This window comes from Convolutriloba macropyga, chromosome 14 (assembly GCF_964194025.1).
Source record: "Convolutriloba macropyga chromosome 14, txConMacr16.3, whole genome shotgun sequence".
Taxonomy (NCBI): Eukaryota; Metazoa; Xenacoelomorpha; order Acoela; family Convolutidae; genus Convolutriloba; species Convolutriloba macropyga.
In genome coordinates, this window is record NC_134481.1 from 12670393 (window position 1) to 12742481 (window position 72089).

General features: G+C 36.3%; 2 protein-coding genes across 3 annotated transcripts; one reads left to right on the forward strand and one right to left on the reverse strand.

Annotated features, from left to right (window-relative positions):
- Nucleotides 1-6647: 6647 nt before the first annotated feature.
- LOC142352856 (uncharacterized) lies at nucleotides 6648-19632 on the forward strand. The gene is made up of 5 exons (XM_075405011.1): nucleotides 6648-7896; nucleotides 8209-8477; nucleotides 12210-12450; nucleotides 18403-18638; nucleotides 18932-19632. Exons 1-5 carry the CDS (start codon nucleotides 6648-6650, stop codon nucleotides 19511-19513), a joined length of 2577 nt encoding a protein of 858 aa, XP_075261126.1. The 3' UTR covers nucleotides 19514-19632.
- A 2452-nt stretch (nucleotides 19633-22084) lies between these two features.
- LOC142353616 (uncharacterized) lies at nucleotides 22085-52957 on the reverse strand. Of its 2 annotated transcripts, XM_075405901.1 has the most exons (5): nucleotides 52543-52784; nucleotides 31751-32269; nucleotides 23601-23879; nucleotides 23318-23540; nucleotides 22085-22762 (listed from the first exon to the last, which is right to left on the reverse strand). In XM_075405901.1, the coding sequence occupies exons 1-5, from the start codon at nucleotides 52748-52750 to the stop codon at nucleotides 22441-22443; spliced, it is 1551 nt and encodes a 516-aa protein (XP_075262016.1). In that variant the 5' UTR covers nucleotides 52751-52784; the 3' UTR covers nucleotides 22085-22440. The 2 variants fall into 2 exon arrangements, with proteins under 2 accessions (XP_075262016.1, XP_075262015.1); XM_075405900.1 differs by having other exon boundaries at nucleotides 23318-23879; nucleotides 52543-52957.
- Nucleotides 52958-72089: the final 19132 nt, after the last annotated feature.

A 72089-nucleotide genomic window follows, 5' to 3' on the forward strand; every position in this document is an offset into this window, starting at 1 on the left:
TTCAGAATCACTATCGACATCAACTGAATCGTCAACAATAACAATGTCCATGTCAACATCATCAACAGAAACGATGATAAAATCAAAGAAAATTGGACCTCCCGAGAGCACAACACGGATACCATCAGCACATACGTCAACAACAACCACCGTACCAAATCGATTAACCACAAATAGTTCGATGAAGAATTTAGGCGCACTAGATCACAGTACAGCCCCACAAAGTGATGACACTCAACAAATGACGACTAATGGCCGATTAAATGAACCAAGCTTGAGGAAAAATAAAATGGAAAATTTACTAATCCCAGACAACTTAACCGAAAAATTAACAAGCAAGGATAGTTTTCAAAATGAAAGTGAAATACCCTCAGTGCTAAAAATACAAGATTCAACGATTAGTAAAAGAAATTCTGAAACCAATAATACTGTTCATAATAAACTGAGCAACAAGGATAATGGTGAGAAGAAAAAACAAAAAAATGATACCTTAAATCAAAATAAATTGAGTAAAAATTTGACGGTGACAAAAACTTTAGAAAATAAATCTCCTCTCGTAACGAAAAATACAACCAGCACAAATATGCGTCAGAAAATTAATGCCACTTCCGTTAACCGTGGAACTAAAGGTAAAAAATCGAATAATTTTTTCCATAAATTTACCACAACACTAAAAAACAAATGGAACCAATTCAAAGCAAAGTTCAAGAACAAATTGAAACGGAAGAAAAATAAAAATAAAATGCATGAACACAAAATAATAACTGATGAAGAAACAGAGCATAATTACATTGCCAACATAAAAGTGAAATTTATTGTGATGGAAAACGGAGAGAAACCAGATGAACAAAACAAAACCGAACACCTGAACAAGAATTCTACGGAAACTCATCGACGCAATAAACAATCATGGAGCGTGAAAAAATCAAACAATGTTTACAAAATATACGAAAAGCGTGAAAATAACAATAAAGAAGACAGAGGAAAAGAATTAAGTAAAATCTTCCAGAAACTTGAAGTCATGGCTTTGGATAAAAGTCAAGGAAGTGAACAAGAAAATGATCAAGTTTCAAATCAATCTGAGAGCAAGCCATTTATGAACGCTCAAAAGTCAAACAAACAAGAACGGAAAACGACTAATTATGGTGCTACGAACCCGAAGATTTTTGGTACTGGGAATATAAATAATTTTCTCAAGGTCAATAATAAAAATGATCGGAGCGAAATCGATTCCCACAATGACAACCAAAATGATGACCTACAACCTGAAAATTTGGAAGCACCAAATTCTCAAGGCTTTTATCAACATCGCGACGATTATCAGAAACAGGCAGACACAAAGCCAACTGAAGAAATAATTGAAACTTCTACAATAATTCCAACAAATTTCACAAAATCGGAGGAGATATCAATGACTGAAGGAATTGGCATTACAATCAATATCGGCGCACCTAGTACAAACTTGAACACCTCGAAAGACTCTAATACAGGCGTGACCTTAAAGGTTAAATCTTTTAATAAAGATTCTAAGCAGAACAAAACATATGAGTCATCTCATAAGAATCTAAATGAACCTGACATCGAAAAAGACAAGTCAAACAGTATGTTCATAAACCATAAAAATCTATCAATTTTAAGGGCCGAAACTGGCAGCCGAAATGACACGAAAAGTAATAGTAAAAAGAACGGTCCAGACATAATTGATTTGTTGATACCAGCATTAGATGAAATTCTTTTTGGCAAACATCAGCTTCCACCTGGCTTTGATTTGATTGATCCTAGTTATTTGCCGTTAGACGATGACAACCAGATTCCTCAGAACTCAAAAGCCAATCAATTGACGAATTCTGACCAAAAATTGGCTTCAGCTACTGGTACTTTGCCAGTTCAGAAAAACAAAAACTCTGAGAAATTGCCAGAACTACTATCTGACGAAAACTACATGAATGAACTCGACTTAGATAATGGTGACGGAAATCTTACAAACACAAATCTTCAAAACCAGATTGAAATGGTTGAATTTGAGCCTACAATAACCCCACCAATCACAGATTCGAAAACTGACATGATATCAATTTATAATAGTGATAGCACCTCAAAAAGACCATCTAATTTAACTTTGGAAAGCTTGAGCAGCGGTTTAACCTCCACAATCAACATCTCAAATTTGTTGAATGCTGACCAAATTAATACCGGTTATAATAACAAAGGTACTAATTTTCTCAGCAATAAAACCTCAGTGATTAAACCCGATACAAAACCGATTTTTACAAATGAGGGCAATGAACAAACCAATACAAACCCGCAACAACAGACAATAACAACATGGCATGATAGCGAAACATCACCCAACCCCAAAACGGACGTCCCCTCATACGACTTAGCCTCTTTTCAAAATTATCTGGATAACTTTGACCCCGATGCGGAAGTCAATCTGGACCCGGATGAAGATACCCAAAATAATAATGACGCGAAAATTCACTCCATGTTTGAAAAGGTTTCGGGTGAAGGCAGCCGTGAACAGGAAAACCGCACTAAGAACTCACGGAAAGGAAAGAAAAAGAAAAGATTTAAAGAGTTGCTTAATTTTGGCGACAACTCGGGCAACGCTTTTTGGGTAGGTTAACATCATTGTAAAACAATTCAAAAGGGCGTCACTTAAACAGTCTGAAAAAGCTTATCAGAAGTAGGTCTTGAAAACGTTTTTAAATGTCTATTATTCATTGTTTTAACGAGAAATTCAATTTTAACTCCTGAGCACGAAAATTTCGAAAATCTATGCTAGTCTCTCTTCCGCCAAATTTAAGTATTAGGCTATGAAGTTTAGCAAAAATCTACATATAAATTAATTCGAACGGGATGTAGAAAATTTAATTCAAAAGAAAAAAATAGATAACTTTTTGAGATAAAACTTTGAAAGTGCAGTTTAGAGGTTATTATATCATTATCGGATTAAGAACGTTAACTACATATTAATGAACGGAAATTTTTTGCTAGAAAATTCCTCGCAGTGAAGGGTCCAAGACGGAGGAAGAAATGACTATTGGAGCAGATCTCAAAAGGCAACTAACTGAAGGGTCATTCTTCACAAGAAAACTATCCAATGACTCTCATCCGAATCTGGACCAATCAAATCTCAGCAGAAGTACGTCTCAATAGTTATCACCCAAGTTGAGGCCCTGCTCACATGACCGCTGATCAGAGACTCAAAGATCGACATGGTCTCTGATCAGATCGTCCCAAACAATTTTTGAGACATTCTTTTGAACGGATTTTTTTGCTAGGAGAAATAAGCAAACAAAAACATACCGAAGTGTCCAGACCGTAGTGACCTCTGCTGGTCAGACCATTTTTGAGCCCACGCCTGTGCATCGTGCGCTCAAATTAATTGCTCTAGAAAAGTCTTCAAGCGCACGAGAGATTATGTTACTGTCAAACTCTTATGTCGAAAAACAGAAGTCAAGTTAGAAAAGAAAGCAGAAAAAATTCAAGTCATGAACAAATTTTCTTCGGCTAAACAAACATAGCCGGTAGTATACTGGAAAAAACTAAAAAAGTCGCGTAATACAAATTATAAACTGACTTTACCTAAACAAACACCAAAAAAGAAACTGAAAAAAAATTAATTGACTAAAAAAACAAAAGGAATTGTTCTAAAAACGCTAAAACAATTTTCAATTGTTAGTTAAGGCATTTGCATAGGTCTGGGAGGGGTGGCGAGGCGTGGATGGGGAAGGTGTAGGTAGGCCGGGGAAGGTAAGGGAAAGAAGGGGAGATATGGCTGCGTGTGTGGGGGTGGTGGTAAGTAGGAAGGTATGTAGAGGGGTTAGTAGGTAGTTAGGTTGATGGGAGGGTCTGAAATTTGAATAGAGGAGGGAGTGTTTTGGTAAGAAAAATTATAATAACGATATTTGGACCTTGATTAATACCCGCAATTCCGAATTACAATGTTAGAGTCTAGGCTACTATTTAAATCTAGTTAAATTCATTGCTGAAAAAGAGAAACCAACGTTATAAAACAGAAGTCAACTTATAAAAATCACTCAAAATAGAAGTTGTGAACCAACTTGCTTCAGCTAATAACCCAGAGCTAGTAGACAACGGGAAACAATTCGAAGAGGGAAGGTAGTTAGGCATGTAGCTAGTACTGGGAGTAGGGACTGTTATGGGATTAGAACTTCTCAAAATTGCTTCTTTACCATGATGTTTACTCTCATTTCCTAATTACTCCAGGTTAGAAACTAGGCTACAGTTTAAATCCAAGGTTCGAAAACAGACGTCAACGTTCTAAAACAAAGAAGTCCTTTTTCAAGTTACCAACAAATTTGCTTCATCTAAAATAACCTACAGAATACTATTACTCTTCTTCGAGTCGTTAAAACTGTAGAATATCAAAACTCAAAAAACAGAGAAATCGCTAATAATAGTTTCTCTCAATAAAAGCATTCTTTGAGAACGGAAACCTCTTAAAAACAAAAATGGAACTTGGACTGCTTTCTTAAGATATCAAATTCTGCTTGAAAAATATTCTCATGGCATTAAAAAGCAGAATTCTGAAAAACTTTGAAAATTTGATCCCAAATCAGTTCAGTTATCTTTTGCAATAATTCAGAAAGGAGGCGCTACCAGTGGTAGTGCACATTGTCTGCATTTTCTTTTGATTTTTGCAGTCTTGTCAGAACAGAAATTTGCAAATCTTTCTTTGAGATTTTGAACATTTCTAGATATTTGTGCACGCTATGTCCACATTTGACGAATTAGCGGTTAGCAGTTCCAATAAAAAAGGTAACAGTTTTGTTTCTTGCAATTTTTCCTTAAAGCGGATTATTTTTTTCTGCTTGAAAATTTTTTTTCATTAACTGTACCGACTGCACAGAAATTCCGATAGCTCAATGATTATAAGAAATTCATATAAATTTAACGTTTTAAAAATTACAGCAAAGGAGGTAAAAAAGGTGGCATTTACAGTTGGTCTCCAAATCTCCAATTCATGCTAGCGAAACGTCATATTTTTTATACCAAAAATTGAACAAACTATGAATTTCAAGTGATGCGTGCGTGGGTCGAACTATGAATTTTTACCACTGATCATATTGGACCTTGCTATGCCAAACGTAGACACATGTGACCCGTTTTCTTGATGCATAGACCGAATCTTGCCTCTCCTGTGACTCGTCAGATTTCGGTCAATTCTAATTTTGAATTTATCAGATTTGGATTAATTTTGATTTTGAAATTTTACCTATTTCGGTCAATTTTGTTTTTGCTTTCTAGATTGAGTTTCCATGCTTGTGATATTTTAGGACAAAGCGATCAAGTTTCATCCATGTTTGGATTCGTAACCAGACAAATGTTCCGACTTTGGCACGGTTTCTGGTCGCGTAAGTGTCAGAACAGTCAAAAGTTTTTCATCTCACACGAGGAGAGATGTCGCTTCCATCTAGATGGGGAGGACTTCCAATTTAATCGGAAACAACTAGACAAACTCATGAACGCCACTGCTCAGCAAACAGGTAAAAAAAAGTGAAGACAAACAAATGATTTAAGTGGCATAGTTACAGCGCCATTTTTGGTTCGGATTAATTCAATTTACTTGTTTTCACCGTGAATTCAAAAATTCCGCCTTTACCTTTTGTACTTCTTACCGTTTTTTCACGGTTTTCACGCTTAAAAATCGGCGAAATAGCCGTGGTAAAACTTTGTTTTCCACCTGCTTTTAGTGGTGATAACCTCGAACCGGGTGAGTATTATTGGAGTTGATTTCAGCAATAGCGAAAGAGAAAGCTAGTTGGTCAACTTTGAGGCTCATCTTCAATGTCCTCTCTCTTCGACTGTTTCGATTCTGGAGGACTTATTGGGAAACACAGTGTACCTCAAGCAAGCAATTCTTCAATAACCACTTCGCCAGATGTACATACCACGTGAACAAATACAACGAGCATAAGGAATAAGAAAACACCAATTTGAGCTGTAATTTAATCCTCTCAAATTATAGAACACATCATAGAGCTGAGTAGACCAAAATTTGACATTAAAATGAAAAATACCTCAAAAGATTTTGAACAAAGATTTCGCTAATTTCTTCATCTTTCAAACTTGACGGTGGATGTTTACATCAATGGACTGAAATCCGGTTGTCAGTTTCCCCTCACAAAAAGGTGTAGTGGTATTGCACGAATAACCTGAAAATTTCTGGCAAAATTATTTTTTTTATAACAGTTCGACATTCTCAGTCAGACTCCTACCCTTTTTGTATAATCTTGAATGGTTCTTGGAAATATCAACTATTTTCGACTTAAATGAGCTCGTTGATAAATGGTATGGTTTCACGAGCAAGATCATTTCGTGAGAGTTATCTCGAGTGATATTGAAGGAATCGGGTGTCTCACACGAGATTTTAAGCGACAGATTTTTTTAAAAACGGGCACCCAAAATAATTGCTCAGGATTTATAACTTATAAAAAAATGAAAGTTAGGCGTAAATTGAAATACAGGCCGACTTTAGACCACAAACCATGCGTAAAACACAATTCTTTACAACGTTTTCTGGAAAGATTGTATCAAAAGTTTAAAGATATAAACGCAGCTCAAATTGGTCTTTCGCACAGCAACTGGAGCAACTAAAACATTTGGCAGACGTGAACAAAATGTATAAGAGCATCAGTTTCCAGATTCCACTCGTCAACTCAGTTTCTCAACAATTCTCAAACTCACAAACGAAAAACAATAATGGAATCAATGTTGGAACAAAGAACAGCGGTAAACAAACAAAAAACAACAACAAAAAACAACACAAAAACAGTAGAAAAAAGAAACACAAAGGCAGAAAAAACAAAAACAAAAACAGCAACAACAACAACAACAACAACAACAACAACAACAACAACAACAACAACAACAACAAATACAACAATCCCAAGAACAACAACGTTAACATTCACAACTACAATAAAAACTATTCAAATCAAAATTTCAACCAAATGCTAAATTCGAACTACAAAAACAACCTAACAGGGAGAATTTTAAAAAAGAAAGGGAAAACTAGTCAGCCTATCATAGTACGTGGTGCAACAAATCCAACTGCAAATTCAGTGGATGCAATTGCAGAAGCAATTCAGGGAATGGCCAATCAGAATAACAGGAAGAGTGGGGATAAAGATCATGCACAAAATAAGGAAGAAGGTTTAAAACGGCAACAAAACACAGAAAACAATGATCAAAACTATGTCAGCCAACAAAATCAAAATGGAGTACCAGAACAGCAAAATGTAATCCAGCAAACCCGCAACGGCAACCGAAACGACAAGAAGTCTAAAAAAGTTGGATCCTTTTTTAAATCTTTAAAAAAGAAAAATGGCAAGAACAAATGGAACAACCAAAACAATCATGAAACTCAAAACCTAGGCAATCAAAATAATAATCAGGAAAGTAGCAATGCTAACGAGGGTTTCCAACCGAACGATAACTCAAATGGAGGAACTTTTAAAACTTCAAATTTACCAGCAAGCGGGGGCGAAAATGAAGATGACACAAATTCACAGCAAACAGGCGAAGGATCGAATAGTAACTATGGAAACGGGCAAAATATTGATCAAACTAATCAAGGATCAAATCCCTCAGAAAGTGGCCATGAAAATAGCGATTACGAAAGCAGTAATACTAATAATCAGAACAACGGTGGAGATGACAATAATGATAATGGAAACGGCAACCAGCAAAATGGAAATGGGAGCTTTAATAGCAACGGAAACGAACATAACGCTGACGGAAAATTGGGTCGATTTAAAAATAAATTACAGTCCGGTACGAAAGATGGAAACAACAATAACAACTATCAAAACCTGAACAACTATCAGAACCTGAACAACAATCCCAATGAACAAACCGATAATTCAGGTAGGTAATTTATCGAAAATATCGATTAATTCATTCTTAGTTTTCCCTTTTTTCAAATTTGCATAAGATAAGGCCGAGCGTAATTTTGAAACCCATAGTAGCGAATAGGTATTGTGGATAGCATTGACTTTTTCTGCAAACTTAATACAAACCATTGATAATGAAAAAATCACGCATCAATTTGTTCACATCCATATTAATTAGACACAAATTCAGATGTTTTTTTTTCACTAGCGCTTAGTAATGATTTTCTTAAAACTGGCGAGTAATCAGAGTATAAACTAAGATCAGAATTAAGCAATTGTAACTCAGGTAATGATGACAATAATAATGGCAATGGACAAAATAATGAGGTTTCGGGAAAAGATTCGAGTAACCGAGGAACAGTCAATAGTGAAAGCGGTAGCAACGCCAATGATGACAACTCTAATGGCGGCGAAGAAGCCAGCCCTGGTGTCGTCAACAACAACAACAATGAAAACAACAACAACAATAACAACAATGAAAACAACAACAACAATCATCACCCACCACACAGGCAACCTGGACAGTCGGTGCCAAAAGGAACATCACAAGAACAGGTTAGTTGCTTTAAAGTGAAACAAAACTTGATACTCTTTGCCAAGATATTTAAGATCTTGTCACGAAAGAAACTTAACTGTCACAATTTGACTAGAGGAACTTTACTGACATTTTTATAATCTTATTAACGCTTGCTAAATCTTAATTCTTGAATCTTAAATCTTTAATTCGTTTCTCGAACTCCAAAACATGAGATATATCGTTATGACCCTGCAGATTCTTGCCTGTTAATGTTAAGACTTCATTTCTTAAGTTTCTTGCAAGAAAATTACACGTTCGCTCTTAGCAGGAAACTTTCCGAGATAGTATCAAGATTGACAAGTTTTATCATGTACTTATCAATGTGCGATAAGTTTCGTTTCACTGTGTTTGTCCTCATAACGCGCACCAGAGTACATGAATAACCGACAATTTGCTTCAGAACTGTCTAAGTATTAATGCTAAAATATTATATTATTTACGATGAATTTGTTAACAATTGTAATAAAAATAGCGGCAACTTAACATAATACTAGATTAATACACAATAGTTGCACATAAAACTACAATTGTAATTGTTTCGACCCCACTTTTAGTGGAATGGGGATGGCAGTGAGTGGTATCAGCGAGGTTTAAAGTTTTGTGATTGTTACTATATTCAACATTTTCGTATTTTAGTAGTTATGAGGCGATAACATGGCTATCATTGGCATCATCGTTTTTGTAGCGTTGAAAAGTTTTGGATTTAGAAAGATTTTTATTTTTTGAGCGATATTTTTTCACATGCATCAGGTGCGATACATTTTCATGTGCTTCTGTCATCGCTTTTCTTCTCATTAATTTCTAGCGAAGTATATTGAAGAAGATGCATGTGGATGATGATGCAGATATACTTTTGATTGCAATGGTCTGTGGGCAACTAATGATTTTTTGACTTTGACACCATGTATTTCATTCTGTTTTAAATTTGATTTAATTGAAAGTTGTAAAATAATATAAATTGTGGCCCTTTTGTGCTTCGTTACTGAGCATCAAAACTGATAGTCTGATTGAAGTTCCAAAAAGGTCTAAACACAAGATTTTCAGTTAATAGTTGATGGTGTTGAACACTTTGGATCTTACTCGAGCTGACCATAATCATTGCTTTTTTTCTGTATCATCTTAACTTATCGGTAGCTAATGCACTAAAAGTCTCATTGATTGCGATAGTGACAAAAAAGTTTCTATTAGTTTATAGCTATCCATTGAAGTGTTCACGTGCATCAGGTGCGATACATTTTCTTTTCACGTGCTTCTGTCACCGCTTTTCTCATTAATTGCTAGCAAAGTATATTGAAGAAGATGCATGTGGATGATGATGCAAATATACTTTTGATTGCAATGGTCTGTGGGCAACTAATGATTTTTTGACTTTGACACCATGTCTTTCATTTTGTTTTAAATTTGATTTAATTCAAAGTTGTAAATTAATGTAAATTGTGGCCCTTTTGTGCTTCGTTACTGAGCATCAAAACTAATAGTCTGATTGAAGTTCCGAAAAAGGTTTAAACATAATATTTTCAGTTAATAGTTGGTGGTATTGAACACTTTGGATCTCACTCGAGCTGACCATAATCATTGCTTTTTTTCTGTATTATCTTAATTTATCGGTAGCTAGTGCACTAAAATTCTCATTGATTGCGATAGTGACAAAAAAGGTTTTTTTATTAGTTTGAGTTTATGGCTAACCATTGAAGTGTTCATGGGTTAAAAAGGAAGCACATGCGATAATACGTCTTGCTTTTATTAGATAGCTAAACATAGATATGTATTTGACGCTATTTGATTTCGTATAGTTTTGAACGTTTTTGAGTTTTGTCCTTATTTGTTTTCCTGTATAGTGCCTTATCACTTATGATGGCTAGAGACCGGTTCGATAATTGCCTTTCTAAAGAGGTAAAGGGACATTTTTGGGCTTAGAAGTTTGATATTTAACAGTTAATAACCTTTGTTTCAAAAATATTAAAATGTCTAGTCTTTTGTTTCATCTTTTGTACATTGAATGCCTGTCCAACTATATCTCAATAACCATAAGTTCTAGCAGTTCCTTACTGAAATACATGTGCATATAGAGAGGTGTTTTAGTTTCCTTTTTAATTTTTTTATTTTGTATTCTATTTTTTGTTTGTTGTTGACATGTCTCTTAGTCTCAACAGTGCCAAGCCTTATCAGCCTTCTTATGCAAGTTAAATCAAATTAACTAGTGAAGAGATCTTGTAAATAATTCCACTAATCGAAAACTGCTGATAATTTTTTGAAATCCAAATTAAATATGCGGTTATCCACTTTTATTACAGTTGGTTTTGTTACTTTCTTTCTTAGTAAAACTATAGATTGATGTCTGCTTTCTTCTTAGCTTAATACGTAAATGAAGATCTCAACGCACCGCGTTTTTGTCAATTTTGGAACCATTAACTCAAAATTGATTTTTGGTCACACATCATTTTAATTCTCGTGTTATACGAAAATTTGTTTTAATTTTTTTTTTACAAAAAACGGCACCAATATTTCCTCATTTCATGTCTTTCGGATTTTTTTTGCACAATTGGTTGTTTAAGATATAATAAGCAATTTGTTAAACCAATCGAGTGACTTGCGGAGTTCCATAAGAGGCAAACATGATTTAGATGACTCCTGGCTTACCTTGTCATTATCCCGGCCGGCTGACCATTATTTATCGCGTTCTCAAATTAGATTTATAGTCAGAGAAATTGCGACAAGATATTACAGCAATAAATGGTAAAAAACGCGACAGTCTCTCCTTTTTATTCAGTAAAAAGCACAGTCCTGGAATGATGAAAGTGGTGACGTATGAAACTCTTGGCAAGCAGATTTTTGAAAAAAAATTGATTTTCTTTATCTTGCCCAGAGGTGAAATAAACAATCATACATTAAAACACTGATACACAACACACAAACAGTGATACACCACACGCTCGTACACACACACACACACACACACACACACACACACACACACACACGCACGCACACGCACACACACACACACAAACGCACGCACACGCACAAACCGCGCACAAACCAGCGAACTACATGTACTCAAACACAAAAAAAAAATTGCCTAAGACCAGAATCCTCATTATCCTGGGGTATCAGTTATCTAGCAGCAGATAGCAAAAATGGTTTTTCAAAGCCTTCAACAAAACTTAAAAACGAAAGCAAATGATAACAGATGACAAAAAACTTGTCCCGTGAAGTCTTCCCTCATTAATCAGCAAAAAAACATATCTACGCAGTTTCTATTTCAACACACTCCGTTATTTTCAATCAAACACCTTACACAATTTTACTTCGGCAATTTTTTCTATTCAAACATGTAAATTTTACACATATAACCAAAAACAAATATAACCAAAAACAAATATAACCAAAAACAAATATAACCAAAACAAATATAACCAAAAACAAATATAACCAAAAACAAATATAACCAAAAACAAATATAACCAAAAACAAATATAACCAAAAACCAATTTACATGTTAATCTATATAATTGAAATCACTTAGTATCAATTGTAAAAAAAATACGGAAAATTAATTTTTCATGTTGTTTGGCTGTTCGTTGTTACGATTTCGAATCCCGCCATTTTTTGCCGGGTTTTGTGTCCAAGGGGATTTTGTCTTCAACAAACCTTAATATAAATAATGCTGAAATGCAATGCTCCATATAAAATGTATGATCTATTTGCAGTCATTGTCAAACTTAGACCGCAGAGGAGATACCAAGACATCATCGTTAGCCAAACGTGCAAAACCCGTTCGCAAACATCACAAAAGACACCAGCTGGTCAAGAGTTTGATCCATTCCCGGAAATATAACAGGAAAGAGATGGAAAAGGGTGCCAGCGAGAATGAGAAAAGAGATTGGAATTATGTTCCTCCTTCAAAAGTTACCATGGCTACCACTGCAGTTCCATCTAATCAAACGAAAGGTAAAAAATTGACATCACACAGACTATACTATTTTTCAAACATAACGAAATCAACAATTATGAGTTGTGATGTACAGGTCGTAAAATGTAACCCCCATATTGCAAGAGATACAAATTACATTTCAAAAAACTAACTTTGAAAATTTTCCGCTGTATTCAAAAAAATTTACAAAAAAATAAACTAAGTATTTGCGGTCAAAGCTTCGTTTAATCAACCGTTAGGATAAGCTGGATTTTTGAAGCTCCCTTATGTATCTTAAAAGGGCACTTCAATTAAAACCACTACAACTGCCCGGCAGAAAATCCTCACACGCAGAAGGCAGAAAATCTTTACACTTTGACCAGGACTTGCAACCAATAATGAACCTCTTTATCAAACTTACTCAGCACTATGAAGAAAATGATAAAATCAACGAACAAGATTTATTTTGGTGTTTCACAACAGGAGAGAAACATAGAAAAGAGTCATCAAAAAGGAAACAGTACCTAAATATTTTGCGAATTTAGTCAACGTTTTTATTGACAAAAGCGAATTGTAAAAATAAATTATTTTTCAACAAATCTCTTTAGTCGCTTTAGATTGTTTTCTTGTAAACTGATAATGTTTCTATTGCTGAAAAACTAAACTAGCCAAAACCCGCGAGACAATAAATAATAATAGCAACCAAAATTTAGCTGTGATTGCTTTGTAGACCAGTAGTCTCAAAATACCAAGATAAAAAACTAAAAATTGAGACAAAAGCTCCGGTTTTTCAACTAATTACTTTGCTGTTATATTTTACATTGATTTTGAGGCACCGATTCTAAAAGTTTCCCCAAACCTCAAATAACCTTTAATAACAACAAGGTATCCTTAACCGATCCTAACTCATCCAATAAAAAGCGCGCCAAAGTTAATAAGTTAATTGAGAGTCGTTATAGTTGTTTAGGTCATTTTGACCAAAAGATATTTCCTCGAATGAACGAGAAAAAAACGCTTTGCAACAAGAGTTGAAAATGTTACGCTACGCACGCAACTGAGTCTAGAACAAACAAATAGGCTCGGCAATGTGCGTACATAATGTTCCGACCACCAAAAAACTAAATGATATCGAAAACATAAAAATCGTTCAATAAACCACTAATGTAATACCAAAAGCCACCCTAGAGGGCCGATCAAGCTTGTTGTTATTATGACTACTAAATAGACAATAAAAAAATGAAAAAAAAAACATTAATTACGACTAAAACTTGATCAAAAAAATCATAAACGTGAAGTCGCTCAGATAAAACGTAAACAAACAAATTTTTGAAAAATAATAATTAGTTCAAAGTGATTAATATAATAAGATTATCTGCGCAATGTCAAAGCCAATGGGATCTACCATTAAGGTAATTTTTTTAAAAGTTTAAAAAGTAAACTAAAATGCTTTAAAATGTACAAATATAAAATCTCAAAAATTTTATGAAATCTCGAAGTATCAGTAGTAACAAAGCCGAGAAACAAATGGTCGAAACTAACACCGTTAAAATGATTAAATTATAGCTTACTGGAAACGGGTTGTGACCTGCTTTACATACACTAAGCTACAAATCGAACGAAAAACAAGTCTAATAAGGTTGCTAAACCTCTGGTTTGGTTGCAGCACCCCAGGAAGCCAATTGGGTCTGTTATTATTGAGACCAAGTCACCAGACTACAAAATTACAACAAATACGGGCAGAAGCCAAACGTTCACAAATAACTTTACGACACGAGTGTTCAAGGCACTATAATTATAAAATGTTAGCTGCAAGAACTGTAAATCATCATTTGCTTCTCATCGGCACATCACCCGGCCTGCCTTAAAAAAACTACGTAGAAATGAAAATAAAAAATATCAAAAACTGAAAAGTAAAGAAATCTTAAAAAATGATATGAAACTAAATGGTCGAAGCCATCAGGCAAAACATATAGCCAAACAAAAAATAATGTTTGCATCTACAAAAGTAATTGAGACTTCCTATTAGTAAGATTGAGTTTTATGGTGACAAAAACGAAAGCACAAAGGAGACATGTAAAAAATTCTTTTTTAATGTTTATTTGAAAGTCATTAAAATATCTGCAAACAGAAATCTTTAAATAGGTTAGGTTGGGAAAGCAATTGAGACCCATCATTGTCAGGTATATTTCGTAAAACAACAAAAACAAAGACAAACTCAGGCAAAATTGAAAAAAAAACATAGCTGGCAGATTGTCAGAAAATAGCCGCAATAGATTTGTAGATCGGCAGTCTAAAAAAACAGTAAAAAAGACAGAACAAAAAAATTGTCTTTTCATTGAAGGCTGATCTGTTATATTTTGATTAAAAATCTGTATAAGTTATTGCTGCCTCTATTAGCTGATCTCAAATAACCTTCATTTAGAGTAACACACACCCATTTGACCTTATCTATTTGAAATAAAGTAAATAAAAGTCAATTTCAAAGTGAGGAAGTCATTTTTTTGAGTGAGGTAAGCCAAGTGTGACCACAAATTTAATCACGCGAATGAACAAAAAAACTCGCTCCACTAAGAGCGAAAATGACGTCACGCATGCAATTCAGTTGAAATTGCATAAACGAATGAACAAAAGTGGCTGTGACGTCATATGGTCGTAACAAAAATCATGACGAAATAAAAAAAACCAAGAGAAGGCCAATAATAGCCCCAGCTATCGCTGTGCGGCTATTAACACACCGAATTTTGTTAGAGAACTGTGTATAAGCCTAAAAGCATAAACTGTACAACAAAGGCAATTCGCATGTTCAGATACGCATTTTTCAACGCTGTACAGTTTTCTAACCATGCTTTCTTTCAATAGGACCTGTCAATAATGTGGTAATTTGACAAGGAAACAAAATGAACTTCTAAGATATACAATTATGCTCAAAAATCGAAAAACTCTTAGTGTCAAAACCAAGAAATCATTAGTTAGATATAAAACCGTCACAGAAAATAATTTATAACTGAAAACGGATCGCCGCCTGTTTTTACTTAGACTACGACAGAAATTGAGAGAATTATGATAAAATAGTGGCAAAGTCGAAAAATTCCCTGGCTTTTTCTTAAAACAAATAAACTGTAAGTCATAAGAGACGAAAGATAACAGCTGAAAGCATTGTCTAGGTCCACTTATACCTGCTAAAAAACTCTTTGATTGGGGAGATTAAGTATTGAACTGCAAAAAGTATAACAGATGAAAACAAAACATAAGAAGTCCATAAAAATTTACGAAAACAATTAAAATAATTAAAACATAGCTGGCAGATTGCCAGAAAATAGCCGCAATAGCTTCGTAGATCCGCAGTTTTAAAAAACAGTAAAAAAAACACTAAAAAAATTCGTCTTTTCATTGAAGGCTGATATGTTATATTTTGATTTAAAATCTGTTTAAGTTATTGCTGCCTCTATTAGCTGATCTTAAATAACCTTCATTTAGTGTGACACACACCCATTTGACCTTATCTCTTTGAAATAACGTAAATAAAAGTCAATTTCAAAGTGAGGAAGTCATTTTTTTGAGTGAGGTAAGTCAAGTGTGACCACAAATTTAATCACGCGAATGAACAAAAAAACTCGCTCCACTAAGAGCGAAAAATGACGTCAAGCATGCAATTCAGTTGAAATTGCATAAACGAATGAACAAAAAGTGGCTGTGACGTCATATGGTCGTAACAAAAATCATGACGAAATAAAAATAACCAAGAGAAGGCCAATAATAGCCCCAGCTATCGCTGTGCGGCTATTAACACACCGAATTTTGTTAGAGAACTGTGTATAAGCCTAAAAGCATAAACTGTACAACAAAGACAATTCGCATGTTCAGACACGCATTTTTCAACGCTGTGCATTTTTCCAACCATGCTTTCTTTCAATAGGACCTGTCAATAATCTGGTAATTTGACAAGGAAACAAAATGAACTTCTAAGATATGCAATTACGCTCAAAAATCGAAAAACTCGTAGTGTCAAAACTAAGAAATCATTAGTAAAAATAAAACCGTCACAGACATTAATTTATAACAGAAAACGGATCGCCGCCTGTTTTTACTTAGACTACGACGGAAATTGAGAGAATTATGATAAAATAGTGGCAAAGTCGAAAAATTCCCTGGCTTTTTCTTAAAACAAATAAACTGTAAGTCATAAGAGACAAAAGATAACGGCTGAAAGCATTGTCTAGGTCCACTTATACCTCCTAAAAAACTCATTGATTGGGGAGATTAGGTATTGAACTGCAAAAAGTTTAACAGATGAGAACAAAACATAAGAAGTCCATAAAAATTTACGAAAACAATTAAAATAATTAAAACATAGCTGGCAGATTGCCAGAAAATAGCCGCAACAGCTTCTCAGATCCGCAGTCTAAAAAAACAGTAAAAAAAGACTAAAAAAATTCGTCTTTTCATTGAAAGCTGATATGTTATAGTTTGACTAAAAATCTGTTTAAATTTTTGCTGCCTCCATTAGCTGCTCTCAAATAACCTTCATTTAGAGTGACACACACCCATTTCACCTTATCTCTTTGCATTTAAGTAAATAAAAGTCAATTTCAAAGTAAGGACGTCATTTTGAGAGTGAGGTAAGTCAAGTGTAACCAAACACTAAGAGCGAAAAATGACGTCACACACGCACTTCAGTTGAAATTGCATGAACGAATGAACAAAACGCAGATTTGAAGAGGTTGTGGGGTCATATGGTCGTAACAAAAATTGCGAAAAAAACAAAAACCAAGAGAAGGCCAATAATAGCGCCACTTATCGCTGTGCGGCTCTTAAACAAACACCCCATTAAAATCTAAAATTTTTAACCATAGGATCAAGAGTGAGATTAAGATCAGCCCGGATACTGCCGCGAGGCTAAGAAAATACTCATTTATTCAAATGTGTGCGAACTAGATCAATTTTTATAGAAAATTTTCCAGTATATCAAAAATAAGTAATACATTTTGTATAATTACCGAAATTAAATTTGCGAAAAACAGGCAAAATTATAATTCAAGAGAACTCATAAAGCCAATAGGAGTACAACTAGCTCTCGTTTTGAGCTTACGAAGAAACGACCGCAGTTTTAAGCTGTCTATTTCCAGCAATTTTAATGAAAGAAGGCTAAAAACGCATACTTAGTCCCATTTTTGACGAAGTCAGATTTTGAAAAGTGTAGCATACATTCTAGCCAAAAAACTCGGATTGAACAATTCAGCAACCCTCTTCTAAATTTAAAGGTAAAATCAATAACACAACCGTAACAACTTAAACATATTTTAGCAAAATTGACAAAAATTTGGTCAAAAGAACGACGTTGTTTTTATGTGAATAAAAACAACAGAATATCGTCTACTATTCACAAAAAAAACCCTCGATAACTCCCTGTAAAAAGCTAAAATAAAGAAAAAATTGTAATTCCATATTCTGCGCTGGACAAGCTTTCTAATGATACTACTCACAACTCTCTACGATGATTATATCGATCGGCCAAAATCGACTGAAAAAAACCATTCGAGCATATAGTTCCTCCCCCCACTAAAGTGGGTCGGAACATTAAAGAGATTTGAAGTGCGCATGAAGCCCCAATACGCAACATTTCTGAGCTATCTTTTTCACAACAAATAAGCAATCAATTAAGTAGCACATGAATTACACCTATTTCACAAGATTAAATTTTATATTCCGAAGAACTGAAAGCACACAAAAAATATAATCGGGAGTGACATTCCAAAAATGGTTTAAAATTCGTCTATTTATTGCAGATTCATCTCACAGGCGTTGGTAAGCATGTAAAAAAGTCGAACTTCGTTATGTTCTACGTTTGGGTTAAGTAAGTAACATTGCGTTAGTGCTGACAGTTTACTACCTCGAGCCCGTTCCCGAATTATTCGGTTGTTTTTGTCTTCGAGTTTTGTTATTAGAGCAACTGTTTTTTAGACAGATCAGAATACGTTTAATTTTTCCAGATTCGTCTGACCCCCGCAAGCATTGGTCAGTTGGTCGGAAAGTGTTGAACTTTGTAAGTGAGAACATGTTCTACATGTGGCGTAAATGGTGGCTCAACCACTGCAAGGATGTCTCTTTCTACAAAACTCACACAGAGAGATGTCACTTCCATCAAAAGAGAAATCAGACAGCGAAGAACACATCTTCCAATTCAAAAGCTGCAGTCGAGACTGAAGCGTCACACTATCCAAAATTGGTCAAGTTGATTTTCTTTATTTATTTTGAACTATTTTGTAGACAAAATCCCCTTGGACTAACCTAAATTTTCCCGCAATTTTTTGTATATTTTTGGTTTTGCTTACATCTTCATTGCTCGTGCTGACGCTGCTGTGTTTTTTCGTTCAGTTTTGTTGTTTGCGTTTATTTATTTTTATAACTTGCAGCATGCTATTTGTTTGTCTATTGCTAGTTGTCTCAGAGCCGAAATGGCACATTGAATTGATATCGTTTTGGGTTGTGGGAAAACAATAATCTCTCTATTTTTGCTAGATATCAAATGGAAGAGAATCTTATCAACAATCTTCCAAAAAGCTGACGCCGAAATTCGCCAGACCAGCTGCAGCCCAAAACGGAGCCCGATTTCATAATAACAGGCATGACAACTATCCGCAAAAGCTATCAAAGACGCAGGATACAGGTCAGCCTCAAAATAGCAGAAAATACAAGGAGATTTTGGACGCCGTTAGGAAAATTACTGGCTCTGAAATTGGCCAACATCCCACGCAGGATGATTCAACCAATACGAACGCTGGCGGAGCTACTGGATCCGTTGCTAACAAACCCGACTCAGTTGCCATGGAAACAAAGAAACCGTTGCAATCATTGAGCGGACCAGTTACAGCAGAAATGCATAATCCAACTGAACAACCAAATATGGTTCGCCCGAAAAGTGACGAAGCGAAAAACAGTCATAGAAACTCAGACAGCAGTATGTGGCTTAAGATGATAGCCATAATTTTGTTGGCTGTTCTGTTTATAATAACTCTATGTGGGGTATTAGTAGCACACAGAAAAATCTCTAAGAAATTAGAAGAGACAAAACTGCGCAGTCACGCATCGTATCAAAGTTAAAAGAACAGTGGTCGTGGGTAGGGTAAACTTGCAGTTATCTAATAATTTAAAGTTATTAATTTCGTCCATTCAGCCCAAACCTTTGTTTAACTGCAGATTCACTTCTCTCGCAAAAGATAGCACGATTACATCATGCAATGTCAAAGGCAATATGAAAACCTATTTCAATTTAAATGGAGCAAAATTGGTTAAAATGGGGCTTTATCAAATCAAAAAATAACCAATTAGATTCGCGCGAATTGCTCACAAACAAATGACTAGGAATGCGACTTCGTAGAAGCTAGCTTAAGTTTGGTGCAGCTAGTCTTCGTGGGACAAAGGCGAGGCTGAACAGTGCACTTAGATCCTTCAAAAGCTGCTCAGACTTAATACATTCGGGCTTCAACAAGGTATCCGGTTTTGGAGGACGAAAAGTCAAAACAACTCTACGAAAAATTATCAATTAAAAACCCACAAAGACCAGCATGACTCAAATAATGTCTTAAACCTTTGTTTGGGAGCAATTAATATTTATTATATCACCAACCAACGTCAGGCGATTTGCTCTCAACCAACCGACGGTCTTCAGTAGCAGCCAGCTGGTGCTTAGGGATGCTAGCATTAAGGGAGTCAGCGGAGTGGGGGTCAAGCGTGGGGATTGGGTTGGGAGGGCTTAAAGAGGGAGGGTGTATGGGGGAGTCGTGGTAGGGGGAGTGGTTTGGGTTGGGAGGTCTTGATGAGGAGGGTGTACGGGGGAGTCGTGGTGGGGGGATGGGACTAACTCCCAAAATTATTTGTCTCCTCAAAAAAAGTTCGTTGGATCGCATACTTAGAAACTAGTACGCAAAAGGCTTACTAAGGCTTTAATGGAGCTGTTCAATCGCTAAATGCCCTCCGTGCTTCACCTGATTATCATGAGTTGAGGACAAGCGTGAGACGAAAAGTCAGACAAGCCAAAATCGCTTTAACAAGAGACCGCAGTACTAATATAATTGCCACAAAATTCGCTTGAGAGCAATTGATAACAATGATAATCAGAAGCCATGTAAATCCATCAGATCATTTTGAAGTAATCTTAGTTAAGTTTCTCAAATTCCGGGATATATCAAATTCCAGGATATATTCTTTTTAGTTTCAGCGACCAAGCCGTTTGTACTCTTAATCCTCTGAGTGTTAACTGTTGCAATTCACACACTGATTTGGTTTAAGCAATTAAAAAAATCAATACGTTAAACAGTAGCAGTCGAATTTAACTTAGTGGCTTAGTTCGCTATATTACTCCCCGTTCTGTTAATATCTTGAGCTTATATTCTCTTGTTTCGTTCTTGTCTTTTTTCTTGTTCCCAATGGATTTCTAACCAAGTTTATTTGGATCAAAAAGAATTTCCATTTGCAACTACTTCAAAATTTTCCGATTATTTTACATTTCTGCAATCTCTAGTTTCTAAAATTTTTGGAAAAGGATTACATTAAGGTGAATTAACAAGGTTTTTTCTTCCATTATCTTGCAGTATTTGCATTGTATACTATATGTAATTCTTAAAAATAAAAAAAATCAATAATGAATTCATTAAAGGTACACGCAGTTCAGCCATTTTAGGCTTGCTTTATAAACCAAAAACTAGAACCTCGAAAAACTATCAAATGATTGGCAGAAAACGCAAAAAATGTCACACAAGTCAAATTCATCTATTGAGAGATAGAATTACCAAAAAAGTTGTTCTTTATATTCTTGGTGCTTGATCAAATAGTCACAACAAAGATAGATGAAAACCATGAAATAAACAGATTAACATTGGACAAATTGCTCTCGAACGAAGTCTTGAACACCAGTTCAAAGATTTTTTATTGACCAAAAATACTCAACCTAGAATTGCCCTGGAGTAGACTTCCGAAAAAACCTGATCAAAAATTCCCAAAAAAACTACAAGAAATCAAACTGCCGCACAAGAACAAATTCACTATGCAAAAAATAAATTTTGGTTCAAGCGCCCTTTTCACACTAATTCAAAACGCAAGCCACCACTTGCTTTTTCGCTCCACTTTATGTTTCATGTGAACCCGGCTTAAAGCAAAATTAAGTTGGAAGCCTCTGGAATCAGCTTGACGTAAAACATAACTTTGACCGCTTTTAATTAACATAACTCAATAACGTCGGACGAATTGCTCTCAAACTACTGAAGAGGAGTTGGTTTTGGTAATAACTAGTTTAGCTTAATAGGGAGCTTAGCCTCGCCAGGTAGATATGGGGGGGGCAGAAAAAGAGTAAAATTCCCAAACTGACCTTCAAGCCATGGAGTTATTTATATAAACATCCTCGGGAGTTTTGGTGAAATGTAGTACTTAGAGACTAGCAGAGCTTTAGGAGCACTGAACATGCATTTAATTCCCACGGACTTGCAGTACTATCCTTTTTTTATGTCAAAAAGTCAAAACATCTGACGAAAAATTGTTCCAGCGGGTAGGTGGAAATAGACCAACAGGATTTAAATACTCGAGTCGTAGAAAATACAGCGCCCCAATACAATTTATATTTTTGGGTATTTAAAAAACCACGATGAGACCAATAATAGCCTCGCTATCAAAAAAGAGTTTGATCTGAAAAATGAAATTAACTAGATTAATAGTTTTCCAAAACAAAATCAACAACTTCAACAAAAACAAGATCCAAAGAGTTACCACAGAGGTTCTTACGTTTTAGAATACAGATTTCGATTAGATTACGATTACATGAAATCAGTTGCTGTAGTTTTCTTCGCTTAATTTAAAGCACATAGTTTTCGTCATTTCGACTAGTTTATTCGGAGTTGAAAACTGACATCTCAGAACTCGTGGCCACTATAAAGGTCAACAGAAATCCACACTGAAAATATGGCAGGTAATAATATTGAACAATAGAGCATCTTTGTAAAATAACTAGATAGTAAATAATTGAGGTTTCACTCCCGTTAAGGATGTGGTGGCGGAAACGGAACTGAATAAGGGTTTTGCTGGATATTGTTAGTTCCAAAATGAGGAGGAGGCAGATGGTTCGACGGGAACATAGGCATAGGAATCGGGGGAGGAGGGGGTGTTGTTGCCAGAGCATGATGCAGTCGGGAATTGTTAGCGGACATACGATATGCCATGGCGGTATGGGCAGCAATAATGCGCTGTGCTTCCCAGAAATGAGCCCCTGCCTGATTGGCTCCCATAATTGAGGATGAAAATTGTGGTTGTAATTGATGATGTTGATTTGTTGACATTTGATTACTTAACTGCTGGGGCAACCTGAAAAATGCATTTTCTATTCATAAATGGGTGCTGACAAAAGATACGGTTGGGAGGGGGGGGGAGTTAAAAGGAGGGAGGTGGCATAAGTGGGTAGTGGGTTCGAACCATCTAAAATTGCTCTTCACACTGTGAATTTACATCTAAACAGCAGAGTTCACCAGAGGGGGTTGTAAAACTCATAGAATTGCCCTGCAAACCGTAAATTTATATCTTCGAGACAGCTTCGATGAATGGCATACTTAGACTAGTAAAACTATATTATAACAGCTCGGCCACTTTATTCACTCGGACTTTAACCGTTTATCCACTTTGGAGACAAAAATCCGTCTGTCAGACGAAAATTGGTCGAACGAAAAATAAGAAGACCCAGACGCATAAAAGTACCAACAGGGCTAAAATTCATTTCAAAAAATTTTGCAGGAGAGAAATTAATTACGGTTATGGAGTTAAAAGTTCAGCAATTTGATATTTTCCTGCTGATGTTGATTAAAGATCCCTGCAAACTTGTTAACAACAGCGTAACTAGAATGAGTTTTAAAACCCTGAACTTACTGTTGGTGGTGCAGTGCAGGCGCGTTATGGTGGCCTCCGTAATGCATTCCTCTTGCAGCTGCCATCGTGGACATTTGATTATGAGCAATCGATTGCGAATTTACAAATGTTGGGTTGTCAAATGATGGGTTGCCATACTCTGGTAGTTGTGGCTGGCTCACAGGAACGGCCGATGACGCGGCCTGAGCTTGCGAAGCCATCGCTATTGTACGCGATGCCGATGCTAAATTCATTTGCTTGTCAAGCAACCGTTTAATAGTTATTTGGTTATCAAGATACTCACTTTCGATAGCTTGGTTCATCAATTGTATTTGAGCGGCTGGAACTTGGACAACATGATTTTTATTGTGAGCTATTTCTCTATTCGGGACAATCAAATTGCAATTTTGATATGTCTCACAGTTTTGATTATTTTCGGAACGGACTGAGATCTTTTGGAATTCTTCAGTGTCGACAATTTGATCAGTTTGTTTGATTTTTGAAGAATTTTTTACAGTCGCAGAATTGGTAACAGCAGACTGCTCAGACATCATCTCTTCCGCTTTTGAGTTTCCTTCGCCTCCTTAAATAAACTTTAAGTTATTACAATATAACTGGCATCTATTTAGCTCCCAAGGGTAGTTGATGCTCCCATGACAAACAAAATACATTGCATTATTATATATGCATTACTATGAAAAAAGCACATTCGCTTGGAGGGATGAAAATATTTGAACCGATAGGCAAGTGCCTAAAAATTACTTTAAAAATCTTAGCTATCTATCAACAAATAGAACAAAAATACCAATTCTAAAAATTTAAGTGAAAAATGGCACCCGTTTCGGCGCTATTTTCATTTGACTTTTAGTATTAAATTGCCGCCAATTGAGTTCAGCTGCTTGAAATTGTGATTAAGAGAGAATTTTAGATCACGCGAAACGCAAAAAGTCAAGGGCGTAAAAGTCACTCGAAAAGTCAAAACCGTCAAGCAAAAATTTTGCATAAAAAAAGACACACACGTTTACAATAATTGCTATGAACTTCGTTCAAGAGCAATTAATCATCTACAAAGCGACCGTGATATACAATAGGTGAACAAGGGCCCACCTATTTTAGATACCCGTAATCAGATTATGACAAAGCAGTATGGCTAAAAAATGGGCACCGCAAATCAGTTGAGTAAAAAAATCTCACATAAGGGTAACCAGAAAATGTTCTCGAAGAATCGACGATTTAGCTACTCAAGTTTCAGTGAGACATGACACGGAAACCGATTTCCGACTGGGGATTCCTTCCGGAAACCCTCAACTTGTTGGTTAAGCTCGGAAACTCGAGCCTCTAGACGGTCAATCACATTAATTGGCGCGAAGTACAGATCCCGTTGTTGAGCGTTACGAAATTGCAGGCTTACACTTTGCTCCTGATTTACCTCAGAACTAGCACTGACAAGAGCAAGAACATCATTAGAATCTACGAGGCCGGTGTCTGGCGTTGACAGGTTCTTGGAGTCTTACTTTGCGGTTTCGGTAGAACTCACAACTCTCAGTACGGTATTCAAACTACGCGAGTAAACTAATCCGTTTACTCGAATCGACGCACTCCGTGGAGTATTAATTGCCAGCATTTTACTGTGTTTTTCCTGATTACTTGCTACAACCGAAGACGCGGTTGACGAGGAAATACAAAAATTTGGATTTTCCGGTTTTCCATCTGAAGTGGAGCAGAAGATAGAAATTCTGTCCGAAGAAGCGGACGAATAGGTTCCTTGATACCCCAGATTTTCCGCTATTTCTAGCGACTGGTACCCGGCCTAATCCGAATTAACTGCGTCCGTTGCTTGGGGAATTCCAAAATGTTCAACTGATGGAATATCACACTCCAGAGACACATTTCCCGATGCTTGTGACCTTCTTTTGCCCCCTAAAAAACTGGCATCCTATTAGGAGGCAAGCTTTTTGACCCAGTCGAATGCAATTGATTACACCACGATAAAAACTATTCGTAGCTCTTTCCTTTTTCAAAAGTTCAATTTGTATATTTAGACCTCAATTTCGCTGTTAAAAAAAATCAACAATAAAGTTAGGCTCGATCACTAATTTTGAAAGTTGATCAAGCAATTAGTCATTATTTCATACTTTTTCAAACGTCCCACTTTTTTTCAAGATGTCACGTTTCATATCACACTAGACTTTGAACTTAATCAGTATTTCGCTCACTTTTCACACTTGTCTCGAACAGTTCAACCTTACAAAATGGTATAAAATGAGCAATCAACTCAGCAAACTTCTTGGAAAAAATTCTTGGAAGCCTAAAGACATGTTTCTTGGAAAATTTTATTGGAAGCCCAATTTTTTCTCATGAGACAAAGCATACACGTTTCGAAGATAATTAAAGGGGATAATTGAAAACAGGAAATAATTACAAAATATAACAACCTTGGCAATGATAAAAGTTGTCTACCGTCGATTAGTAGTGGGGGTCACAGAAGTGTAGTTTTGGTGTAGGAGCACTCTAAACGTTGTTTTTGATCAACGTTTTTTGGCGGTTGGGGGGCAAAAGTGCCATTTTCTTAAAGAGTTTACTGCTAACCTAATTGAGCTATTGATGTTCTGTAAAGTCCAGTCGGCCATCCGAGTAGTTAATAATGCACGCCAGTAATAAAAAACGCGAAAAAAATAAAAGTTTTGGAAAAACTTGAAATTAATTTTTTGAAATTTTGACCTAATTTTTCGAAAATTTGACCAAAAAACGCCGAAGTCCGAAAAATATCAAACTTTCGAAAAAGTGATTTTTGATGCCAAAAACGTGCTTCCCGGGCGAAAATTACTTCTGCCTAATATTTTTGGGCCAAAAATCAAAGAAAAAACGCGTTTTTGAAAATTTTGCGATCTAATGATTTTTTTCAACATAAGGCAAAATCGGGACTGGCTGAGGGGCTTGCCCTGAAGACAGTCCCCACATTAAACAGAAAGACATGGTAGTGCGGCCCCCTGGAAATTCAACCCGAGCCGGAACGGCTCGGCCAGGTAAGTTTTGATGATCTTGCAAAAACAACATTTTTTTTGCAATTTTATCATTACCTTGAGAGAAAATCATATCAGCCTTTTTGGTTTTCGACCGGACAGCAGCCCCATTTTGACATATGCAAACTATTGTGAGCGGCAAACACCTGCTATAGTTTGACCGCTTGCCGAGAGGCGAAACTCCTGACGGCTCTAGGTCACTTAATGCCCACCGAGCGCTACCTGTTTATCCCGTTTTTGAGGACAAAAAGTCAAATGGGTCAGACGAAAAATAGTTCAAGCAAAAAATGGCATAAAAGTTTTCTGAAACAAAAACATTATAAAACTGCCTCCCATCTGATGAAAAAGCTCACCTAAACTACTAGAAAGACTATCTGCTTTATATGTAGCCCAATCTGGCATTCTAGAATTGGGCACTGCAGAGATCTAATATTTAAAACTTGCTCAAGCGTGTTTCAAAAATGAGGTTCAGTCCTGCCACACTTAACTCGTTCATTTCTAACTTCTAGCCGGTCGCAGCAGTTTTATAAGTCCAGGTTATAAGTCCCTGCTTAAAGCCATTGAGACCTTATGGCTTTTGTCGAAAACCACGGAGCGGTTCGAGATGCTATGACAAAATTTTATGCAACTTGTTCAAAGTCACGTAACCGTGCTTAAAACACGCACTTTGCAGAGCAGGCTTGAGAATGCTGGAAGTTCATGGTATTTGAATTTCCTGCTATGTATATAGGAACTTCTGACATCTCCACTACTAAAAACACACACTTTGATAATCTATTCGAGGAACAAGGAAGAACCAATTTCAGACAGGTTTAGTTGATTCTCAATTCTCAAAATTTAAAATCAAATTTATCAAATTAATTGTTTTAATAGTTTAAATAACTCGGATTTTGAGTTCTATTAAAATGTCATTTATATGGTAAAACTTCTACTAATGCAAGCAAAAGTTATTCGACACGAAAAACCGTTGTAAGGGGGCATCAATGATTGAACAATTCTACTGTCTAGGTTGTAAAAGAGTAGTCCTCAACAAGATAGCAAATATAACTGCCTGATTGCCAGAAAAGAGCCGCGATAGCTTCTTAAATCAGCAGTTTCAAAAAGGTCTTATAACAAAAAGTTCGGAAAAGAGAAGGAGACCAAAAACTCATAAAATGCTGAAAGTCGGCAGTACCAAAACACAGAATGCCAGAAGTTGCTATATACATAGCCATAAGTTTATTTTCAATGATTTTGATCATTTTAAAACGTGCAAGTTGCTTATATTACGCAAAGTTACGTGACTCCGCAGCAGTCACTTCGGATTTCCAGCTTAACATCTCGAATGGTCACGAGGTTATCGAAAAACGCCAAAATTTCTGTGATTTCTAGAAGTCAATTAACCTTAAGAATCTGTATAATATTGCTGCTTCTTTCAGCCATTTTCAAATAACCCTCAATTAGAGCGACACATACTCCGTTCATATCATCTCTATGAATTGAAGAAAGAAAAGTCATTTTTAAAAGTGAAGACATTATTTTGAGAGTGCGTCCCGTGTGATAAAACTCTCAATCACGCAAGTTAAAAAGCAATCTACTAAGTGCAAGAAGTGTCACGCACGCAATGAAGTCGGAATTGCATGGATCAATGAACAAAAAGCAGATTTGAAGTGAAGTCATAGGATTGTAAATTAAACCCTGACGGCAAAAAAGACAATAGGGCCATACCTGAACGACAACTCCGCCCAAAACCAATCGCTTTTTACTTGGCTTCCTGTTTTTGAGGGACTATGTCAGGAAAAACGTTTAGAAAAAACCCAATCAAAAGACTCGAAAACCAGTAAAAATTTGAACAACAAAATCACAACTCAGAGAATTTTCTCACTGTAAGTTCGAGTGAAAAAAATTCCGCCCGAAACCAATCGCTTTTGCTTGGCTTCCTGTTTTGGCGTGACCACAATCAACTCACAACCGCGAAAACAGCCTGAAGACTCCAAACCGAATTGACTTAAAATCCGACTGATCACTGTCAAATAATGATTTAAATCACCTATTCATTTCCTTAAAATGATCAATTCGAAAAACAATAAATAAAAGAAATGATTTATAAAGCTGTACAAGCGACTCCGAATCAACAGATCTTGTGATTCTGACTCTGTTTAATCTGTCCGGTACATTAAAACCGAAACAGCTGGCAAATTGCCGGAAATTAGCCACCGTTGACGCACTTGGCGCACATTGGGATTGAAAAAGAAAAAGTAAAAAATTAAGAGTCCATTTTTCTAAGTATCGAAGAGTTCACATTTGATTTGCAAATTCTGCATATTCGGCTAGAATCTAAAATTCACTTAATTCAGCTTGTAAACTGAAGGCTAATAAGCACAATACTAGTGTCAGCTAGCAATTGCTTTAATGAACTTTGATAACCTAACTCACTGCGACTTAATGACCAGGCTTTATATGTTAAGCCCGTTTCTTTGATTTTGCTCTTTTGACTTTCACCGTATTCACTAAATTACGCAATCCAATGCGTGAAAGAAATTAAAATCCATTCAGTTGAAACATAGAGTGAGGTAAGTCAAAAGTGAAAATCGTGAATTAGGTAAACGAGAAACGTGATCATAAGGTAACGGGAATTGAAAAAAAGGAGAGCGCCTAAATAATAATAATTATTGGTTTCAGCACCATTTAAAATCTCAACAGTGCAGGAAAATTAAAACAGAAAAGTTTTGAGTTTTCGCCTGAATAAAATTTCAGATGGTATCAGTTTCAAATCAAATGAGAGTTTATTCTACTCAACAGCGAGAGCATGCGAGAACCAACGTCTTCCAAAGTTGGAGCGAAAATTGGGAGAAAGTAAATTGTAAAAAAATATTGTGACATCGTGACCATTGTGATTCATTTCATTAGTTCCGAAGAATATAGTGGAGTTTGCCAGGCTGATGTATAAAGCGATGCGCTGACAATAGGATTTTGAACACAATGCGCTGCCTAATTGGCAAGCAGTGCAGCTGCTTGAGGTAGGACGAGGTTGGTGTTGGTGACAATCGAAAGATCAAACGCGCGGCAGAGTTCATTATTCGCTGAAGTTTTGCTAACAAAAATCTTGGCAGACCATAATAGAGCGAATTACAGTTGTCAACACGTGATAACATTAGAACTTTAATTAACTCAATTAGGACTGATGTTTTAAATTGACCTCGAAGTGACCACACTTTACGGAGGTAATTAAACGAATTCGAACAATTCGAAGTTGACCTGTCGTTCCAGAGTAAGTTGATAACCAGAATATCATCAAACATGCATTGACTGAGGGTCAAAAGGAATACATAAAAGAACGGTATCATATGCGTAGAAATGATAGTTTATTCCCAGTTCTTTCAGCTTATCTTCCAAAGGCAGCATGTAACAAGAAAAAACTGAAGGACCAAGAAGCGCCCCTTGTGGCACACCCGTCCTAACTTTAACATCACCAGAAACACATCCATTTATGATAACTTGTTGCGAACGATGCAAAAGATAATTTTTAATAAACAGTAACACCACTGATTGCAAACCAATCCTTTTCGCTGAAATCTCAAATGAAAACTGATGATCAATAATATCAAACGCAGCGGACAAGTCTAACCCAATATACATCACGGAGCGCGATTCGTCTAGATATCAAAGAAGATCATTGAAGACTTTCAGCAAAGCCATTTCCGTTGAATGCGAGCAGCAAAAAGCACTCTGATACTTGCTCAAGAGATTATTGGATTCCAGATAAAAATTAATTTGCTCAAAAACAACTCTTCCAACAATTTTTGACAAGAATCTTAGATTTGTCACAGGGCGATAACTCGACAACAACTCCTTGTTTGAATTGATTTGGAAAGTATCCTGTCAGGAGGGTTAAATTGATTAACGCAATGTAGTCCTGTCCGAACAATTTGTCTAAACAATTTTACATTACCTCGTTCGTATTACATCACTCGGTGCCCTACTGTTCGAAATTTTTGGTAGACGTAATTGCAAATCGATCAGTGTGAAAACTTGAAAATTGTCCAGAGGAGTTGTATGTGAATCATTCAATTCTAGACCATTCGTTAGAGGTAGTGAAACTAATACGGCTTCTATTTTCTTAACAAAGGAAGCGTTAAACTTCTTTGCTAGACATTCAGGCTCACCTAGTGACTGCGGCAGGACAACATTATTTTTTCCCAAGAGTTGCTGCAGCATAGAATACTTAACACGCTTATTTTCACTAGCGACACATTTTTCGGGTTATCCACTTTTTTCTTTGGTAAACAGCTCAAAATACTCCAAAAATGAATTAAGAAAGCGGCTTTTGGCTTGTGACTTTCCAGTCTTTCGGTAAGCTTTCTCAGACTTTCTTCTCAATCTTTTCATCGTTCTTAGCTCATCGTCAAAGACAGGGCACGTATGGTTTCTCACATATTTAGTTTTCAGAGGATGGTTCTTATCAACATAGCTAATTTCGTTCATTAAAACATTGTTCCAAACATTTTCAGGATTATCTCTGTTGATCGGAGCAAAAATATTTTCTGCAAACGCTGCCACGTCAAAATTTCGCCATTTTCTGCACGAGGTCTTCTTTACAGCTAAATTCTTGTGCTTTTGCAGAAGATCAAAGAGCACAACTCCAAGATCAGAGCTGGTCACGAAATTTACACGAGGTTCTGATACTTCAACCTCCTCGGATTTAATGGCCTGGTCTAAAATTCCACCACTTTTGTGAGTAGGCACAGTAGCCGTTGAGATGCTGACGGCGGCTATTAAAAAGGATACAAACTGAAGAAAAAAAGAAAAACACTGTGGATCAGCACTGTTGCATGTGCCACATTCATATGCCTGCTTTTAGAAGCAAATCTCTTACAAAGTCAAAAAGTCTAGATAAACAAATATAAAACAAAATTTCTGAAAATAGTTTTCAAAAAAAGCAGACAAAAAAGGAGAACACAGCAAAAATGAACAAAAACATTCGAAAAAAAATTAATTTAATCAATTTTCTGAAGCAAAAACAAATTGAATTGACCACCATCAAATGAAGGGGTCACCTAAACTAATAGACAGACTAACTGCTACCAAGAAATTCTCTAGAGACTGAAGTAAAATAAAAAGTACAAAACTGCTAAAAACCGTCGAAATTAGTACAGTTAAATTAATAGGTCAAACTTTCATCATACAGTTTAAATAATCCTTAAAATGGTCAATAATGGTTTAAGGCCTACTATTACTTGCCAATATTTGTGAGAAAACCAATTTTGGATTGTAACTAAGCGTTAAAGCTAATAAAAAATGTTTGAAAATTTAAAAAAAATCACTTTTCTCACCTACTTTTCTCGCTCTCTGAAAACATTTTATGTATAAAAACCGGTCGAAAACTCTCTAAACTGTAGAAAATTCTTTATTATTAAAAATTAGTCCTAAAACCACCCAGACGTTTACATACCTTTGGCGACATCTGCTTCTTTGGCTGGCTTTTGGATGTCCAAATGTTTGTGAATCATGCTGCTCGCCTTTACAACATTTAAAGAAGCAGGAGCACGATTTTTGTCAACCGACGACGCAGACTTTTTTTGTGTCGGGAAAAAATGCTCAGGATCAATTTTATCTCTTGAGTTTGGCCGGCTTGCTCCAGTTTGGATGACATCAACGTTTGGCTTCGTTGTTTGCTCTCGTTCTCCGGTATTACCAGTCGTCGGGGGTCCGGAACCATTAGCAGGTGTCTTTGAAGCGAACGATCGAAAATCCCAAGTTGCCGGATTCGTTGGAGGAAAGTCGTGGTGTTCGTCCTCGTCATCATTGTCACTTTCATCTTCAGATTCGGACATTAGCTCGCCTTTTCGTCTGAATAAGAGAAGATTGTTAAGATTGATTGGAAAAGCACTTCTAACTCGTTCTGCTGGAATCTTGTTAAATACTGTTTGTGTCTCCACCGTGGTGACGTGTTCGTCCAAACGACACATTCCTAGGACAAAATTATTGAATATCTCAATTCATATCTGCAGAATGAATTTTAACACACGATTGCCAGTGAGAAGTTATCAAACTCCGAGGCGAAGAGTAAAAGAAAACTCAAATTGCAAACGTGCTTTTAAAAACTCAAAATTGACTTCTCGTTGACTTCAAAAAATGACATGTTTTGTTCAAACTATACCCCAGAACAAGCTTTATCCAACAAAAGCTGTCAATTTCACGGTCGGAGAAAACATCTGATAATAAATACTGTCACAAAAAAGGAATCCGTTTGAAAAGAAATACAGAACAAGGCGGCTCAGCAATGTGCGATGGCACATAAGGTTCCGACCCCGCCCATCCACAATTTTGGCATAATTGTCTACCAAATGAGGAACAGATAGAAAACCCAAAAATTATTTTTTGGGAATCCCAAAAAACCCAAAAAAGCCCAAGTATTTTTTAAAAAAAAATTGTGTATGAACGATAAGATAGCCTCCAAAGCAAAATTAGGCAGTGGAAAAAAATGAAGCATTCAATTGCTGTGATATGCCAATATTAAGAAAGCGAGTCAAGACGAACAGCAAAATCAAGCAACAACAACAACAAACATTAATTACATCAAAAACTTTTTGTCCGTTTTAGAAAAACAAAATTTCATAACAAAGTCAGCATACCGTCAGATGAACCTAGAACTAAACAAAATAACTTATAAATCACCAGAAAAGATATGGACCGGCCCATAAAAAGGTTTGGTAACAATTAGACAAAATAGAACAACAACAGTAAAGTTTAAAAAAATTCGCCTTTTTTTAAAACAATTAACTTCAAAGTAATTAAAACCATTAGAAATCAAATAAAATATCCCAAAGGGTTACAATTACCAATGCTTCTATAGAAGGGCATTTGGACCTGTCCTTATTCATTTCTTTAAGCGGCTAAAAAGAGCTACAAAAAAAACAACAAACAAAAATTCAATTGAAACTTGCCAGAAAACGCTGTCAAAACCATCAAGCCATGATTCGGCCCTCAAAATATATTCGTTTGCGCCTTCTTCAAACACCGATAATGTATTACTTGGCTATTTATTAGTGAGACTAGGTAACAAGTAGACAAAAAAAAGAGAAAAGGGCAAAAGTATGTAATAATTTTGATTTAATTTAGAAATAAAATTATATCCAACGTCATGAAAAACATTAATTACAAATTGAAATATTTAAATAGTGTCGTTTTTCATCCAAAGGAATTCTTTGAGACCTGAACTTATCCAGAAAAATTCTTGCGTCTACAAAAAGAACGTCAAACATGACAAAAATCAAATTAATTTACTTTTTTTGTGAAAAACCGGTGTCGAAGTCAGTAAGGTCAGGTCATAACGCATTATTTAATAAAAAAGATTTTGGGACATCAATACCTTTTGACAATTTCCTTTGACACCCATAATTTCATTTTTGACCTGTGATTAACGAGATTAGGTACCAAAAAGAAAAATAAAAAGAACAAACGAAGTTAAAAAGTTTTTTATTTTTAGTTTTGGAAAACGATTGTTTTCAAAGTCATGAAAGCCATCAGCTATCTACTAAAATCAGAATATTGGCTCGTCTATTCTTCCATAAAAAGCAAGTCAACCCTATCACTATACAGGAATTTTCATACAACAGAAATGACAAAGTAAAAATGACAGTTGAAGACAAAATTTAAAAAATTCAACTAATTTCTTGAATAAAGAGGTGTCGAGGCCGTTAAAACGATAATCTATATCTTTAAGGATTTTAATATGTTCAAATGTGTTTCATCCTGAACGCTAATAATGTGATATGAGAACGGTCAGTAATGTGATAATTTGACTAGAAAAGGTGAAAAACTGGCAAATTTCTGAAAAAAAAACTGAAATCTAGTAGTATCAAAGCCAGAAAACAATAACTTCAGGCTTAAAAACGCAATCGAGTCTAAATTTCAAATCAGTAGAATGAAGAAGCATTCTTTCTGTGCTGACATTAAGCTGCAAGACCAAATTAGGAAAAAAATGGAGGAAAAGTTCATTAAGCCATTATTTAATTAAAAAATCAATTATTTTTAAAAGTCGAAACGATCATAAACTTTCAAGTGAAAAACTAAATGCATTAGCTTCGAGCTTCTTAGGAAGCCAAATAGACCTATCACTCCTGAGCTTTCATTTGATGTTCTGATGTTCTGTTCTTTATTATTAAAAAAAGGTCTTTTTTCAAAAAAAGACCGACTGATTGCAATCCGAATTCTTTTTGGATTGTTACAGTCCAAGATTGGCCCAAAGCTAGCCCTATTAATGCTTATTGTCCGTTAGGAACTATTGATTTTTCGAATATTGTAGATATAGATAATTTGTTAGTTGAAAACTCACATTTTTGATAATAAACGAGTAAAGCTAGCAAAAAAACCGCAAAGTTTTAATTACAGAGCACTCTCAGCAGTTGAAGTAGGAATAGCCCCCTTCTGAGTCTACAAAGATTGTGTTAGTGTTGTTTGGTGGTGTAGTGCCGGCAAATTTTATCAAAGCGGACTAAAGTAGCTTATTTCGTGCTGTTTTTGATGAAAAAGGCTGAATTTTTAAATATTATTCAGAGTCTTTGACTAAAAAATAAAAATATACCCGGCAGGTTGCCGGAAAACAGCCGCCGTTGATTCCAGTAAGCATGATTGGGATTGAAAGAATAGAGGATATTGAAAAAAAAAACATTTTTTAAGTCCGATTTATTTTGATGGCATTTCGTAGTTGAACATAACATACTTCTTTTTCTTAGAGAGAAGCTACAGGGGCTACTATCAATACCAATAAGCAATAGAGATGGTAATTAGGACATATAGGATCGACGTTCAAATAGCCGGCATCTAAAATTGGGCTTTATGGGTTTATCCCGTTTCTACTTCTGACTTCAATTTTTTATACTGACTCTGTTCATTTTGAATTGCTTTGCTGAGCAACTGATGTTCAAAATCACTTTTAGCACAATGAGAGAAGAGAGAAACTAGCCTAGAGAACTCAAAAAGATATCACGCAAAATGTTGAAAAAGCGGCATAATGAGGTAAAGCGAAACATTTTTTATTCGACGAAGTAAAAAAATAGGAGCGCTATAATAGCCGGCTGAGAAGATGAGGGCGGCTATTAATCAGAAAAATCAACAAGGCTTGTTTGTCCTTAAAACTAAAATCAACGACACTATTGTTAAAAATTTCAACAAATTTTAGCAAAATTGACGAAAAATTAGGCAAAAATTTCGGAAAATGTGAATAAAACGTGAATTCATTCTACTTTTTTCAGAATTTTAAACCTCGATAACTCCCTGTAGAAAACAAAAATTAAGAAAATCTTTTTATTTCCATACTCTACGCTGGACGAGCTTTCTAATGATACCAGTCTCAACTCTCTACGATGAATATATCGATCGGCGAAAATTAATAATAATAATTGAATTCGTCTTGAACCATTAAAATTGCAAAAATTAACATCGATAGGTATATACATAGTCAACACTGGACTTGCCGGAAAGCCTGCTAAAAGCTTGTTGAAGGCAGCCCAAGAGCATTTGATTAAATTTTAATTATCACAAAAATTAAGCATTATTATTAAAGTTAACATGAAAATTGAACAAAATATGAAACATCATGAGGATGAAGATAAAGAGAAAACTAAAAATAAAACGAGAAAACAGATTAAGGTTAAATAAAATCTACTTCAACGATGCAGTCCAGGACAGCCTCAAGCCCACGAGAGACACCTCCCAGCGCAATGAGGATGAGTAGTCTAAGTACAGATCTTGAATGATAAGAATGACTTTCGAGTGCTCATTAAAGGCCCTACAACAATAGTTAGTTCCACACCTTGAGCACTGAAAGGCATCTCACACAAGCAAGAAGCTGTCCAAGACTGCAAAATCACAACAATATGATAGAGGCAATTTGATACTACTTGGATTACTTCTTATTTAAAGATAATATTTGCCAGCTCTAGGTTCCCTATTATGAAATTATCACGGAAGTCGTGTAAATATGCGTTTTTTGAATTTTCAGCTTGTCTGGATTGCTATGTTTGCTTTTTTCAACAGGTTCGCAAGAAAAGTTGTCCTAAATTCTACAGAGTTGTCTCGCTTTGCATTTGTTTATTGGCAGAGAGTTGATCCCGCTTTCTTTTGCTCTGGTTACATAGCACTTTCCACATTGTGAGACTTCTTTTTTATTAACCACTCGTTTGAACAACTCGTATATGTGTAATTCAAACACCGATGCAATTTTTAATTTCTCAAGTTTATCAGAAATGCTGTCACGATACCTTTTACGAAAAGCTATTCTAAAAAACCGTTTTTGACTTTTGTGAATAACAGAGATTGCTTTTCTTCACGCAACCATATATAAGAATCCCATATTGCAAGAACGGTTGTACATACGTTTTATAATAATTTATAAGCTGATTAATTGTCATTACGTCACGCAACTTATAGACAATTGCGCAGAATTTGTTCATCTTTTTCCGTTTATACTCAATGTGTTGTCTGAAAGAAAGTTCATTATCCAACCATATTCCTAAATATTTGCAAGAATCCACACTTATTAAAAATTCATCGGAAAATTTTAGTGAGATGTCGTCCTTAGCAATGCAAAATCTGAGCAATTTAGATTTCGTAGCTTTTACGGTTACTTTGTTATATTTCATCCAATGATCAACTCTTTCGATATCTTTCTGAAACTCCTCGTTGCTTGCAAGTGGATTATTTACTATTGCTGTATCATCAGCAAAGAGTGTTACTGAAGAATTGAAAACAGCATGCGGCAGATCAATGATATATATCAAAAACAGTAGTGGAATCAAAACTGAGCCCTGGGGAACCCCACATTTGACCTGGCGTTTTGTACTCACAGTGTTATTAATATGTATATACTGATACCTCTCTGACAAGTAATTTTTTAGCAGGCAAAAGTTACAACCTCGAATTCCGTAGTTCTCAAGTTTTCCTAGTAAAATAGAGTGATCAAATGCTTTCTGCAGATCAAGTAAAAGCATCAGTGGATCTTTTTTCAGATTTTTCATATTTCTGATCTCTTCAACTAGCCTAAGAGCGGCATCTACAGTGTTCAAATTAGACCTAAATCCAAACTGATTAGCATTCAGCAACTCAAAATGTTCAAAATAATTAATAATTCTGTTATAGATAATACGTTCAAACGCCTTTGCTAATGATGGGAGTAATGAAATTGGTCTGTAATTTCCATACTCATTGACATTACCATCTTTGTGGAGAGGATTTACTTTTGCAATTTTAAATTCGTCCGGGAGAATTCCAGTTTTAACACAGTTATTGAACAAATTAGTTAGTGGTTCACTTATAAGGGGACAACAAAGTTTTAACATTTTGGAGGATATACCATCGCGACCATAGCTGTTTTTACTTTGCATGTTTATAATTACGTTTTCCACCTCATTATAGTTAATCTCACTAAAAAACAAAGATTGTGTTTGCCTTTCTATGGGTACTTTTTCTACTTTTTCAATTTTGGCATTCAGTTCTGTGCCAATGTGTGCAAAAAACTCATTCATATCATTTGCGACATTTGAGTGAAAATTATCCGGCAAAATCAGTTTTCTTTTTGATCCAATTAAATTACTGATGATAGTATGATATTGTTTTGGGTCTGCATTTTCCAATTTAGTTCTCCAGTAAGCTGGATATGCTTTACGAGATAGCGCATTACATTTATTCCTTGAAATCTTAAACTGCTCAAAGTTGTCTATTGTCGGATTTTTAATATGTATTGTAGAGCTCATTCCTTTTCCTTGAAGCACGCAGTACTTGATTTGTTACCCAGTTCTTACGCGCCCTTTTGATTTTTGTAAGTTGACAAAATCTGTCGAAACAAAAGGTAATTACCTCATTAAGCTTTACGATTGCTGTATTGGGATCGGTATCAGTAAACGCGATATTCCTTAGCTTTGGGCTCATTAGAAACTCCAGTCTTAACCTATTATCAAGGCTATTAAAAACCTTTAGATTTCTTGAAGAAACTGCGTTCATTTTCTTTTAATAATTTTGGAAGCATCAGAACACATTCACACAAATAATGATCGGCTGGTCCAAAACTATAGTTCATGGCTCTCTTACTTAAAACATTACCCCATATATGGTCTATACAGCTTGCAGAAGTTGATGTTTCTCGGCTTTGACTTCGTTGCGACAGTAAATTCATACCGAAGGATGTAAATATGTCGGATAACCCCTACACTCCTTGTTGTCTTTTAAGAGATCAATATTAAAATCTCCTGCAATTATTTGTTTTCTCGAAAAATTATGTTCCTCCAGAAACTTCTCCAAGATATTAAAAAACCATCAATGGACTCGGAGGGTGACCGATACAAAACTGTGAAAGTAATTTGTTGACCATTTTCAGTAGCAATATCAATGCTTAAAATCTCTGCGTCCGAATGTTCTTTAAGACTTCTTACTTTGAGCTTCTCAGATACATAAACTCCTACACCTCCTCCTCTTCATCCGCGGCACCGTGAGAAAAACTTATAACCATCAAGAGAAAAAATGTTTTCATTTTCAGACTTGTTTAGCCAAGTCTCCGTAAGGGCGATTATATCTGGTTTATTAGTGAGTTGCTCAATGCATGATTCTAGATTAATAATGTCTTTCCTTAGAGAACGTACATTAGTTGTAACAAAATGACAGCCTCAGAAGAACTATTGTGTTGCTTAGGCGAAATGGTGGAAAAGGTAGGTTAAGATGAAGTGAGGTGATCTCTGAGACTGCCAGGCATTACGAATCAATAGATTCTTTGACAACAAAGCCGTTTTCAGAATCAATATCATTATTTTGATCAGTAGTATTGTTGGTTACAATGGATTCAATATACTGATTGAGTAGATCTTTGTTATTTTTCAGCTTCTTCAGATTTCCGACTATTTTTCCATCACTAGGGCTGCTCATTCCTCGTTTGTTTGCTTTTTCTTTTCCATTAACTTGTTTTTGTCCTCCTTCAGTAAAATTGAACAATGCTGTTCTAGATGCTGCTTGCAATGTTTTTTTTTGTTTTTAGAATAAGATATAAGGGAGCCTTGCGCGAGTAATGAACCTGCAACCTCCATGTCAACAACATCGTGTGGTTTCGGCTTACTTCCATGCTTTTTGATAAAAAACTTGTGGTAAGCAGTTGTAGGTCGATGTTTTTAAGCCTAATCCTTTTGAATAATCCATTAAATCGGCATCTCTTTTTGTTAATCGTTCGTTGAGAAGATCGGTTTTGCATTTGTCGGGTTAAGCTGATTTCTCAGGAAATGTTTTCTTCCCCATATTCTGTCCTTCACATCAAAGTAAACGAACTTGACAATGAATGCTGGTGGTTGGCTAGGGTTGTGGATCGGACCCAGTGGATGACATGATACGATGCTGTCCCGCTCTACTTTGATGTTCAGGTAATTGGCAAAAAACGTTAAAACGTCCTCCCAATAATCTGTCCCATGCACAAGGGGTAGGTTGTTGATAATGATACAGTCTTTTGATGAGTATCTTTCAATATCGTTCACCTTTTCTCCAGGAATTGTACCCTTGATGCTAGCTTGTTGATAGATGCTTGCTTCTTCTCGAGCTCCCCAATAAGCTTTTCCATAAAATTCATTAATGTGGGGTCACAGCTGTTGATATTGTCGAGTTCATCTCTCAAATTTATCATTATGGCAGCTCAGAGATAGGGGGTTTAGCTTATGCAGGCCAAATCTGAAACTATTAAATAAGTTTATCACAACAATTAGGCTAACAAAAAAATTTACTGAACAAAAAAACCCATTTGAGTATATAGTTCCTCCCCCCTCAAGAGGGGTCTGAACAATTAAAATTGCTTCGAGATGCCAAATGTTAGCAAAAATTCTTATATTTCGTTGTTTCAATACTGTGATTGCGGTTTGAAATTCTCCACTGTTTACAGAACCTTGAAAGAATCAGTAGAGCTTTAAGTTTAGGTTAGATGAATCTACATGAAGTCATAGAGAACTTCTGGCTTAAATCGAGAACAACGTATGAAGAAACGTTCTAAAATGACGAAAGTCAATTAAAGTCACTTCTGGTTATGGTAATAATTTATCAAGTTTCTTCTCCTTGAACAGGTAAAAAGTTTCCTTGAATTCTTCTAATTGTTACAACAGAAGCCTTTGCCATTATTTGATTCATGGACGTAATTACCTTTAAATTTGATGACTAATTGCACAGATGTCAGGCTCAGAAAAAAAATGTGTCTGAGTATGAATTTCTACTTCGAATGATTTGTGGTTGACAAATTGCCTGTGCTGTCAAAAAATGAAAAGAAGTCAACGGCGTGTATTCGGAATTTAACATTCAGAGACACAAGCATAACCGACAAACGTCGGGCAAATTGCTCTCAAACGACTGGCGAGCACTTGAATTCGTCAGTAGCTAGCTGCGGCATAGGGAGGCTAGCTTTGGATTGATTGAGGGGGGAGGTGTTGAGCATTGGAGGGGCGTGATGCGCGCGGTTGGGGCAATCGTGCGAGTTTACGGGTGGAATGAGGTGAAAGAGGTCGAATGGTGGGGGGGGGGGGGGGGGGGGGGGTGGGTGTTAAAGAGGGTATGGGTAGATGTTTACACTCTAAGAACCCCCTTCAGGCCATGATTTTAAAACGCATTCGGCTAGTCACATACTTAGAGACTAGTGAGCCGAAAAAAGTCAAATGGTCAGACGGAGCCGACAAAAGTCAATTGGTCAAATGAAAAGTCGGTAGTACAGAAAATGTAAAAAACTTTGGTACAAACTTTGCTTGAGAGCAATTAATATACCCGGCAGATTGCCGGAAAATAGCCGCCGTTGATTCCAATAAGCATGATTGGGATTGAACGAATAGAATATATTGAAAAAAAAAAGATTTTTGTACAAAAATATTTTTTAAGTCCGATTTATTTTGATGGCATTTCGTAGTTGAACATACTTCTGTTTCTTAGAGAGAGGCTACAGGGGCTACTATCAACACCAATAAGCATTAGAGGTGGTAACTAAGACTTATAGGAACGACGTTGAAATAGCGGGCATTTAAAATTGGGCTTTATGGGTTTATCCCGTTTCTATTTCTGACTTCAATTTTTTATACCGACTCTGTTCATTTTGAATTGCTTTGCTTAGCAACTGATGTTCAAATTCACTTTTAGCAGAATGAGAGAAGAGAGAAACTAGCCTAGAGAAGTCAAAAAGATTTCACGCAAAATGTCGAAAAAGCGGCAAATGGTAAAGCGAAAACAAGTTTGACGAAGTAAAAAACATAGCAGGACAAGTCCTGACGTACAATTCAAAGAATTTTCATTGACTAAACAGAAAAACTAGACCTAGAATTGACTATGAGTGAATTCAGAAAAACATTTTAAGAAAATCAGAACAAAAAAATAAGAAAAAAAAACAGAAAATCAATATCAAAATGCCGAATGTGAACAAAAAAAACCCCTAGCGAGAAATGAAAATTTAATTCAAACAAAAAACTAGGCCTAGAATGAGCTGTGAATGGATTGGGAAAACCAGTTAGAAAAAAATCCGATCCAAAAAATCGAAAAAACAGTAAAAATCAGAGTGAAATTGCCACATGTGAACAAAAAACTGCTACCGAGAAACCGAATTTTTGTTCAAACACCGTTTTCTCACTCTACTTTCAAATTAGAGCGGAAAAAATTCACGCCGCAAAACCACTCGCTTTTTTGCTCCATTTCCTGTTTCGGCGTGACCAAAATCACTACTCCAATTTGACTTCAAAAATCATGAAAATGTGTGAACAGATCTTAAAAAAAAAAAACATAGCAGGACAAGTCCTGACGTACAATTCAAAGAATTTTCATTGACTAAACAGAAAAACTAGACCTAGAATGGACTATGAGTGAATTGAGAAAACCATTTTAAAAAAAATCAGAACAAAAAAAATAAGAAATAAACAGAAAATCAATGTCAAAATGCCGCATGTGAACAAAAAACCACTAGCGAGAATTGAAAATTTAATTCAAACAAAAAGCTAGGCCTAGAATGAGCAGTGAATGATCGGGAAAACCATTTAGAAAAAAATCCGATCCAAAAAATCGAAAAAACAGTAAAAATCAGAGTGAAATTGCCGCATGTGAACAAAAAACCACTACCGAGAAACCGAATTTTTGTTCAAACACCGTTTTCTCACTCTACTTTAAAATTAGAGCGAAAAAAATTCACGCCGCAAAACCACTCGCTTTTTCGCTCCATTTCCTGTTTCGGCGTGACCAAAATCACTACTCCAATTTGACTTCAAAAATCATGAAAATGTGTGAACAGATCTTAAAAAAAAAAAAAAGACAGCGCCCCAATACAATTCAAATTCTTTGAATTGTAAAAAGACAGCGCCCCAATACAATTCAAATTCTTTGAATTGTAAAAAAAATACGAGCGCAATAATAGCCGGCTGAGAAGATGAGGGCGGCTATTAAAAAGCAGGGAAAGTAGAGAAGCATCTCAACGTACAGGCTCAGAAGTAACAACTTATTAGCAGCTCTATTAGCATGCCTGGGAGCAGTATGTTAGTGGTAGTAGCAGTAGTATAGGCTTTTGGAGTCATCTGGCTTGATTTCCTTGTGCGGATTTCAGCTCCCGCAGGAGCAAAAAAATCGCCATGAAAGGTGTTGGGTTCGTTGTAGTACCTTAACAAATAGCCAAGATAAGGTTTTGTAAACAGCTTTTTTTCATTTTCGCATTTGCGAGGATTTTCGGGATGATTTTGTGTAGCTTTGGTGCCCGGATCCAGACAATTTAATTGGACTAGTTGAGACGTGTCGAGCGGAATTCCAGTCCAAAAGAACTCTGTTTGTCGCTTTGTGCGGTCGTTAGAGGGCTGTTCACTTCTGCTGCGTAAATTCTGTTTAAAAGAAAAAGAAGGTCATATAACTGCAGTTACATCGACAAAGGCAGGATGTTTAGAGGCACCGCTCTATTGTGTCCTCTGATCTTGTCCCGCAAATCCAGGCAATAGCTCTGTGTTGTATTCTTTTGAATGTTTCACATATCAGATCCGGAAGAATAACAGACATGGGATGCGAGGGTGATTAACAGGACTACTTCATAAATAATGCATGCGTTTAGTTCTCCAGATAACGTTGCTTTCGGAGAAGTATTATTTAGTAAACTGTTACTCGTTTTGCAATTGTTACTCGTTTTGTTACTCGTTTTGCAAGATTCTCACATCATCGGCGGTGGTGACTAATTACAATGTCAACATCTTTTTGAGTGCAAGCGAATTCTATAGTTGCTTTTTTTCCAGTCCTTTCTCGTCTTGAGTTTGGAGCAGAAAAAAATTGTTTTTGCTTTGTTTATTTCAATGTCATTTTCGGCGCTCCATTCATCAATTTTTGAAGCTATTCAACAGCTTGTACTCTGTTTTCAGTCAACACTTTGAAGTCAGCATGTCCCAAATATCCATCCGATGATGTCTTGTCTGGCAGACCATTGATGAACACAGCGGGCATTAGCGGCCCAATTATTGACCCATGTTGTACGCCTGAAGTACTGCTTAATCGCCTGAAATAGCTTTCCCTACTCTGACTTGTTGTTCAAAATCTGTTAAGCAACTGGCAAGTAGATGCAGTAGCTTGCCACCTACTCCCAATATATGGAGCTTCTGAATCAGTTTTTCATGCGACACTATCAAAAGCTCCGAAGGTCCACGTAAAGGGCGACGATTTCCCCTTTATAGATTAACAGCTGCAGTACAACTGATCTCTTTTCCCTGAAGCCGTATTGAGAACAATAAAGAGCCTTTTCAATCAAAAGATCTTGAATAGCACTCGGCTCTTTTCGAGGCGTTAACCAGAAGAGCGATTTGCCTGTAGCTGAGATGTCAGCGTTGTCATTATGTTTGTGAATTGGCTAATAATTCATGATTCCATTTTGGATAGCAACCCTTATGTAAACATTTTTGAAAAAATTGCTTAAGTAACTTGAAGAGTGTTGTTGAATTCTTGAAGGCAAAACTCCCGATTTCCTCTTGGCCGCAGGCTTTCTAAATGTTTTGGTCCTTCGTAACTTCTACATTTTTTTCGCTAATGTTTATATAGTTTAATACGGTTTTTGGATCTTTTCCCTTTCTTCACGTTGCCCTTCTTGGTTGAATACATTGAGAAAAATTTGTTGAAAAGTTCGTCGGAGTCTGTTTTCGCATGCTTTTTCGACTTCGCGCCGTCGAGGTTCATGTTAAGGTACATTTTAGTAGGTATGCTTTTGTTTTGTGCAGAGATTTCAGATATTTTGCAGATCTGACATTCTTCTGCTCCGCAATGCTTTTTCCATACAGCCTGATAAGTTTTTACCAAGTCTTCAATGTGCTTCTGTTTAATATATTTTGATCAAGAGCGAGAGCTTTCCATTTCTTCCATATTTTTGTTTCATGGTTCCAAAGAAATTGAGGCAGTGTCACGTTGAAGGCGTTACTCGTGGTGGGAGATTGTCCTCTGTCACTCGAGGAGTGAGATAATCTACAATTCTTTTTGTCCAGAAGTACCACTGTTTTACCAGCTCATCAGCATAACTATAACAGTAAGATTGGAAGGGATTCTCTCGTATGTGCAGGTTGAGTTTCTCCCAGTTTACTTTTTTAAAAGTTCTCATTCTCCCGGGTGGCGAGAAGCTTACTGGAAAGTCCCGATAGAGTTGTGTGGTAATCATTGTGGTCAGAGCAGTTTGTTGTTTATAGAAAACAGTTTTTGAGTTCCCATCTTTATGGAATCTTCAACAGTTTGTGATTTTCTGATAGAAGAATATTAAGATTTTTTCGGTCATTACATGGCAGGATTTGGTCGACACCAAACATTTCACTTTGTGTTAGGGCTAATGATTCATAATCGTCACCTTCAGACCTTGGAAGTTTATGTCACCCGTGAGGAGCTGATTTGTAGACTTTGATGTGGAGTTCTTTCAGTTGTTTGATGACTTCAGCGAACTCTTCAACTTAAATTAGGAAGGGACTATAGCTTATATGTTAGGATAGGAACGTAGCTTATGCTAGAATGAAACTTAATAATGCTCACAGATCAGACAGAAAAATTGCCGCGTTTTTATGTCGCTAATATGGCTAATTGATCAACTGGGTCATAAATAATTTTACATACAACGTTTCAACTAAGCTGTCCAATTGAGGTCGGAGTTATAGAGATAAATGTAAAGATAAGCGTACTGGGCACAAACATCTGGCTGAAAACGCCAAGGGTGACGCCCAAAAGCTCCAAAAGTCCGTTTTTTAACTTCTCAAATGGTCTGTTTTCGACTCCTAATTTACGCGATCTCGATATGTTTTGCCTAGTTCGGAGCTGGTAACTTTTTGATGATGATTCCTCCCGTTGCTTAATGGAAGACCACAATCAGATTTAAAAGAACTCAGACCTAAGTCAATCTGTTTGCTAGGTTGTCTCCACGCGCTCAATTTCATTTCATCCAAAAATTTGACGATTTAGCCATTGCGATTTTTTTCTCAGAAGAGACCCAAAAATAAAGAATCAGTCTGTTTTTCCAGTTATTCTCGTTGAAGAAATCCACTGGTCGTTTTATAGGAATAACTCGAGGGAGGTATTGTTGTTGGGGTTTCGCAGGTGCCCACTGGGATAAATAAATAGCAGTCGTCTTTGTTTGAAAACTTATATTCGTGTTTCTGCACAAATGACAGTCGCAGGACAGCTGCCACGTGCAGAATCTTGAATCTTAATTAAAAAATTTCCACACAAAAGTTGGCAATTGTTTTTAAGACCCATTGAACTTGTTATTCTGACGTATCTCGATTCACTAATAGTTTCGTTCGGTAGTAAAAATCCGTTCGTGCTTTTTCTGTTCGTCTTTTCGAAACTTTGAAGATTTCGTTCGACCTTCCTCTAGTGTAAGTTTGGGGGTAAGAGTTCTTTTTGTGGGTCCAATTGTTCATATTGTAAAGCAGACTATTCAGCAACAGGAACATTTCAAGGGGCAGGATGTTTAACAATCCTAATTGATTAACATAAGATGCCGCTTTGTTACCGGTTATCCATCTCACAGTCTTCTTCCGAAAGCGTATCAGCATGTTTGATTGCGTTATTGCCACACATGAAAAACCGTAAAGAAGAACAGGTAAAATTAGAAACTTGTAGAGGCCTAGCTTGGTGACTGTACTTACTCGAAAAGCAACAATTCTCTTGAGCATGTAGAACACTTTGCTTGCTTTCTTCAGTCTTCAATGTTAGTTCACCATGATAGCTTCCAAGTTAAGTGAACTCCTAGGTCCTTCAATCTTTCACATTTTTGGAGTATTGTTCTCATCAAGGTGAAATTGCGATCTTCCCTGAAAAATAGTTTTGCACATTTGTCCATCGCTAGTTCTATCTTAATTGTTCGGACCTAAGCTTCATTGGCATCTAAGTCATTCTGTGTTTCGTCGAAACTTCTACTGATCGTGAGAGTTTTTAGATCATCTGCAAATATAAACGGTTTAGCAAAGACAAGAGAGTCTGGCAAATTTTTTTTAAAGATACAGAACACGAGTGGTCCAAGCAATGAACCTTGTAGGACGTTCACTGTTTTGGAAGTAACGTTTTCGAAAAGCACAAAATTTTGGATTGCTCAAATAGTCTAGGCACCTCGAGCATGCCTCCACCCTCTCCTGTATCAGCAATTTTTTGGTTAAGTTTGAAGTGTGGGACTTTACAAAGGCTTTCGGGAAATCAGTATTAAAAGAAGTGAGTTCCAAATTGGGGACTTCATGGAGCGCCTCATGTATGTTTTTGAGACAAAATTGGTTTGGACAGATCTGTTCTTTACAAAACCGAGCTGATACATAGATGATTGCTGAAATGTTTGTAGAGAACTTCATCGCAGGGGTAGTTGTATGTCGCATGAGTAGGTAATATTGCTATAGTCGCGGCGATTTGATTACACATTGACGCAAATCTTCCTCCTTCTTCTTTAAATAGCATGCTCTTGACGAGAAACAACGATTGATTTTAGTTTCCTAACGGGATCCCAGCCATTAGAGTTCAATACCATCACGAAAATCTCATCACGCGTTAGCTAGATGCACACGCGTTAGCTAGATGCACACTTTTCAGTTGCTATATCAAGTGAGCAACTTTTATTCTTATATAAATCAGACCTGTTTGTCGTTTTGAAAATTCAGGTTAGATTCAGGTTAAGAAAAGTCAAAGAGCAGAACAGTTGGTAAATGCAAACTGCTGCGTAAATCGAAATCCAACCTAATTATTGATTGAAAATGCCTCAGCAGACTAAAGATGAATTGTGTTATGAGCTTTCAAGACCTACAAACACCATCGAGGACATGCGAAAACAGTTAAGAGGAAAAAAACGAAATCGTAAAAGAACAGCAGCATTTAATCGACAAAAAAGCTCAAACAATCTCAGAACAAAACAATGTTATTGAAAAACAAAAGCAGCAGATAGAATTGAAAGATAATGCAAACGCGTTCCAGTGTCGAATGATTGAACAATTCCAATCCGAAGTCGGATATTTACGGGACCAGAACAGTTCGCTATTGGAAAACTTAATGGGTCACAATATTCAAAATTCGACTAAATTTTTTGAGCCGTCGGAAACAAAATTTTTTTTCAAAATTTGTTAACAGAAACACTAACCATCTTATAATTTGAGACAGCAAATACAAAAAACTACGCAATTTGATATTTCTTATGATACTGGGATTCATTCTTATCCCTCTGCAACAATTATTGATTTGGGACAAAGAGTCGAACAGTATTCGTCAGAAGCAAAAATGACTCCAATCACTCATCTTTCATGCTGGTCATAATAGTATTGATAAGTGTTTCGGGGGTGGCCACAGCATCTCAATTATGCGAAACTCATACAAAACCAATTACAAAGTTGAAATCTCACTGAGTTCTACTTCTGAAATTCTGACAGTTAAAAATGACCATTATGGGCGTGAATCGAATAATAATGATTTGGAGTTAAATGGAACATTCAAATGAACAAAAGTAGAGATTTGTAAATTGAACATTACAACAACGGAAATATCTAAAGATGCTGTTCACTTAAATTTGTCTGCAGTACAAAAAATGACGAGAGTACTCGGAACTATTATCAACAGTATAATATTACTGTATACCAAAACATCGCACTGCGACAAATTCAGCGTTTTGAATCAATCCTATGATTGTGTGACTTAATGTTTTTTGTCAGCGAAACATGAGCATTTCCGAACTAAAAGTTTTTGATTTTTCACTTAGCACTTCAAACGAAAAATTCATATATTCGGTGACGTCACAACCAAAATCATGATCATTATAATGGGAAAATTAGGTTTCGCTTTTTTCGTTTTGTGAAAGTTTGCAGAATTGTTCTTTTTACACTTCATGCGCTTGCTACTAAGTGGTGATATTCATCCCGGGTCCCTCTTCTCACATTCGTGAATCGGAGAAGCTGATAGACATAGGTAAATAAGTTGTCTCATATAAAAATCTAAACAGTTGTCTCTTCAGTTCACGAAGTTTAAAAAACAAACTTGATTTTTTCACTGAATATTTGTCAAATGTAACTCCAAACCCAATAGTGATCCTAAATGAAACTTGGTTGAATGAAACAGATTTTTATCCAGAGAATTTTTTGAGTCCGAAACAAAATTTATTCAAAATCAAGGTCATCAAAGACAGGAGTAAGTAAAGGTGGGGGTGTTGCCATGTGGGTTCCTAGGGACATATCTTCAAAACAGCGAAATGATCTCAATGTACTCAATAAAAACTTTTTTGAGTCCTTATGGGTAGAAATATCAGGGCTATCGTAATTAAATATCCTAATTAATGGAAAATCATAATTAAAGCTTTGTATTGTCCAAATAAAAACTTGGGAAACTATTTCATTGAGACAATAACATCAGAAACTTCCTCGGCGTACTCAATCACTGGCGAAGTTTAATTTTTGGATATTATAATCTCAATTATTTCAACAACCGAATCCACTTCATTGGATGAATTTGCGAGTAATTCTTGACTTACTTTATCAAACACAGAAAAACCAACACAAGCCACTAGCCAAAGAGTAACACTAGTCAATCATGGGTTTTCCAGCGAAAAAAATTTAAGAGGTTCAGATTTTCCCCATCAGTTTAAAAGGATCACTTGATTGTTTTTTACACTCCCAATTTTTTGTTGAATTTAAAAATGGCAAGCAAAGTTTTATCGGTAGAAACAAAAGAAAGTTCGATGCAAATAAATTTTGTCTTGATCTTTCTGGTCAGGACTGGAGTAAATGATATCAATGTGAAGATGGAAATAGCATGTACAATGTTTTCATAAACTTTTTCAGTACGCCCCACTTAAAGTTATCAACCAGAAAGAAAAATTGCTGAGAAACCTTGGCCGACAAAAGAGCTGAGAAATCACGGAAGAACAGACTTTTTAATATCTGAAAAAAACACAACGGATAAAGCGCATACCAGTTTCAAATACAGAGAAATTTGGTTAATAGGCGTATGAAAACGGCCCAAAGCATAATTTGCTAACATTTTTCCAACGAATTACCAACAAGTAAAGAACAATGGCGTTTTATAAGGAAAAAAATTGGCACAGAAAGGGAGTGTCTCGTTAAAGACAAACTAGTCGATTGTGAAAGAGAAGTAGAACAACAACTTGATATTGCAGATTGTCTCAAGGGAAGTTTTAAAAATAAGGCATATACAAAGGACAAAAGTTAGGGAAAAGTTTTGCTTCAGAACAGTCACACTAAAGGAACTCTATGATACAATTGATTCAATGAAAACAATAAGTCTGCGGTTCCAGGCATCTATAAAGCTCGGGCAATCAAAGCAGCAAAATTGCAATCGGAACCCATGTGCAGTTTTTTAACACATGCATTAGTCAAAAAATTTTCCGAGAAAATTGGAAACTTGTTATCATTAGTCCGGTCTACAAGGAATGTAAAAGTTTGTGAGAACTATAGGCCTATCTCAATAACTCCAATGTTTGCAAAACTCTGTGAGCGTATGCTTCTCAATCAGGTTAACGAATTAATACAAAAAGAAAAATTTTTTAACGCTGTTTCACACTTGATCGAAGCATTACCAGAAAACTATGCTAACTTAAAAAATTTATTTACTGTTTTTATTTATCTAGCTAAAGCATTAAATTCAATATCGCGCGAAATTTTTCTCAAATAGGTTGAAGCGTACAGTTGTAAGAAAAATCAGTTGATTTAATTGCTTCATTTCTTAAAAACAGACAGCAGTGTGTTAAGATAAATGATGTTTACACAGAATGGTTGGCAACACATCATGGTGTTCCACAGGGAACAGTTTTAGTGCCACTAATTTTTCTTGTCTACATTGATGATTTTCGAGAAAACGTACAAGGCAAGTTTCCATTTCAGCAGAAACAATGTCGCTGAACTGGAAAAACGTGTTTCTGAAATACTGGAGAAAACAGAATTATCTAAAGCAAAACATATTAACCTTGAATACCGGCAAAATTGAACTTCTTTGCGTCTCCAAAGAGAATGAAAATTTTGATTCAATAGTTTTCGGGGACAAAAAATTAAGCCAGAAACTCACTCCAGATACTTGCGTATAATGATTGATTCTAAGTTAAACTGCCAGGTACAACTCAACGAAGTCCTATCAAATATGGCCACAGCGATTAGATCCAGATACCTTTTACGCTCTCAGTTACCTCTGAAAGCACGATTGATGCTATTCAAATCCCTAGTACTTTCTCATTTAAATTTCAGTGCTCTACTTTTCAGAACTTGATTTTTCTCTGCAATGCAACGAATCTCTTAGTAAAATCTGACAATTTGCCAGCAGAACTTTTAATAAGCCAGATGAGAGTTTCAAAACTTAGGAATGATATTTCATTACTGAAATAATACGGCTGGGAAATTTTTTCTGAGTGGTAATGTCTTAAAGAGAAAAAAAAACAGAACTGAACAGCTCATTCTCCTAAGGTCGAGCAGTTGACCATTACAAAAAGCATCCAAAAATGGAATACTTCCGCGTGAGGTGCGGATTATCAAATCACACTCAGTTTAAACGCATGTTAAAACAGCATCTGCTCCAACAATTTAAGGTAAAGGAACGTTGGAAAGGAACGTCGGTGGCTTCGAAAGTTATTTTTACCTTTAAAAAACGGAAGAAATAATTTTGATTTTTAACATTGTACTAATTTTGTATTTAACATTAGTAGTGAGAAAAGGGGGGTCTGTCGCACACTTTTAGACACATTCCACCTAACCCGTTTAGCCCCAAAATTCCGCCCCCGCCGGGATTTGAACCTACGCCTCCGAATTTTTTTTCTTTGAGCTAGTGGTCGTAACCACTGCGCCAATTTCGAGTGTGCGGGCGCGGTTTCGAATCCCTCACGGAGCTGGGTTTTGGTGGAAATGTGTCTAAAAGTGTGCGACAGACCCCCCCCCATTTCTCACTACTAACATTTCAAACTTGCAAAATTTAACCCCTGGGTTATATTTTCAATTCTCTTGTTTAAAAAAGATTTTTCCGATTCAGATATAATTAGCTGCTTTCTGACCTCACGGGAAGAAAACGATAAGGGACTCGGAACATTGTACTAATTTTGTATATAACATTAGTAGTGAGAAAAGGGGGGTCTGTCGCACACTTTTAGACACATTCCACCTAACCCGTTTAGCCCCATAATTCCACCGCCGCCGGGATTTGAACCTACGCCTCCGAATTTTTTTTTCTTTGAGCTAGAGGTCGTAACCAGTGCGCCAATTTCGAGATTGTGCGGGCGCGGGTTCGAATCCCTCACGGAGCTGGGTTTTGGTGGAAATGTGTCTAAAAGTGTGCTGACAGCCCCCCCCCCCCCCCCCCATTTCTCACTACTAACATTTCAAACTTGTAAAATTTAACCCCTTGGTTATATTTTCTATTCTCTTGTTTAAAAAAGATTTTTCCGATTCAGATATAATTAGCTGCTTTCTGACCTCACGGGAAGATAACGATAAGGGATTCGGAACCTGAAATGACCGTTGTATTCGGTAGAGCGATTTTCAGCAGCAGGAGAGGCAGGCAGAACGCAAAGTATAATTCGATATTCTAAGAACACCATTTTTTTTCATTAACTGTTCGAAAACTGAGCTCCGTGCCATTAATAATTCCAACTCATTGTTTTTTTTGTAATGACATGTAGATTATGTCTCCCAGAACCTCTGAATACAGTAAGTATAAACCTATTATAAGTGCTATTAATAATCAACACCCTCATTCCAGCACTTGGAAAAAATGAAAACAAATAATGCAGCTTTTTACCAAAAATTTTTTTGAATTTGTAACTGTCATCCCACACGTGTCCACTTTTAGGAAACAGAGAATAGCTGCATGCTGTTTTTTCACCACCTCCTCTCCATCCAGAAGCCGGGGGATATGATATCGTAGTTTGAGAGCCAGAATCGCATTTTCTTTGTCCAGGAGGCAAATACTTTCCGTCTTTTCTCAATCCCCGACCCCTACCGGGCATGTTTTTATTAAATCTGAAAATAGAAAGTTAAATGGATTAAGTAGAGCCTGATTAACACACTAATATAACCGACTAACGTCGGGCGAATTGCTCTCAAACGATTGGCGAGCGGTTGGCTTCGGTAGTACCCAGCTGGGTCTCAGCGATGCTAGCGTTGGGGAAGGGGGTGTGGTGGGATATGAGCTGAGTAAGCGGGGATTGGGAAGGCTAGAGACGAGAGGGGAGAACAATCCGTTAAATAGAGGAGGGTAGTCTGGGGGAGTTAGGAATGAGGAGGGTGTGACTTCATAATTTTTTCTTTAAAAAAGGTCACGACTAGATATCAGAGAGGAGGTCAAGCGGGTGCCCCGGTGCTGGAGGGACAAGCAAGTTTTGAGGCAGATGCAATTCAGCAATATGAGATTGCTGAATTGCATATGCTATGGAGGTAGCAACGAGGATCCATACGAGGAAGTGATCAAGGTGGCAGGTTACTGAGGGGTAAACTTGAAAGGGGACGACATCAGTGTATGTTATCGGCTCCCTTCCAGAAATGGGGGTAAGCCACCTTTGATTGCTCGTTTTGTTCGAACAGAGAACAGAACTGATGCGGAACAAGAAAAACATTAAATCTCAATAAGCAAAAATTTATCTCAATGATGATGTGACACCATTGCGTTCAAGAATACTGTTTTCTTTGCGCAGAGATCCTGCCATCAAATCTGCTCAATCGGTGAATGAATAGCTCATTGTAAATGATGCAAATGATTAAAAACAGTGCTAAACATATTGTATAAATTTCAAAGATCGTATCCCAAAGTCGTCGAACGTGTTTTAAACCAGGCAATCCTTTTCAGTAAGGGACCCTTCTCCCTCTTCTCAAAATAATCATCTTATTGATAGCTATAGTAATTTTACTTTGACAAATCATACTATATTTCATGTCAACATTCGGTCTATAAATAAACATTTGGAGGAACTTGAATATCATGTCACTAAAAACTTTAAATATACTATCATGTGTCTCACGGAGACCAGTTTGGAGGACGCATCGAAATCAACTGACTTCAAAATCGATATTAACACGTTTTTCAACCGTAATCACGTAAGCAAACATAAGAGCACTGTTAAAACATCGCTCTACTCAAGCAAAACAGCCTTACTGAAAAATACGCGAATGTTTTCGTAAATCACGTTGTGGAACAAATCATTGCTGAAGCAACTCGGATCGTTGAAGGATCATCTACTATCATTTATCATGTAATATGAAACAGAAGTATGTTTCTGAGTAGCTAAGTTATCCCAATGCGTACAACCGATCACTACGCTACATCCGTCCCCAGGCTCCATGAAGTTTGCTGCAATCGACCGATTTTGCGAAAGCAACGCATTAGCTTTTTCCAAAATGAAGCTGACTGTAGCAGAATGTTACTTGATCTGAAAATACAGCTTTCTACAATAGAGTATTATGATGTGCCGCATGTTGACATGGAATCCTTCAATAATGTTGTTGTATCTCTCATCCATAGTTGTAAAACAATTAAAACAATAATTTCTTGCAGGAACAAAGTACCCTGATTTGATATGGAAATAAGCAATATAAAGAAGTCAGCAAGCAATCATATAAAAAAACAGTAAATGCAAAGAGTCGAGAAAACTTTCAAAGCTCATTTTAGTATTCAAAGTGGCCAAGAAAGTGGTCAACAGGCTAGTAGCCAATAAGAAACGCCAGTTTTATAAAATGATCCTGCATAAAATTTCAAAAGAAAAAATATCTTCAGAGACGTCAACGAAATAGTCAGTAACTAGGTAGAGAGCAAATAAATCTTACATCGAATCCAAGATTGCGCTACTGCTGTCATAGGTGAGACCGTAGCTGATCTGTTCATTGAGTATTTTACGACCATTGCTTGCAAAAAACCCCATCAGACTTGAAGGAAATCCAAGTTTTCACCGGCCGTAAAGTCAATGTTTCTCTTTCAAGTGGGTGATAAAAAGGTAGTAAAAACGGTGACCGCACTTATTCCTAATGAAGCAACTAGACCCAGTAGTATCTCTATGAAAATTCTCAAATTTATGCTTCAGCTGATTTAGCCACACTTAACTGCACTTATAATCAGTTCATTTTTCCCGAGGAAGTTTTCCAAGTTATCTAAAAAAGGCACGCGTGACTCCGCTTTTCAAAAAAGTTTAATGTTTGAGGTGAGCAGTTATCAACCAGAATCAATCTTGCCTATCGGTAGCAAAGTTTTTGAACGAGCTATGTATACCAAATTATGTAGCTTTATGAACAATTGTTTCAAAGAAAAACAAATCTGTTTTTGAACAAGATCGGTATTAGCAATCAGAGAGATAGTTCACAAACTACAATTGAACATGTCAACCAAACAGTTTTGTATTTTCCTTGACTTTAGCAAAGCATTCGATAACGTTAAAAATGATTTACTGATTGAGAAACTGGAAATATATGGTGTGAAAGGAGCTAATTTGGGTTGATTTCGCAGTGATTTCTTAATTCGGCAACAGATTAAGTTCACTAATGAACCATTCTCAGCCCTCAAAGTAATCATCAGAGATGTGCCACAAGGGTTGATTCTCGGTGCTCTGCTTTTCATTATATATTCCAAGGACTTTCTTAATAGTTGCAAATATTTCAACATGTATATTTTTGCAGATGATACAATACACACGTACTCTGCAAAAACTCTAGACGACAGATGCATAGGTTCTGACATTGTTTACCAGCAAAAATGGATCAATTGCAATCATTTATCTGTGAATGTTAAGAAATCTGAACTCATGTGGTTCTGTGAACCGCTGACAGATATCAGGCTTCAAAAGATTGAAAAACTCAGATTGTGTGAAGATTATGGGCATTTTGACAGAAACATTTCTTTCTAAGTTTATGCCGATAAGATCGTAAAACTTTAATCAAAGCATGTGGTTGTTGTTGCAGGAATCAGAAAGTTTGTGAGCAGAAATGTTCTAATTTTTTATTACCGCTCCGTTATCGAACCTATAATTCGATTTTGTCTTTTCTTCTGTGGATTTACAACATCTTGTAAGTTACGCCGTATCGAAATGTGAGAGAGAAAACTGCTTATTTTGATACTTTTCAGAAGAAAACAGAGAGAATATGTATACTGCCTTTTCTCAGACTCTTAAATGAATACAAATTATACATCCCGGAAATATTGAATTTTGTTCTAAAATCAGTCAAAGCCAAGTTGGCTACTAGGTATCTGAAGACACTTTATCAGCATGACGTGAAAGATTGCCTCACAATGATGATCGTCTTATTTTGCCTCTTCAAGAAACGACACCTTATTAAACCGTCAGATAAAAATATTGGCCTGGAGAAGATGCGTTCTGTTGAATAACTTGATTGGTAATGGTTTCATTGTTGATTCTGTTTGCGGAGAAAATACATCAATAAAGCTTTCGATAACTAATCTCAATATTTTGTAATAAAATTGAATTTTTTCGATACCTTGTTCTAGTATGAGTTCACTCTTTCTTTTTTTTTTTTGTTTTTACAATCCTTATCTATTATCCGGCTTCTAGCTTCTGTGGGAACGTTGCTTACAGTGGTCTCTTTCCAGTGGTTTGGCATTTCTTTCAGAATGTAAAAGAATGGATATCACAAGAATAAAATATTTTTTTCTTTTAAGAGAAAACCTCTCACCTAAAACGTCAGACGGTGAACTCCGGGGGCAGCAGGTGAATTCCTATGTGTATTTATCAATCCTGACAGTAGTCATAATTATAAACATTAGATGCAAAAGATAGAAAAATTAGAGCATCAGAGTTCTAATCAAAGTAGATATATAGAGAGTGATCAAAGGAAAATGTTTAGTGATTTTGAATAAAGTTTAGAAAAATTTAAAACAATTAGCACAACAGCCTCCCTTCTTTTAAAATAGTTCTTATTGACGCTTCTACTGCAGTGCGCCAGCTCATGAACGTGCAAAGGACGAAGAGCATGGAGCTAAGCAAAAGAGCGAAATTCTTTTTTGTCCGTTTGTACGATGTAACGTCCAAATGTGAATCGTCTCTGTTATCGCTGATCCTCGGAGCCAATTTCTGAATGGCTTTTCATGCTGACCTTTATATGAGAAAATTAACGGACAGAAGATGGTTTCTTGACTTTAAATATTCTTGGTCACATTTCAGCTAAAGGATGGACTCCTGATATTTGTATGAATCTGGCATGCTTCTTGGGCAAGTTTTTGCATACGGATTAAAAACTTTCCCATCAAATAACGTTCTGCTGAAACGTGAATAGAAAATACCATTAGCTCCCATTAGCTCTGATATCTAGTCGAGCGCTGTGGTAAGGATTTGTGGGATGTCAACAGTCGTTTTCATTCCCCTGCATGAAACCAGATCCGCCATAGCTGCCATTTGTTTTCAATGCGGCATGGATGCAACGGCAATTTCCAATTTTTCAGATCGGTTACTACGTATTTAAGATCGGTTTGCTGACTACATGGGTGCTTTTCTTGTAGAAGACTTAGTACGGTGCAGTTTTTTTCCTTTGACAATCACATTATCAAAGAATTATAGATAACCGCCCTTTGTATTGTCTTAAAACATCGTTAAGCATTCAACATTTTACCAGACTCCACTTGTTTATCAGAGGCATTAATTTCATATACTTCTCGTTTTCTTTATAGTTTGCTTAGACGCTCCTGATGTGAATTGGCCTCAACGAACAGGTTGTCGAATTTGTACCTGATCCACAGATCGAGCCTTCTAAACAAGGTTTTTGTTATTGAAGCATCAACTTCACTTTTTGACATTTCGGGAAATAAATGCTGTATGAACTTTGTGCAAATCATTGTGCATTCAGTGAAAGGCCCATCTTCAAAGATCTTATTGATGATCATGTTTATACTATCGGCAGTTTTGAAGCCTTCTTTATTTTTGCTCATAGTAAAGAGGATTGGTTTTTGAAGCCTACTTTATTTTGCTAAAGAAGATAATAATTTTTGTGATTAAGAACCATCATTCACAGCTTGAAATTGTCTAATTTTTGTAAATCTTATTGGATCTTTTCCGTTTGTCGGTCCCCAACTACGTTATGATCCCCACACTACAGAGCACGTATCATTAAATAGTAAAAAACTATACAATCAAATTATGTTTTGTTGAACCTCGAATCCCAAAGTGCGCTGGCTTTGATATCTAATCTTGCATCGTCATCATTTATCCATGATTTAAGATCGAATGTTTCCCTTTGCAACGACTGAAGTTGGGGTTTGATCTCGACATCATGACAGACATCACTTAACAAGTTCTAAAAGGAATTGCGAAGTTCATAATGTCACATGTGGATGTATCCTCCTTCTGGACAGTGTAGGGCATGTGCCAGAGTGATTTTTTTATTGCGTGCGCATAGTGGTGGCAACTTTACTGGGCCACAACCAGAGAGAAGTCATGGCCATCACCCAACTTGATTTTCGTTAGGTCAAAATGATATTGCTTCAATGGCATAGCGTTCAACAAGATTGATTCCCCTTTTTCACTGGATAAATTAAGTGCTCGAATCTCGTTCTGATTAAAGTTGCTCTTAATTTTCGTCTTTTCCCATTTGATACCAAGCTCTTTCTTCTTTTTGTGTAATGTATGACTTGTTGATAAATTATTTCGGCTTCGGGCATAGAAAGGGTTAAAGGACTTGACAGATGGACTGATCGTTCATATTCCGTAAAACGGACTCTAGCTATAAAGATGTTCAGGCCACCCTCCCTTATAGGAAGCGATAAGATTTTCCTGTTTTTTTATATAGGTGGGATTTTTAATAGGTTATGTAATAGCTCTTCGTTGATTTGTGTTTCACATTTTTTGAACAAACCTTTGTCATTAGGCGATGAAAAAGGTAGGACGCTCAATTTATGCTTAACTGATGAAGTGGACAATTTATAAGCTGTTTGAAGTGAAACGTGGACATGAACAGCCAGTTTTTTATCAGCGTTTTCCGCTGTTTTAGTGATCTGTCAACAACTTTCTGTTCTGCAATATCAGAAATTATCACACTACCAAGTACTCTATAACAGTCTTTTATTTCCACTTCGTCGTGAACAAAAACAAAATATGATAAAATTATCTTTGGTACTGATATGGCACATAATGGGATGTTAATCGAAAGCAGGGCCATGTTCTTTTGATAAGTCAACGAGGTTTTTTAGATTATCAAGAGAATTGACAAAGTTACCGTCGTCCGCATAACACTTTTTAACTGTCAAGCAACCGTCCAGAAGTCCAATTAGGAGGATACTGGCAATTACAAACATCAAATTTGCAAAAGGGTAGCCTTGGTGTGCCCTCCCGAGAATTTTTTTTGTAATTTAACAGTTTTGATGTTTCACAATTTGGAACATTTATGAAACTAAAGAAATAAATTCATAATCTTTCGATGTTTTGTAAGGCAAGATCACTGTTGAGATTATTTAAGGTGCTTTTTGCGTCAATAATCAAGATCGTGTTCTGATCTCTGTTTTTTAAAGCAGCTCTCAATGAAAAATTGACGCAATCAATTCCTCCATTACTTAGCTGATAATCACCACTTAAAATCTTAGGGATTCGGCTTTAACAATCTTGTCATTAATTCTTCCAAAAAATTGCCTTAGGAATACAACAAAACCAATCTGTGGTCCACTGGGTCAATTATTCACAGCTCTCAAAGGACATAAATTGTACAATAGAAGGAAAATCAGGTAAGACGCAGCTAAGCGTATCACTCTTTTTGAAGCATAGATTAGTTGAGAACACCACAAAAGGCGTCAGAAGCCTTCGCCATTTGTTGACATCCAATCGAGAAGGACAATGGCTTCATTGCGTTTTCTTGGCAAATCTTATGATCATTGAAGAATTAATTTTTTTAAATGAAAGTTGATTCTATGGTAAACTTGCTCTTGCTGTCGTAAGCTTGCGATTGACCACCCTCCTGAATTTCGCTGTCCACGCTGTCAATCTTTGAGTCAGTCATCTGATCTTCAGGCACAACAGTTAATTAAATCGTCAGATAAAAATATTGGCCTGGAGAAGTTGCGTTCTGTGGAATAACTTGATTGGTAATGGTTTCATTGTTGATTCTGTTTGCGGAGAAAACATATCAATAAAGCTTTCGATAACTAATCTCAATATTTTGTAATAAAATTGAATTTTTTCGATACCTTGTTCTAGTATGAGTTCACTCTTTCTTTCTTTTTTTGTTTTTGCAATCCTTATCTATTATCCGGCTTCTAGCTTCTGTGGGAACGTTGCTTACAGTGGTCTCTTTCCAGTGGTTTGGCATTTCTTTCAGAATGTAAAAGATAATGGATATCACCAGAATAAAATATTTTTTTCTTCTTTTAAGAGAAAACCTCTCACCTAAAACGTTAGACGGTGAACTCCGGGGGCAGCAGGTGAATTCCTATGTGTATTTATCAATCCTGACAGTAGTCATAATTATAAACATTAGATGCAAAAGATAGAAAAATTAGAGCATCAGAGTTCTAATCAAAGTAGATATATAGAGAGTGATCAAAGGAAAATGTTTAGTGATTTTGAATAAAGTTTAGAAAAATTTAAAACAATTAGCACAACAGCCTCCCTTCTTTTAAAATAGTTCTTATTGACGCTTCTACTGCAGTGCGCCAGCTCATGAACGTGCAAAGGAGGAAGAGCATGGAGCTAAGCAAAAGAGCGAAATTCTTTTTTGTCCGTTTGTACGATGTAACGTCCAAATGTGAATCGTCTCTGTTATCGCTGATCCTCGGAGCCAATTTCTGTATGGCTTTTCATGCTGACCTTTATATGAGAAAATTAACGGACACAAGATGGTTTCTTGAATTTAAATATTCTTGGTCACATTTCAGCTAAAGGATGGACTCCTGATATTTGTATGAATCTGGCATGCTTCTTGGGCAAGTCTTTGCACACGGAATAAAAACTTTCCCATCAAATAACGTTCTGCTTAAACGTGAATAGAAAATACCATTAGCTCCCATTAGCTCTGATATCTAGTCGAGCGCTGTGGTAAGGATTTGTGGGATGTCAACAGTCGTTTTCATTCCCCTGCATGAAACCAGATCCACCATAGCTGCCATTTATTTTCAAGGTGGCGCGGATGCAACGGCAATTTCCAATTTTTCAGATCGGTTACTACGTATTTAAGATCGGTTTTCTGACTACATGGGTGTTTTTCTTGTAGAAGACTTAGTACGGTGCAGTTTTTTTCCTTTGACAATCACATTATCAAAGAATGCTAGAACACCGCCCTTTGTATTGTCTAAGAACATCGTTAAGCATTCAACATTTTACCAGACTCCATTTGTTTATCAGAGGCATTAATTTCATATACTTCTCGTTTTCTTGATAGTTTCCTTAGACGCTCCTGATGTGACTTGGCCTCAACGAACAGGTCGTCGAATTTGCACCTGATCCACAGATCGAGCCTTCTAAACAAGGTTTTTGTTATTGAAGCATCAACTTCACTTTTTGACATTTCGGAAATGCTGTATGAACATTGTGCAAATCATTGTGCATTCTGTGAAAAGCCCATTTTCAAAGATCTTATTGATGATCATGTTTATACTATCGGCAGTTTTGAAGCCTTCTTTATTTTTGCTCATAGTAAAGAGGATTTGTTTTTGAAGCCTACTTTATTTTGCTAAAGAAGATAATAATTTTCATAATTGAAAACCATCATTCACAGCTTGAAATTGTCCAATTTTTTTAAAAACTTATTGGATCTTTTCCGTTTGTCGGTCCCCAACTACGTTATGATCCCCCCACTACAGAGCACGTATCATTAAATAGTAAAAAACTATGTAATCAAATTATGTTTTGTTGAACCTCGAATCCCAAAGTGCGCTGGCCTTGATATCTAATCTTGCCTCGTCATCAGTTATCCTTGATTTAAGATCGAATGTTTCATTTTGCAACGACTGAAGTTGGGGTTTGATCTCGACATCATGACAGACATCACTTAACAAGTTCTAAAAGGAATCGCGAAGTTCATTATGTCACATGTGGATGTATCCTCCTTCTGGACAGTGTAGGGCATGTGCCAGAGTGATTTTTTTATTGCGTGCGCATAGTGGTGGCAACTTTACTGGGCCACAACCAGAGAGAAGTCATGGCCATCACCCAACTTGATTTTCGTTAGGTCAAAATGATATTGCTTCAATGGCATAGCGTTCAACAAGATTGATTCCCCTTTTTCACTAGATAAAGTAAGTGCTCGAATCTCGTTCTTATTAAAGTTGCTCTTAATTTTCGTCTTTTTCCATTTGATACCAAGCTCTTTCTTCTTTTTGTTTAATGTATGACTTGTTGATAAATTATTTCGGCTTCGGGAATAGAAAGGGTTAAAGGACTTGACAGATGGACTGATCGTTCATATTCCGTAACACGGACTCTAGCTTTAAAGATGTTCAGGCCACCCTCCATTATCGGAAGCGATAAGATTTTCCTGTTTTTTTATATATGTGGGATTTTTTAATAGGTTATGTAATAGCTCTTCGTTGATTTGTGTTTCACATTTTTTGAACATCCCTTTGTCATTAGGCGATGAAAAAGGTAGGACGCTCAATTTATGCTTAACTGATGAAGTGGACAATTTATAAGCTGTTTGAAGTGAAACATGGACATGAACAGCCAGTTTTTTATCAGCGTTTTCCGCTGTTTTAGTGATCTTTCAACAACTTTCTGTTCTGCAGTATCAGAAATTATCACACTACCAAGTACTCTATAACAGTCCTTTATTTCCACTTCGTCGTGAACAAAAACAAAATATGATAAAATTATCTTTGGTACTGATATGGTACTTAATGGGATGTTAATCGAAAGCAGGGCCATGTTCTTTTGATAAGTCAACGAGGTTTTTTAGATTATCAAGAGAATTGACAAAGTTACCGTCGTCCGCATAACACTTTTTAACTGTCAAGCAACCGTCCAGAAGTCCAATTAGGAGGATAATGGCAATTACACACATCGAATTTGCAAAAGGGTAGCCTTGGTGTGCCCTCCCGAGAATTTTTTTTTTTGTAATTAAACAATTTTGATGTTTCACGATTTGGAACACTTACGAAATTAAAGAAATAAATTCATAATCTTTCGATGTTTCGTAAGGCAAGATCACTGTTGAGATTATTTAAGGTGCTTTTTGCGTCAATAATCAAGATCGTCTTCTGATCTCTGTTTTTTAAAGCAGCTCTCAATGAAAAATTGACGCAATCAATTCCTCCATTACTTAGTTGATAATCACCACTTAAAATCTTAGGGATTCGGCTTTCACAATCTTGTCATTAATTCTTCCAAAAAATTGCCTTAGGAATACAACAAAACCAATCTGTGGTCCACTGGGGCAATTATCCACAGCTCTCAACGGACATAAATTATACAATAGAAGGAAAGTCAGGTAAGACGCAGCTATGCGTATCACTCTTTTTGAAGCATAGATTAGTTGAGAACACCACAAAAGACGTCAGAAGCCTTCGCCATTTGTTGACATCCAATCGAGAAGGACAATGGCTTCATTGCAATTTCTTGGCAAATCTTATGATCATTGAAGAATTAATTTTTTGAAATGAAAGTTGATTCTATGGTAAACTTGCTCACTTGTTCAGTGCTCACTAGATAATTCAAATTTGCTTTGCGTGGTTGTCGACGTTTCTAGCGTAAGAAATCAAGGACTGTTTTCTTGTCAACTTTCTCAGTTAAAGAAAAGACATCACGCCTCATTTCTTCAAAAAGGCATCGAATGGCATTGAAAACTTTTCCTGTTGACATGGATTGGTCAAATTCCTTGTTTTCATCAACAGATCGTTTTTCTTTAGTTCTGCTCATTTATTCCTGGATATCTTTTGCTTCAAGAAACAGGGAATTTATGTCCCTCTTTATCCAATGATCCAACAGTCTTCAAATTTGTCTTGTTTTTGTTAATTGGGGCATCTACATCCGTTTCTGTTTTTGCGAATATGAGATGAGGCACCACCATTGCGCAGTACCCTGCCGATTCCGCGTTAGAAGTATTTAAAGTGGCTTACAGATTGCTTTCCAGTGAACAATTTGTTTGTAGCTGTTCTTCATAAGCTCGAGAGCTCATTGTCAGTTGACTAATGAGTGGCAGTATCTGTTGCTTGATATATCAAGTTCAGACCGTCAAAAGTTCTTGTGCATAATAATAATAATTTGTTGTGTGAAGATGACATTCTTTTTTCATGATATGGTAGTCAATCGTTGGCACGAATGCTAATTTTCACAATCTATAAATTTGCTCCATACAAGGTCTTCCAGTTTTCCCATCCTAAAACTTCCCTAGAGCAATAATGTGATTCTGCATATTGAAACTTCAAAGATCAGGAGAGTGTAATGCGTGCCGCAATCGAGTTCGTACCGGCTGTATATAAATTAACTCCCGTGGATGGCTCCAGGTAAACTCTAGCTGTCGTAAGCTTGCGATTGAACGCCCCATTGAATTTCGCTGTCCACGCTGTCAATCTTTGAGTCAGTCATCTGATCTTCAGGCACAACAGTTTCAAGCACAAGGTTTTTCGCTCTCCAAGGTCTCTGATGGAGATCGTTTTCTGGAAACCGACACGGTCCAACCTCGAAATAGATTTATGCATATCTAAACAGAAATTTGACCATGGAGATTAAACTTCATTGTGCTGAATAATAAGAAAGCTATTAATCAATTTGACACAAGTTATTATTCAAAAAGACAAAAATCATCATTCAATTTTTGACATAATTTTCAAACATTTTTTTGAAAAAGCAAAATTTGCAGGCAAATAATGTCACAGCAATTTTCCGCACTTAAATCTCCCTGCGTGAAAACTGCAAACAATGAGTCTGTGACAAATACACTAGCTCGGCGGCTTCAACATTTTCGAAAATGTCATCTCAACAAACTATTTCTCGAGTAAAGCCCTCCAAAACAAACTTCCTAACAGAGAGAGCAAGATGACTCGAAACAAATTAACAACTTGATCGAAACCAAATAATTGGCTCAGAAGACAGCTCTTCTCAGGAATACTCACACCGAATGCTACAGTCAATGGAATAACTGTATTCGAACTACTCCTTGAAAAAAGCCCACAAACCCCTCAAACCAATCAAAACTATATTGTTGACCCACAAGCCTTCCATTGCATTTATTACCACAACTCTATTCTTTAAAACATCAACGCCGCGGCAATTTGAAAAAGCAACCAAAAAACCATGGCAGCCACGGCCCGTCAGCTATAGACGCAGAAAAATGAAGACCATTTCTATCTTGCTTCAAAGAGAACTCAGCCAATATTGCGAAAACGTTGCTCAATTTTGATGGCAGATTAGTTACCAAAAATTCTCAACCGTTGGCCAAATCATGACCAAAAAAAGCAAGGGCTGCATACTATTATCACGAAGAAGTTAAGAATCTGAAATGGTGTCGGTTCACTGTTCCGTTCAATAAATGATTATGCTCCTTTTCCCACTTTTGTTGTGATTTAAACAACATTTTCTCCCCGAAACAATTTTGAAATGTGCCTTCTTAAGAGACTGTTTAGCAATTAAAAAATTTAAAGACCTCCTGGTATAACCTATTTATACCGTTTTTGAGAACGAAAAATCAAATTGAGAAAAAACTGGTCAAGCAAAGTTGCATAAAATTAGACCACAGGACTAAAATAATTGCTATAATCTGCGTTCGAGAGCAATTAATAACCAACGTTTACTTTATATACTCATGCAATTAGTGAAGGAGCTCCCAAAGAAATAAATTATTTTTCGCTGTACTTAGCTTAATTGCAGCGATATACACATTAAATAGATTAGTAAGAAATGTGTGAACCGGAGAAGATGAGTCATCCGCAGAAAAGGCAGCAATGGTTCAAAGTGGAAACTTGATAGGCTAGTCAACGGAAACTCACGCAGAAAAAATCCTATCCACAGACATTAAGTTGGGTTTTCAATTCAACAATGAGGCGATCAATATGAACCTGATAGATGTTGCGCATCAACGAGCTCATCTCACCGTGGCAACAGTTACTCTGGTAGCAAGATTCAACGACCAATTTTATATGAGAGAAAAAAATCACTCCTCTAAAAGGGCTGTCAGTCAACTCGGGGCCAGCAAGTTATCTCTTATATGTATTCCAAAACAATTAATAGGCCTTCTTGCACAGTTCTAATCAAAATCAAAACTCGTTGGATTTTTTTTCTGGAAAAGCATGTAAAAACATGACACAATGTTCACACCACCTTCTAATTATTCTGTAACGCAGAACGTTGGACATACAACAGCTAAAATCATTAATAATACTCGTTCTTCAACGACAATTTCAATTGGCGCATCTACTGCAGTATGAGTAGGAGCAATGGGTTGAGCTCCTCGGAGGCATAGTATAGAGTTACGCAGTAGTGGGATATCTGTTTTGTTCTAATAATTGATCACATTCAAATACGAACTTTTATTCTTATCGCTGATACTGGCAGCCAAGCTATGCATGGTTTTTGATGCGGACAGACCATCCTCTTGTAAATGAGAAGATTAACGGCCAGAAGGTACCTGTTCAATCGAGATGACGAATGTACCGAAATTTGATTGGGTTTGCCAATATGCACTCACCTAGATAGAGATCACACATGGAAAAGATCCAACAATTGAATTCGTTGATGTCCAGGTGGAGCCATGCATGCAATAAAGAAATATTGAAGAATTACCGACAAAAAACATCTGGGACCCGAACATGGGATTTTTCTTCATTTTTTGCCCTTCGTACATTCTTGTACAATACTGCTGTTCTTCCAGGAAGAGCTCCATTTTGGAAGAAGTTGTTGACAATATTGTATAGCTGGAACGCTCAAAACTAAAAGTGTTTTGCACTTTTTCACCTGAAGCCGAGTTTTTCATTTTCTTTAGCATTATGGGTTTGTAGGCTCCTAATATGATAGAGATATAATTACGCCAAAAACTCAACTTTTCCAAACGAAATTTTTCCAAATCAGGGATTTCTTAATATAAAGATAGGAGCAGTAAAAGTTGAGGCAGTTGAGACCTTCTTTATAACAGTTAAGCTGCCGCCGACATCACATTCCGCTAAACTTTTTTAATTTAATTTCTAGCACCAAAACATCTGTTTTTGATTGATATCCTATACTGAGAGTAAGTTGTACACAAAAACAAGGCAGTATATCTCTTGTGCACCTTAATCTCTAACCTTACTGCAGATTTTACTCAATTCCTTTTTATTGCATTGAAAGCATGTAATGTTTCTTCATCTTGCTCTCTTGATTAGACCAACTTGTTAGTTTTTCTGAGATGATGAGTCCTTAATCTTTTATTGCAAAGTCTAACAGTTGTCTTTGTTAAAATTCTGCTTGTGGTCTGAAACCAAGAACTCCCTTTATAAGAAAAAAACCGGCGGCAACAAAAAATCTTCTGGTGTAGGCTATTCGGCTCTCCTGTACGGCAATTGATCATTCATTCCCCATTATCTAATTTTTTCTTGCACGTGTCTTGGGAGCACGGATTTAACAATTTAAAAATTTCTTATTATATGAGAGGTTATCAATTAAACCCATTGAGAAGTCACTTGACGGACATAATTACACTAAAAAGTGGAGGTTTTCACAAAAATATCTGCTCTCAGTTAACAGTTTAAACAAATTTCTGAACAAAAATCTAAGACTTCTTTCAAAAATTGGAAAGTTTTGCATAGAGATTGCTTTAAAAATATAATTAAGAGTGTGACTGATTTTTAGCGCAGAAACGACATATTAGAACTTTATGAGCAAGATTTTTTACTGCCTCTTGTTGATTATTGATCATGTCATCAAATTTCACGCCCGTATTCTGGTTGAATTTCTCCTGAATCAGAAAATTGATTTGTTACAAAACTAACTTTTTTAACCAACTTCACACGAAATCAGCAGGAGCTAAAAGTTGATTTCACTAAGATTTAGATCGTTGGTTGTGCTCTACTAGACAATGAAATTTTTGAATAGCTTAACGTTATCTAGCTGCTGGCGCCTTTTAATACGCCACTGGTTATGGAGGCAGTTGACAATCACTGGTATGTAGCTCCTGATCTTAACTCTGGAACAATGTGTAGAAATCGTTTTCAGGCTGAGGATACTTTTGTCTACCAAAATTGAGTCATGTTTTTCTTATCTTGGTAAATTTCATGATTGTTTCGGTGTACCTCAGATGTTGGCTGAAAGAGTACATTGCCAGCAGTGCCTTTTGTCGTGTTGGTCGAGTTGTAGCTCACAAGCTGTAATGGTTAACTGGCTCTGCTTGAAGTTACTGAGAATTTCTGGCGTTTATCGAGAACCGCGAAGCAGTTCGAGATATTAAGTCAGAACTTCGGAGTGACTTCTGCTGAGTCACTTAACCATGCTTAAAACACGAAACGCGCACGTTTTAAAATGACGAAAGTCAACGGAAGTCAATTTCTCGCTTAAAAGCAATTTCTGGCATTTTAATTTCTGGAACTGTAGACTTTCGGTTTTAGTGTGTTTTAATGTAAATTAAAGTCGTCAGTTATTAAGCTAGTCCTTTTTCTGTTCCTTTTATTTCCTACCTTTTGAGGAGCAATCAGCCCATGACATACGTAAATCTTTTTCACCGAACCATGATTCCTAGAAGTTATCGGGCATAAAGTTTGTGAAAGAAAACAGCACCAAACCGAACAAAATAAAGCGTATGGAGAAGTTGGATGGAAGTCAGTTTTACAAAAAAGCAGGGAAGAGAGATATATTTACATAATGAGAGGTTAAAAAAACCTGATACTTAAAGCTTTATCTAGAATGATTTTGATGATCATACAAATGCCGAATTATATCCCTGTAAATTCAAATTGCTGATTGCTTTGACATATAATACAACATTCTAAAACACTGTACCCCTTTCAGTGCAACCTTTTAAATATACTTCTGAGTCTATTGATCTTCTCCGCTTTAATGTGGATGTAATCTTATGTGCTGTTTCTTCTGCTAACAACTGCTTGCTTGGCAACAAAAGGGGTCCAATTCTTTTTGCTTATTTTGACAATGCTTAGGTAATGCTTTGCAGCCAATTTGGTCATATTTTTAATCGTTTTTTGTGTTGTTGTTTGCATTGTGTTTTTCAAGCCAAATGACAACCTTAAAGTTTAATTTGACGCATAGATATGCCAGTTTGATGACACTAATAGAATTTTATTGCTGCTGCTGTTTGATGAATCGGACACGTACTTCAGGGGTCCCTTGGTGAATTCTCTCATTGACAACTCTGCTGGTGTTTGCTCACGGTTAATATAAACTACAGTTTCTTAGATTCAGATACTCTTTTTTTCAGCTCTTTGAGATAATCGTTGTTAGACTCTATCTCTTCGTCTTCAAAATCAGACGTTTCTTTTGCATTAATTTAACAATTTTTTCTTTTTGTCGGGCACGCACATTGCGGACAATGAGTGCTTTTTGGGCATCGTCTTTTACAAAGTTCAAGATGTTGTGGCCAAAAATAATAAAATTCATAAAATTAATAAAAACTACTACATTTCGATCAGTAAAAGCTCCATGATATGCATTTGTTTGACAATCTACTTTTTCTTTTTCACCAAGCGTCATGAAAACGAAAAAATGAGTCTTCTTGGACTTCAAAAACCTAATTAAATAAATAAATAAATAAAAAGCAACAAAGTAGGGAAAAAAGATTAATCCAAATGTTTTTGACAAATGAGGGAAGAAAAGAAGTACCGGTTCTATGTCCAATACTCCAAAAACATTTTCCATTTTTGAACTAGATTTTGCCTTTCTTCGCTTCAATCAATGTTTTCAAACTCTTTGATCCACTGCGAGTGTTAAAATTTGTTTAAAAGATTGGAAACAATTATCACGTATTTCCTTGCTAAGTCCACATTGTAGGGGATACTGCATTTATAGCGCGTCTTCAATTGCATTCTCAAATTGTCGTCAAGATCCACGGGGTACCGTAAAAAGTTTGAAGGTAATGTCAACGATATCAATCATTTATAAGATCGTTTCTTGGTTGTGGAAAATAGGGTGCGTTATAACGCGGGCTTGTCTGATTCTCTCAAAGCTTTCTGTTTTGTCTTGACGTGAAAAGTTGCTCCAGTTGAAGATTGAGAGGATGGGATCCGAGCTCGAAGGTGTCCTTATTCCTTGCGTGGGTCCTTTAGTTTAGTTTTTCTTGATACACTTGGTTGAGCACCTGTTTTCCGATAAAGGTTTTGATTATAAGAGACGCATGTGTTTTGCTGCTCAAATCAACCTCCAATGATCTACACTATGGTCCCAAAAAGCTACGTACACCTAAAGATTTTTAAAAAGGCAACAGAAACAACAAACAATATAACACTTTGAGTTCAAATTAGTTCTCTAATAACGCGTCATTACACCTTTAGCTTCTTTAACGTCTAGTAGACGGTTTTTATAGTTTTCATACAGGTTTCTCACGACGTCTGCGTCAATTTCATTCCAAACTTCATACACTTTTTCTTCTAAATTTTCCCAAAAAACTGTCTGTTTTCGTAATCGCTGCTTCGAAATCGCCCATAAATTTTCAATAGGATTCAGATCTGGACTGTATGCTGGCCATTCCCGTACCTCCACTCGTTTTCTTGGAAGAAATTGCCTATAATCTTCGATTTATGCACAGGAGCATTATCTTGCTGAATTATAAGGTCCAGGAAACGCATTTTTTCTTCGTAAATTTTCAAAATTTCCAAATAACCGACAGCGTTTAGCTTGTTTGGACACTTAACAAGCAATTTCCGTCCATCTGATCGTATTGCACCCCAAAACATAAGTGATCGTTTGTCCGAACTCAAATTTTTTGTCTTTTTTTCAAGAAATCTCGTTCCATTTCTTCAAAAAACTCTAACAATTCCGTCGTTGGAGATGCGCACCCTTGCTTCATCAGTAGAAACCACAATCTGCAAGAAAGAAAACGGCTTCTTGAGCATATTGATACACCATTTTGAACGAAAACACCTGCTTTTCTTCTTCAAACTGACTTTTTTTGCAGCATTTCTTGAAAAAACGCCATATTTTTTGAGAATTCGTCTAACTGTACCTCTGGAAATTGTATCGTAGCAAGAGAAAGCGTTATGAGCCACACGAATTTGCTCCAGTGAGGTTTTGGGATCTTCTAAAACATCGGCAACTAACTTTTTTTCTGATTTTTTTGACAATTTGGGGGGTCTTCCGCTCAATTTTTGGGCCTCGAAACTGTTGTTTTTTAGGTAACGGTTGTATGCATACTGTGCGCTGGATCTTGATTTTAATTTGGGTTGCTTTTGTATTTTAGACCATGAAAATCCGACATCTCTTAGCGTAACAACTTGGCAAACGGTATAAGAACAAAGCGGTTTAACCATCTTTTCTGTTTAAGCGGAGAAAGTGAGAATGAAATATCTCTTAAAACTTCTAAATTTCACACCTTTTTTCACGCCTTGTCGCAAATCATGCTTATAAAGCACGAATCATGCTGTACGTAGCTTTTTGGTACCATAGTGTATCTCGGAGCCCAGTTTCCTCGAGCGAGAGAATGTTTTGACTCAGTGTGTTCTTTTGTAACAAACAGCGAGATATTATGTGTTTTAGGGATGGGTTGGAATGTGAGGGTTTGCAGATTATTTAAACCAGCTTCGGGTGGGTTATTATGTTGTTCTATTAGGGATTAGTCTATTGTTTTGGAGTACGATTGTTAGGTGGTTGTTAAGTTTCCCTCATCTTTGACCAGATTGTGTCTTTATCATCGTATTGTCTGAGGAGTTCCACGAAGATTGCAACAACTCTCTATGTATCCCATGGCAGTAAAGGTGTAGCAAATGTTAAATAATTCCGCGCGGGGAAAACGGGATAGTCTGTCGACGGTTACCAAAATGTAATTGCTTTCATTGTTATTTTTAATTGCTATGGAGTGGGCGATGTTCATTTGGATATCTTCGTTTGGTTCCCAAAGTGGGTGTAGTTTTTGTGTGGTTGATCTAGTCAAGTTTATCTGGTAAAGATTAAAAGTTTTTATCTTTTGAAATTAAAAGTTTGCGTGTTTCAGCCTCAACGACGATTTCCTAATGCATAATGGGATAATAATTAACTTAGCAACTGCTAATATACCCTCTTGGCCTGAGTGGTTGATGTGAATTGTTTGAATAACCACACATTTTTAGATGGTTTAACAATATGATTGCCATAAAAAATGAATTCGTTGGTGATACTGATAAATCCCGACAGATTTTGAATTAGAAAAAGAATGACTTGTTTGAGGGTGTCCCAGTTTTTATTCATGACAAGTTCAATGATGGATCCAGTTCGTTTCGGGAAATTTCTCCAGTGATTTTAGCAAAAAAATACTCCATTTAGATTTCTGCGA

Excerpts from the sequence above, each read along its gene's own strand:
- LOC142353616 (XM_075405900.1), bottom strand. The coding sequence starts at position 52,750 with ATGCCCGGTAGGGGTCGGGGATTGAGAAAAGACGGAAAGTATTTGCCT. Across the intron at positions 32,270-52,542 it reads CAAATTCAAAAAAATTTTTG|GAATGTGTCGTTTGGACGAA; the intron begins GTAAAAAGCTGC and ends ATTTTGTCCTAG. Across the intron at positions 22,763-23,317 it reads CCTGCACTGCACCACCAACA|GTTGCCCCAGCAGTTAAGTA; the intron begins GTAAGTTCAGGG and ends TGCATTTTTCAG.
- LOC142352856 (XM_075405011.1), top strand. The coding sequence starts at position 6,648 with ATGTATAAGAGCATCAGTTTCCAGATTCCACTCGTCAACTCAGTTTCT. Across the intron at positions 12,451-18,402 it reads TCCATCTAATCAAACGAAAG|ATTCGTCTGACCCCCGCAAG; the intron begins GTAAAAAATTGA and ends TAATTTTTCCAG. Across the intron at positions 18,639-18,931 it reads CGTCACACTATCCAAAATTG|ATATCAAATGGAAGAGAATC; the intron begins GTCAAGTTGATT and ends TATTTTTGCTAG.